General features: G+C 43.2%; 3 protein-coding genes across 5 annotated transcripts; 2 read left to right on the top strand and 1 right to left on the bottom strand.

Annotated features, from left to right (window-relative positions):
- Window positions 1-19,230: 19,230 nt before the first annotated feature.
- Window positions 19,231-23,914, top strand: TCF21 (transcription factor 21). Its single transcript, XM_079970623.1, has 2 exons — window positions 19,231-20,279; window positions 23,377-23,914. Exons 1-2 carry the CDS (start codon window positions 19,773-19,775, stop codon window positions 23,464-23,466), a joined length of 597 nt encoding a protein of 198 aa, XP_079826749.1. The 5' UTR covers window positions 19,231-19,772; the 3' UTR covers window positions 23,467-23,914.
- Window positions 23,915-38,852: 14,938 nt separating this feature from the next.
- On the top strand, window positions 38,853-47,515 carry TBPL1 (TATA-box binding protein like 1). 3 transcript variants are annotated; one of them, XM_079970701.1, is made up of 7 exons: window positions 38,853-39,006; window positions 41,751-41,942; window positions 43,551-43,633; window positions 43,749-43,812; window positions 44,993-45,096; window positions 45,218-45,360; window positions 46,314-47,515. In XM_079970701.1, exons 2-6 carry the CDS (start codon window positions 41,808-41,810, stop codon window positions 45,336-45,338), a joined length of 507 nt encoding a protein of 168 aa, XP_079826827.1. In that variant the 5' UTR covers window positions 38,853-39,006; window positions 41,751-41,807; the 3' UTR covers window positions 45,339-45,360; window positions 46,314-47,515. The 3 variants fall into 3 exon arrangements, with proteins under 3 accessions (XP_079826827.1, XP_079826825.1, XP_079826826.1); XM_079970699.1 differs by having other exon boundaries at window positions 38,854-39,006; window positions 45,218-45,312; XM_079970700.1 differs by lacking the exon at window positions 38,853-39,006 and adding an exon at window positions 39,108-39,388 and having other exon boundaries at window positions 45,218-45,312.
- Window positions 47,516-49,054: 1,539 nt separating this feature from the next.
- On the bottom strand, window positions 49,055-68,870 carry SLC2A12 (solute carrier family 2 member 12). Its single transcript, XM_079970671.1, has 6 exons — window positions 68,775-68,870; window positions 61,705-62,216; window positions 57,313-58,641; window positions 53,618-53,740; window positions 52,153-52,285; window positions 49,055-50,748 (listed from the first exon to the last, which is right to left on the bottom strand). The coding sequence occupies exons 2-6, from the start codon at window positions 61,802-61,804 to the stop codon at window positions 50,649-50,651; spliced, it is 1,785 nt and encodes a 594-aa protein (XP_079826797.1). The 5' UTR covers window positions 61,805-62,216; window positions 68,775-68,870; the 3' UTR covers window positions 49,055-50,648.
- Between the last annotated feature and the right edge of the window lie 2,398 nt (window positions 68,871-71,268).

The following is a 71,268-nucleotide window of genomic DNA, read 5'->3' as shown; positions in this document are numbered from 1 at the left end:
GGGGCAAACAGTGCCAGGAGTGCAAAGGTGCCCACCCTGTGCATAGTCCCCCATCCTCTCCCCAAGGCCGGAGAGGGATGGAGCAGGAGCAGTGAGGAATGGAGTGGTTCATATTCAGGTATTTTTTCTTTTTTTCTTTTTTCTCCTCCTACAGGTGCGGCTTATATTCAGGTGCAGCTTATATTCGGGCCAATATGGTATTAGGAGGAATTCACACTATAATGCTGAGGATTATTATTTTTTTAATCCTACTTGTATGGAAATGTGGATAACTGAATTTAAGATTGGAAAAAATAAGAAAAACAAACTGGCCAATTTGCCTCTTGCTACTTGAGTGTCTGCCCGGCAAGCAGTGCTTTTTCCCCAGGGGGGGGGGACACAGGGGGACGCATAACCCTGAACATTTTGTGAATCTAAGTTTGGCCTCACTGAGGGGCAGTATTTCAATATTAGGAAAATGAGAGTATCCTTAAACATTTTTTTAGCACTGCTGACAAGTATATTTAGTGGAATGAGAGACATATAATTGATGGCCGAATGGGTGTCAGGCACTCTGGATATTTGCCCTCAGCCCAAAGCACCTTAAATCAAAGACCTTTAATTTACTTGCAGTTTTGTCCAAGGGACAATATCTCTGCCTGTCTTGTAAATAAGGTTGCAGTCTTAACCTCCCTTAGCTGGGAGTAAGCCCCTCTGAATTTAATAGGACTCACTTCTGAGTAGACCCAGTTAGAATTATACTGTAAGCATATCCCTGTTTTCTACTAGTCCCCTCAAAGTGGCTTACAACATTTCTAAATTACAACAGATACACCAAGAATCATACACTCAAAATAAAATCATCAGCTCCACTGGAGCAGAAGCTGCCTTCTGAGATTCCCTCTCGTAGGGCAGGTGATGTTAGATGACAAAACACAAAGCACAATTCTTTGAGCTCTTTGGCCCCATTGTGTGATTTACTCTTAAGCGCTGAGTCTTGGAAGCAGACTGGCTAATGATGTGAAAAAGTGAGGACTGGCTTGGCGTCTGTCAGGTTTATGTCTAGAGAGGGGTGATAGCCATTTATTTTTGCTGCCTTTGCCCACTTTTTACTTTTCCCCACCAATACTTGACTCTCTGCTTCTCTCTGGGATCAGTTACTGGTAATCATGCTTGTCCTTCTCTCTCCCCCCCCCACCCCCCCCAAGTCATTTGTACCTATACTTACTCACCCCATAGTTTTAAGATGTCTCAGCTAAAGCCATTTACCCTACTGAATGACTTGCTCCCCTCAGAAGACAGATGTACAGAGTACATGTATAGAACACTGATGGAAAGTTCTCACAGCTACCTGATGACGACTAAATAAAATGGAGAACGCTTGCAGCAGCCTCCATGGGAATTTTATTCCTCACCTTCTGTGAAATGAATGAGAACAGGCATCCAGTCTCAATTCAGCCTTAAATAACATATCAATATAAGTCTCACCACAATTTTCCTTTCTGATTTATGTTTAGAACATAGGATACTAGGGAAATGGATTACAAATGGAGAAATATGTGAGTTATAGCACTCACTAAACTCGGCTCTTTGAAACATCCCCCTATTAGGACTGATAATAACTGGGAGTGTTTTGGCTTGGCCAAGGAGTAGGTTGGTGAGGCAGGGCAAACAGGGAGATAACCTTGGAAACAAAATATTGGTTTTACACTGTAGGGTATCTGTTACAAGAGAATTTCCTCTGGCGCCATCAGGTATTTGAGTAGGCATCTGGATGGATCCCAGTGGGGGTAAAACTAAGATGGGATTTTGGGGCTGTGGGGATCAGGACATTAAAGCCACAAATACACCAGCGTAAAGTGCTTCCCTAACCCACCACAGCCCAAGCTTTTTTTGTTAAAATGTCATTCTAAAACAGATTATAGCTTGCGCAAAAACGAGTTCAATTCATTGACTCTGAAGCAACTGCTTATTCATTTGGAAAGGCGCTGCATTGATTAAAAGCCTCCGAAAGGTATTTATGGACAGTTTTCTGCCCTTTGCTCATTTTGAGCAAGGCATGTGGAACACCCTTCAGACATTGCTGGACTCCAACTTCCATTAGCCGCAGTCGGCATGGCCAACAGGGAGGGATGAAGGACAGAGATTGATATGAGAGAGACAAGTTTTGTTGCAGCTGGGGAAGATGAAGGTGTCCAGTTTTGCAGTTTTGGAAGCTTTCCCCTTCATGCAAATAAAATACTGAAGGGCCCATGTATTGGTCAGTGACATAAATATTCTGAGCTATAAGAAAACCTTAATTAATTTTTTCAGCCTTGCAAAAATTTAAGGTGTTACAGAATTTAGATTTTTCTGGCAAATTTAGGCTGCATTCCAGCCCAAGTTCTGCCAGGGTGTGGGGGTTTGAATTGAACAGAGACATCCCTAGGGTCACTTCTGCCAACTATGCAAGTGGCACTCTGTCAGTCCACATCTCCCCCTTCTGCCCACAAAACAGGCAAGCAGGGGAGCCACCAGCTGTATCCCCACCGGTGGAGCCCAGTGGAAAGCACTGAAATGGGGAGTTCAGAGCGTAGGGCTTTCTCAACTGGCACCAGCTTAGAGCTGGCTCAAGGACTGACCCCACATCTGCCCACAACACCTTCTGGTGTTGCTGACATGAGGGGCCAGACTGTGGATGAAACAGTGGCTGTGCGGCTTTGCAGAGCCATGGCAGCAGGAGGTTAGGACTGCTCTGACCCAAAATGGAAATTCAATATGAAATCTTAATTTTGAATTAGAAATGTTACGGCAAAGTTAGGCATCTGAGTTGTTTTTTATTTTGACACTGTCAAATAGGAAATCCTGTAGACAATAAGATTGGAACCCAGCAACCCAGTGCAGTCAAATACCAAATGCCCTTGAACGTCAGTCGACAAATATCATATCAAATATTAAATACCAAGATAATATATATATAATATAATTTGATGTCAAATACCAATAGCAAAAATTCATTGAATATTGGGGAAATGTCGAGAATAATTGAATATCCTTCATCAACATTTATTTCCAGAGGACAAGTTTGGAGAGCAAATTCATTCCCATTCTACTGAAACATACTATTTGGATGTAGGCAGGAGTACTGGAATATAGTACACATTTCATTATCAAGCAGTAAACAGGTGGTATCAAATTGGTTTCGCTATAAAATGTGTGGGTTTTTTAGCCAGCCTTTCATCTCTGTAGACTTGATGTGATATAACTTCATTGGAGGTCTGAAGGCCAATTCATTAGGCAGCTGTCTGCTGAAGCGCTTAGTGAAAGTGTGTCTCAGATTTATTTGGGTTTGCCACTATAAAGGTTTTGGGAGACAGTTATTTATCTGATAGGATACTTGACTAATTGGTCCTGAGGATCTGGACAGAACCCAGGAAGGGTTATCCCACATAGTACAACTTGAGAAGAAAACTACTTTGAGGAGTTTTTCACAATCAAGCGGTGCATAAATTTTATGAAATAAATAAATAATAAACAGGTAAAAACGTATTCTCTACCTGCTCAAAAGAAAAAGAATAAAGCTCATCCACAAAGCCTGCACTCAGTGCTATTTTTCTAGGAAAAACTCACCATGAACACCTCTCTTGTTCTCTTATAATAGCAATGGAGCCCACCTGAGAGGTGCTGGAACTGAGTTTGGGTGAGTTCTAGCTGAAAAAAGCCCTTCCTAGAAATTAGTTACCACCATGGGCAACGCCCCTATTTCACTTACCTGGCTTCCTCCCACTTTCAACTATTTTTTAAAAAATAGGTTCCAGTAAGCTAGCACTTAGAGCCAAGTTTGTGACTATGTGTTTGTTTGTTTGTTTGTTTGTTTGTTTGTTTGTTTGTTTGTTTGTTTGTTTAGATGGCAGGTGGCAAGATCCAGACTGGGCTACAGTTATGGGAAATTTAACCCTGTGGCCCTTGCTGTGTTTCCATAATTACCAATGGAAGCTTTCCCCCTCGTGCAAATAACTGGTGTGGGTGTGCTCATTGCCACAAGCAAATGGCAAAGACTGGGAGGATCTCCCCTCATCTGAACTGGGCCCTCTACCTTCCACTATGGGAAACGCCATAGCTCAGTGGTAGACCTTCTGTTCTTGGGTCATCTGCTTTTTACATGCTATCCATCTATGGTGGCTTCCATACAGGAGCTTACTATTGTAACTGGATTCTCCAGTTTATCATGAAAGAGTCAATCGCTACATTTTAAAAAAAGTTAAAAATTCACACAATTGCACTTAAGTCATCATCGATCTGTTTTATTAAAGTTTATGGATGCAGATTGTGTGTGTGTTTAAAGAAAATGGTGAGGTTAAGGGCAGGTGAGAGGAAACCGATTCAGGATATTATTAACTGAAGAGTCCGTGTCAACAATGGCAGGAGAAGCAGGAGCCACATTAAACTGCATCAACTGTGTATGCTTTCTAGGGCATAGCCCTCATTGAACAGAATGGAAATTGTTCCAGAATAAACATACGTACTATGTCACTCTAGTCCAACTAAGCCAACTAAGTAATGCTCACCTACGTTTGTCTATGCAGTGGGGACAGAGCAATGGCTAAGGACCACAATACCTCAAGAACCGCCTCTTTACATATGAACCTACCCGGACACTGAAATCATCTTCTCGAGAGGTCCAGAGGGTGGCAACATAAATGGGCCTTCTCTGGAGTGGCTCCTCATCTGTGGAATGCTCTCCCCAGGGAAGTTTGCTTGGTGCCTTCATTATACACCTTTAGACGCTAGGCAAAAATGTTCCTTTTTAACCAGGCCTTTGGTTGATCTGTTTGACATCCTGTACCCTTTTAAAATGTGGCTCTTTTGGGGGGGGCATGTTAGTGGGTTGTTGTTTTTATTCTGATTATATATGTTGTGATCTTTTCTGTGAACTGCCCTGAGACCTCAGGGTATAGGGCGGTATATAAAGTCAATTAATAATGATAATGATAATCATAATCATAATCATAATCATGGGAACCAGCAATGAGGTTAAATCACCATATAAAGTGTAGTGTAGAACCACAGTAATGGTTCTTCTTCCACCTCATCCTTCAACAGTAATGCTTCAGCACCAATAAAAATAAACTCTAGCATGGAAGCACTCTTAATTCGCAATGGCCAAATAGAGCCCAGACTCTATAATCAAACTGATTTGATTTACATTTCTCAAGATGAGAATGAATTATTAGGATTTCAGCACATTCTATGTTCATCCCCATTACCATGGCTGTCAACATTTCCCTTTTTTAAAGGGAAATTCCCCTATTCCGAACAGGATTTCTCACAAGAAAAGGGAAAAGCTGACAGCTATGCCCATTACAACTGTCAGGAGCGAAGCCTCAATGCCTTCCACATGTGCTGCATCAGGAAGATTTTGGGCATGACGTGGCAGGACAGAGGGTCAAAGAAAAATGCATTCTCCCAAGTCCGCATTCCCACCATGTTCACATTCTTGTCTCAGCAACGTCCACAGAATGGAAGATGGCAGAATCCCCAAGGACATGCTCTATGGGGAGCTAGGTTCAAGCACCAGGCCCATTGGCAGACCAATTCTGCACTGCAAAGATGTCTGCAAGCATAACGTGAAGGCTGGCGACATTAGTCCCACCATGTGGGAATCCCTTGCAGATGACCACAGTGCCTGGAGACACAGTCAGGTCATGTATCCACAGCAGTGACCAGAGGAGGACTGATCACTAGGAGAAGCGATGAAAGAAGACATTGCATGGTGCTTCTGTAGCAGCAAAATTGGACGCCTTCATCTGCCCCAGCTGCAACAAGACCTGTCTCCCTCATATCAGTCTCTGCTCATCATCCCTCCCTGTTGGCCATGTTGACTGGGGCTAATGGAAGTTGGAGTCCAACAATGTCTGAAGGGTGTTCACATGTCTTGTTCAAAATGAGCTAAGGGCAGAAAACTGTCCATAAATATCCTCTGGAGGCTTTTAATCAATGCAGTGCCTTTCCAAATGAATAAGCAGTTGCTTCAGAGTCAATGAATTGAACTCGTTTCTGTGAAAGTTATAATGAGTGGTTTCCACAGTGAGCATTTGATTATACCAACTAGATATCTTTAAACATTTTGCCTTGGGAAACTTCCTACCTTATCTCTATTCCTAAAATAAAGGGGAAACTGAACTGTACCCTGTAATTGATTTAGGAAAAGAAAGAAAACACTCAAATGATGGCTCATCCATCATTGAACTTCTCTCCCACCCCCCTGACACTTCTATAATGCATCCCAGAGCCATTTTGCTGCTTCTTTTTAAACATTGTGTTTATTCTAGAGGAAAAAACAATGGAGGTATTCCCTCCCCCCTCTCAAACAAAGTAATTTTTTACCATTTCTTTTTCAGTGGCGGAGAACTGTGCTCTTCTTGAAAGGTAATGTGGATGGCACTGCTTTGTAAAACATTTGGGATTTTCTGAAAACAAAAGTAATGGATCTCTGGAAGTAAAAGCTATATTTAAATCTAACCAAAATAGAGTTTGCATATACTTTGCCTGGAAACTCTTGTGCAAATAAATACGTGTGGCTGTACCATTATGGGTGCAGCTAACTATTTCTGATTAATGGCCTCTTTGAAAATCTGATCATGATGAACTCAAACTGGCAATGAATTTAGTGAGAGAACTGCACACAGATTGACCTTAAATTGTATTGGTTAAATGGGTGTGTGGTTTTTTCAAAAAGAAATTAAGGTACACAGATTTTTAAACATATCTTCCTAAATAATGCAGACTTGAAGTAAGCGATTTAACAATTTAGGCTGTAATCCTTATCTTGTTTACCTGGGAGTAAGTCTCATTTAATGCAGTGGGACATAATTTTAAGTAATAGGATTGGGAACTTTTAAGCTCTACCTTAAAAACAAGTGGGAAAGGGAGAATAATTAGAATAAAGCCAGTGCAGGACACAACTGAAAATTTAGAACAAGAAAAGCTGACACGAGTTCCCAAGCTTGTTTCACTTGTAAAATTCTGCCCCTTACAAAGGGGAATCATATGGGGAAGAGTAGAGCATTTGCTTTTCATGCAGATGATCCCAGGCTCAATCCCACCTGGAATACTGTCTCCAGTTCTGGGCACCACAATTTAAGAAGGCTATTGACAAGCTGGAACGTCTGCAGAGGAGGGCAACCAAGATGATTAAGGGTCTGAAAACCAAGCCTAATGAGGAATGGTTGAGCCTGATAAAGAGGAGACTGAGAGGAGATACAAGAGACATCTTCAAATATCTAAAGAGCTGGTAACATGGAAGATGGAGCAAACTTGTTTTCTCCTGCTCTGTAGGTTAGGACCCAAACCAATGGATTCGAGTTACAAGAAAGGAGATTCTGACTAAACACCATGCAGAACTTTCTGACAGTAAAAGCTGTTCAACAGTGGAATGGTCTCCCTCGGGAGGTGGTGGACTCTCTTTCCTTGGAGGTTTATCAACCAAGGTTGGATGGCCATCTGACATGGATGATTTAGTTGAGATTCCTGCATTACAGGGGGTTCAATTAGATGATCCTCGGGTCCCTTCCAACTTTACCATTCTGGCCCCATAGGGTTGCCAGAACTCCCTGAAAGTTGTTAAGTTGTTGAGCTTTTTTTTTAGGAAGACCACCTTCGAAACAGTAATCCTATGAATGTCAGCTGTCTGAAATCCTGGAGCATGTAAAAGAAATTGCTGAGATGATGATGATAATTATGATGATAATTATGATGATGAATTTTAGTCAGCCAGGAGAGTTTAAATTCTCCAAGGCTTTTAACCTCTTTATATGTTTTTTGTTCCTGTTGTGACTGCTTTTAGCACTGCCTTTTATTAATTGTTGTTTTATTAATGATTGTAAACTACCCTGGAAACTTTGAATTGAAGTATAGAAATGTTTTAGATAAATGATCATTATTATGATTATTTGCTGCTGCTATAAGTCGTACTGCTTCTTATACACCACCACCAATGCACACAGTGCTTTAAATATTAAAATCGCATTACATCCACATTTAAGAAAAACAATTATACTGAGTCTTTGGTGATGGCACAGATTAAAAATCCTGATGAATCAATAAAGCAAGCAGCCAATTTAGGAAACCAAATGGGCATGTCTTCAAATAGCTGAAGTTCTTTCTTCCCTTGTAAAGTCAACGTTGCTTATATCAATTTCACTCTTGCTTATATCTAGCTAAGTGCCCATCTACTCCATTGTATCAGCTCAGAAACTTTCATTAAATCAGCACAGCCAAAGTAAGCATGTCCGTGTAATTGATTCCCAGACATTGCTGAACCAGGTTCAAAACCATTACATTAAGTTTGGCACCATTGAAATACCTGTTTTGCTTCTTTATAGGCAAGGGGGGGGGAGTTTCATGCTGAGGGTTTAGGGACGTGAGCAGTGGTTGTGAGATTGTTTTGAAATTAGATGTGTAGAACCTGAGACAAGTGAGAAGGCTAGAGTGCATCGTCAAATGTGCTGATGGACATCAGTCTTAAATCATCATTTGTAGAGTAACACTTTGATCATTTTCTTGCACGCAGAGGCCCTGTGCATCAGTTGTTCAATTGTTTGTAATGAGTGATTCTCCTTTGATGTTGTGTACAAATTTGGCCTTGGAACTGCTCTTCTCAATAGTTAACTTCTAGAGGCTTTTATTTCTCTGTGAAACACCGAGGTGCCAAATCATAGAATGTTGCATGCACTATATTTCCTTCCAGCTACAGTGGTACCTCGGGTGAAGTACTTAATTCGTTCCGGAGGTCCATTCTTAACCTGAAACTGTTCTTAACCTGAAGCACCACTTTAGCTAATGGGGCCTCCTGCTGCTGCTTCACTGCCAGAGCACGATTTCTGTTCATATCCTGAAGCAAAGTTCTTAACCTGAAGCACTATTTCTGGGTTAGCGGAGTCTGTAACCTGAAGCATATGTAACCCGAGGTACCACTGTATTATGTTCAAGTTTTCAAGGTTGTTCTGTTTGTTTCGGTAAATTGGGCTTTTTAACAAACGTCATAAATGAACAGTCAGCAGAAGTAGATTTAAGGCGGGAATAAAATTAATCTGCTTGGATCTAGCAGTGGGGATATTTATTCATGTAAGTAAGCAGGATCCTGCATCCAGTCACTGCCTACCCTGTTGTAAACATGACACATGCACAAATCTAGCACCCTATGCAAGCAGTTAAGATCAAAGACTTGAAAGGCACTTCAAGGATCATCTAGTCTAGCCTTCTGCCAATCCATGAAATCTACTGTGAGAACATCTGTTCCAGGTGTCCATCCAGCCTCTGCTTAAAAGCTGCTTGGTTCATAGAGGACAGGTCTAGCAATAGCTGGTGGCCATAACAGCCAAATCCATGATTTGGTGGTGACCCTTGGTCAGGGCATCCTCAGTAGATTTTTTAACATGGAAGAGGCACGGCATGCAAAGCAAGCATTTATCTATTTGTTGCCTTTATCTACTAGATGCTTGGTAGCGACTGCTCTCTGGACATCCTACCAAGACAAGGGGGCGGGGAGAGATCCATTAAAACATGCTCAGCAATGAAGAGTCAACAACAAATATGAAACCAGCATTAAGCACGTGTAAAATGGAACTAAAACTATATTAATCAGCGAGGAAACTTGTAGATACCACAGAGTAAAAACACGTTTAACAATGACAGAAACTGAGTATTGTAACAGGACATGTGAAGGCTACAGATTTTAAAAATTGCATTCCTTAAGAATGCATGCAGACGTGACGTTGGAGCAGCCTGAATATCTGTTAGTAGAGAGAGTGGGATTGTATCCATTGATACCCTCATGTATGATAACAGAGGCTCTTTCAAAAGTTTACAAAAGGTGCATAGTAAACAGGCGCAGTGCTCCCCCCCCCCCCCTAGAAAAATAGGTGTTGGTACTCACCATGAAGTTCTTACAGTAACTGCCACACTTTTTAACAACAAAAAAGAGGCGCCAGTACTACGTACTGTTGAGTACCCCCGGGGGGGGGGAGCACTGGGCAGGCGTGGTGTGCCATCCTACTTACCTCCATCAAGTTTACTCAGAAAATAATATCTACAGCATTCTATCAATAGCTGGTTCCACAAGAACACCAGGAGGACAGCTTAGAAAGTTTCAGCTTCTGGATAAAACCTCTTTTTAAAGAATGCTTACTGTTGTAAAATGTGGGTGGGGAATGCCACAGTTATAAAATATTTAAAAAATTCCCCGATGGACTTTTGAATTGTTTTCTTTAAGCACAATGAACTAAGAATTCCCAGGTCATGAAATAAAAACTTCTTGCCACAAGTTCCAATACACTCCCTTTCTGAAATGTTTACTTGCAGAGAATTTACAGCAAAAGCTAACGTTATAAAGGCTCTAATCAGATCCAAACTGTTGGAACCTCTGTCTGTGCCACTGAAAGAACCAGACAGTCACCAGGTTCAAACTTTTACTTCCTTCTCAGGAGAATCGTCTTTTCTTTTCTTTTTTCTTTTCTTTTCTTTTCTTGTGACTTTTTCTGATTTCTCCAATGAAGGGAGTAAAGTTTCTGGGAAGTTAGGAAACAGAAGAACCCCCCTTCAAAACTCCATGTAACAGAATCACCTCCAGACTGTCACTATTTTGTGGGAGGGTACAATCACATCCAGGAAATTTAGGTTTGCACAGTGGAGAAAAGCTTTGTGGGGGGGGGGGGCGGGTAATGGTAAATGACTATTTGCAGCTAGTAAAGTGATCGGGGAAATGCACTGAAAGATGTGGAATAAATGACTGGTGAACAGGAAGACATATAACCACCATCATGGGCATAGCCAAGGGGAGCAGGGGGCAGGGGAGCAGCTAGATCAACTAAAACAATAGAAATACTTGACTAACTGACTAATCATGTCGGTTATTCCCCCCCAACAAAAGTCCTCCCCTTCTAACAAAGTCAATCCCCCCCCCAACAAAAATCGTGGTTATGCCCATGACTACCATGCAAGCTAAATGTTTATCGCTCCGAATGAAATCTCCTCGCAAAAGAAATTAGAACTAATGCTCAGCAAAAATTGGACATCACATAACTTCCACATAAATTTTGCACAAGCAAATTACGATGAATAAAGTGTTGCACACCACCCCAGTCTTCAAGTGATGTGATATTCCAGGGGTTTCAAGTACTTATCCAGGGTTTGGTTTCCTCAGGATGAGGGACAGCAGAGATTGTGGGGGGTTTTATGAGATGTGGTTTATTTACCCATATATACAACCTGAGCCTACGATGGCGAGGTTTACAGCATTAAAAGCCCAAGAGGGTATTGCTTCTCTCAAGGCCACAGACTGGGATTCCACGAGAGATCAGGCCTGGCTCTGTTTCCTTGCTGCCCAGCCTGCAGCCTCCTGCTTCTAGCTCAGCTCTGATCTTTGTCTTTCTAACTAACAGACAGTTGAGGGAAGACAGGGCACTCATTTTTCTTCTGGCACAAAGCCACTTTCTTTGTTCCCTTAACCACCCATAGTTTGGGGGCCATTATCAAGAAACTTGTCTGGTTATCCCAGCACTTGTTGGATCCAGGAATTAGAAGGGATTCAGGTATACAGCCTGCCTCCTCGCAAACTCACAACAATGTATTTTGGAGAGTGGTTTGTAGATCTGTCTGCCCATCTATTCTCTGTGAATTCAGACACCTCTCGAGATATTGTTGCAAAACTCAGCATGAGAGGGGAAGCAGTTTTTGTCAACATTTGGATGCCAGCCACCATTTTAAATAAAATTTTGAATAAAATTGGTGGACTGAAAGATTACTTTGGCATGACTTTGCCCATCTTTCTGGCAAAGGTTCAGCCACCTCTCAAGGTACCATCACCAATCTCAGTATCACTCTTTCAAGGTTAAATTAATCTTAGCTTGCAGTTTTTACCAACTCACTATGCTGGAGACTGACTGACTCTCCTTTACCTTCACTTTAAAGAAGCATGTTGAGCAGCCATTGCGTAGAGGAGACTTAAACATAAGCATATAAGTTACCACTAAAAATGAAACATGTACACAAACTCTGAATTGTACTGTAGAATTGCATTAGTTGTTAAAATGCAGGAGAAAGTACCAGAATTAGTCATTTTGTAGGGGAGGTCCAGCTATAACCAAGGTGTAAGAAAACACTCTAATGGTTAGTCTAACCTATGACAGATCTCCTTTGAGACTCCTGTGTCATCCACAAGCGGAAGGATTACAGGAAACTTTTAAATAGTGCTTTATTTTCCTTCCTGGGGAGCCAAGGGACTTCTGAGTACTTTACTAAGGTCATTTGCTATTTTCTGCTATAATGTTACCAGCCCTGGCTTTTTTCTTTTCTTTTTGCATTGCCTCAGTTAAAGCCTTCTTAGCTTAAATCTTCCTTAGTATTCTAACTAACCTGGTTCTAACTAACAATGGTTTTTTTTCGTCCTGAGGGTATTTATATTGCTTTGGCATTTTGAAAGTTGCCAGAATGATGCTGGCTTATGATTCAGGCATAGAATGAAGTACTTTTGCAAGTTTAGATAGCCTATGGAAATCCACATAGGGATGCTTCTGAAAATCTCCTGATCCAGTTGTTTGCCCAGTTTTTGGACCTCCAAATTTACCTAGGCAATAATTTAGGTAGAGGGATGTACCCTGACTTACTTGTTTTCATCTGCATATCAGAAGGGTCTTCTGTCTTGTTTCCAACATAATCCCAATCCATTAAGAATCCATCACCTGAATTATGAATCTGAATAGTGTGCAGAAATCTCTGTGCACACAGCTTGCTACCATTTCCTTTAGCTCATTTCCTTTAGCTCATTTCTATTTGCATACCCATCTCATAAACATTGTACATGTATATATTGCTAAATATTCCAAAAATAAAAAGCACCACATACAGAATATCATGTGATCACACATACTGCTGCCTCCAGCTTCTTTGCGTGCAGTGCTTTGCTGATGTATAGTTGTGTGAATTGATACAATCCTACAAAAAAAGGCTATAAATAGCTACTAGTTATGATAGCTATATTGTCTCCAGTATGCCTCTGAATACCGGTCACTGGAGATCGTGAGCAGGAGAAGGCAACTGAACACATATCCTGCTTATGGGAGACCAACAGGCATCTTGTGATGTAGGCCATTGTGAAATCCTAACACTGCACTAGGTAGACTGCACTTGTGTTCTTATTTTACTAGATTCCAGTAAAAACAGTGTGCAAAAAATATATATTAGGAGCATAGAATTGTAGAGTTGGAAGGGAAGTTGGACAGGACCCTCAGGGTCACTGAGTCCAACCCCCTTGCAACGCAGGAATCTCAACTAAAGCCTCCATGTCGGGTGGCTATGCCTCCTTAGAAGCCTCCAATGACTTCTGAGGGAGTGCGTTCCATTGTCAAACAGCTCTTACTGTCAGAAAGTTCTTCACATAATCACATTGATATGGGGGGTGGGGAAAGGTTGCTGTGTTTTATCAATGCACACATGAATATTGGTAACGTTTGAGGGCAGTGTGTGTGTAAATATGCCAAAGAAAATGAATCCTGCAAGAAACTGCATGTGTTCTAATTCCAGACCGGATTTGCCTAGCAAGAATTCATGATGAGTGAGACTTGAAGCAGTGTGTGCAATGTATGCATTATCAGCTAAATACCTGGCTTGTGGCCTCTTTATGAGGAAGAGTTATGACCCAGGAGGCCAGCTCCCAGAGAGCTGACTCAGAGGTGTGGCGTGGCTGGAAGTTAGTTACTATTCTGTGCTGGCCCCCAAGCCTCATCAAGAATAAAATTTAATTTCTCATTAACTCAGGTCGTAGCGAGTTCATACATAAGCAGCAGAAGACAAGACCAAGTGGATCTACTGAAAAATAATGGAACAAGTAAAATCCTCTCGCCTCTACTTAATACTATAATGTAGCAGGTTCACCCAGTAAATTGTTTGGGAGTAGATTCAGAATGGACCAAATGCAGCATTTCTTCCCACAACACACATACTTAATGTCTGGGATTCCTAGCTACAAGATGTGTTGATGGCTACTAGTTTAGATAGTTTTAAAGGGGGATTAACATATTCATGGAGACTAGGTGTATCATCAATGGCTGATAAGGATACTTACAGGGAAGGAACCGCCATGTTATGTGTTCATTTTGTACATTTCTATCTCTTGCATTTTTCCCTATCTTGGGATTCAAGGCAGCATCCATAGGGTTCCCAGGCAATCTCCCATCTGGATACTGACCAGGCCCAGTTCTGCTTAGCTTCAGCAAGGTGGCTGCTTTATGTGTGAACAGCAGTTACTGGGGAGCAACAGCTGGGAAGAGCTATTGTCTTCAGACCCTGCTTGTGAGTTTCCAGAAGCATCTGTCTGGTCAGTGTGGGAAACAGGATGCTAGACTTTAGGCCTTTGCGCTGAACCAGCAGGTCTCTTGTGTTCTTGTGCGCCTCCTGCGAATGTGCTTGGTAGCAATCCGGCCAGGTCCCAAGTAGTAGTCCTCAACTGATTTAAGGGGAGGCACTCTAATTTGGTTGCTGAGAGAACCAGGGTTTGAAATTTGTAGTTCTATGTCTCTAAGAAGCTGGAATCATCTTTCAGAACTATATCCAAGTCTAATTGCTGGGAAGGAAACCCAACGAATGATTTCTTATCAACGGGTTTCATCATGCTCATAAACCACAAAAATGTAAAGGATTAGCCAACGTAGAAACAGCATGTAAAGAGAGATTCGGAATCAAAACACTTTTAATCTTTGGGTTATAAGTTGTCGTGAAACACTGGAGTCGCCTCCCTGCCCCAAACACACTCTAAGGCTTTTCTGAATATTTCGAAGAAGGAATTGCAACATTTAGTGTGGTAAAACATTTTATAAATATTTCATAGAATTGTGGAGTTGGAAGGGACCACAAAGGCCACTTAACCCCCTGCAATGCAGGCATCTTTTGCCCAACATGGGGTTCAAACCCACGACCCTGAGATTAAGAGTCTCATGCTCTACCGACGGAGCTATACTGATGCATTTCTCATCACTAAGGCCAGATTCAGCATTACGTTTAAGAAACTTGCAGCCTCTGCTGTGCTCTGATTACATCACTGTGACTCTGTGTGGAAAGCATGTCAAACCTTTTTTCTGTACTGGGCATTTTTAAGATTGCCTACAGCTCAGTGTGGCTATTCTTTCATATGGCATAAGGCCATATTCTTTGTTGTGGAGAAATCTAGTTGTGGCCCAACTGTAAAACCAGATGTATTATATGGTATGTAATATTGTAATCGATTTCAGATGTGACATTACCAAGATTGCAGTAGTGTGCAAAGGTCAGGCTATGGAATCACTAATAAATGCAGTTCTGAACTGGACCTGCCAACTCACTGAATCCATGGCTGCTTGGATATTCTAGTGCTGGCAAAATGCTGGCATTCTCACTGCAATTTTAAAACTTTAGCTTATATCAGTGGCACTTCTACCACATTTGGATTCAAGTCATGTGCACATTGAACTGGACATTTTAAAGTACATGTGTACCTTTTTTAACCACACACACACACACACACACACACACACACACCTAACAATCATAGAGTTAAAAAACACTGTATTATTATTTTGTTTTAAAAGGTCATTCAAGATGCATAAACTGAATGTTAGCAATTTGTCCAGGCAGACTCTTTCAGAATATTGACCAGTAATGAATCTGGGTTGTTCTGAAATAATGCTAAATGCATGTTTTGAGACAGCTCAAGACATTCCATATTTCCTGCTTTTGAATTTTCAACGCTACATCCTCCTCCATTACATGCTACTGGTACTTAAAAGGATTTAGGGCATGGGCCCCCAGCGGTAGAAACCTCTGTTGTTAACTTTTACTTCGAATCCAGACTCTTGCAGGCCTTTATCTCAGCTTAAACAGCCATGCATGAAAGTATCCAGGAACTCCATTGTCTCTTAACCCTGCACTGTCCACTAGAGTTCTGGGTAAGAAACTTTCATTTTGTGTGCCATCACTTCAGCCTGCTCATGTTCAATGACATGAGCGACTGTCTACCTGATATTTTGGTCATCCTCAAACTGAGGGAGGCTCCTCATACAAGTTCCTGGTATCAATCACTTGGATCATAAATCTTGGCTGAGGAAAACGGCCATTTAGAGGTCCACCTGCACAAACAACAACCAGGCACGTAAAATAAGAAAGAACCATAAATCTCAGACCTGATGATTAGTAATTTAAAGGGGGGCGGCTGGAAGAAGGGATGGTCTAAAGTAACAATTCCTAATAATTAATTAAGCCCGAAATGCTGACAGTCTATTTAGTTAAAAGTACAGTGAAAACACAAACAGACTGCATCACATGATGCTAACACTTGTAGACATGTTGACTCAGAAGAAAGACTCATTAATTTTAATAGGACTTACTCTCAGGTAAGCCTGCCTAGGGTTGGAGCCTAAGGGGAGTGTGGAGGGTGTTAGCCAGTGCATGGAGTGTGTTAGCTTGCACTGAAATGGCAAGGGGTTCAGTTTCACTCTTGGCTCTTTGGTGTTTTCCATGGCTGAATGAAGCACATGCAGATAAAGAGGTAAGACAGTTTTGTTGCTCATTATTAAGGAGGAGGATCAATATCATGCAACAACCTTTAGCACACTTTTAAATGCTGAGGTCTCCATTGAACTGGGTCTCCTGAAGCAGCCAAAGTATAGCTGGCTCCTCTGTTGGTATGCTCACCAAACCTCAGAAACAACACTGGATCTAGTTTATATGAAGTGTGATGAAGACCATCACCTCTTGGGAGTTCTTTGGGCACTCTCTATTATCACTTAATCATTATCACATCTTTCTTGTGGTGGTGGTGGTGGGGAATTAATTCTCTGAATCCAGTTCCACATCGTACAATTGGCAAGATTCAAATACAGCATGTGAAAAGGTTCAGTCCCTGGATCCAATATTGTGACCAGAAAAGCGTAAGCTGAGGGCCAAATAGCATCCAAGAACTTCAGCTTCTGCAGATACAGGACACAGATGCAGAGCAAAAGAGAAAAGGGGATGTGGCTGGTATAGCAGATTCTTTTAGGTGTACCCTGCCAAAATAAACCTAAAAATATGGCCTCCTGTTCTGCACAATGGCCTTTTATCACTGGTGCCATGAGAAGGGAATAGACAGGACTGAGATGATGTGCTAAGGTAGGGGTGGCAGGGTGAGGTGGCTGCCTCAGGCAGCAGGATGCACAAGGGCAGCAGATCCAGCCTCCTCAACTAGATCATACATGACAGATGGCCAACCAACCTCAGCTTAAAAACTTCCAGTGAAGGAGAGTTCACAGCCTCCCAAGAGAGTCTGATCCACTGTCAAACAGTTCTTACAATCAGAAAGTTCTTCCTGATGTTAAGCCAGACTCTCCCTTTGTAACCTGATCCCATTGGTTCAGATCCTAACCTCTGGAGCAGGAGAAAACAAGCTTGTTCCATCTTCTGTTACCCCCACATTTGATGATGTCTCTCATATCTCCTCTTTATCAGGTTAGACATACCAAACCCCCTCAACCATTCCTCATCAGGCTTGGTTTCCAGACCCTTGATCATCTTCTCTGCACACGTTCCAGCTTGTCAACATCCTCCTTAAATTGTGTTGCCCAGAATTGAACACAGGACTCCAAGTGTGGTCTGACCAAGGCAGAATAGAGTGGAACTATTACCTCCCTTGATCAGGACACTATACTTCTGTCCAATCAGCCCCAGCCAGTATAGCCAGTGGTCAGGAATGATGGGAGCTGTAATCCAGCAACATCTGCAAGGCCACAGATTCCACATTCCTGTCCTGTGGGGATCCCTTTGTGTGTGAGTGCATGCTGCACTCACAGTGAACTGGATTGAGCCCTATTTGTTTATTCAAATGCCATCCCCCAGGAAGTGGATCTTATACACATCTTTTCCAGGCATATAAAAGAGCCAGATAAATATAACCATAAATCCAGTATATAGATATTGGAAGAAGGAAGTCGTTACTTGACATGTCACTTTGGTTTAAAGGCAACTCCTTATGCAATTTTTTAAAATGTACTGTAGGTAATCATCTGTTTAGGCTTTTATTTTATTTTTTATTTTAGGATAGGAGAGGGAAGGTTTCTTTGTGTGTTTAAAAAATGTAGCATCAAAGAAAATATTTTTAAAACACTTCATTCTACATTTACGTCAGCAGTACACAGGGGAAGAGCTCTAGATTTCCAGCAAAACATTGATGAATTACATCTCACACCACAGCTGTGAATAAGTGAAACTCTAGTATCTATCATTCCCATTTCACAGATGGGGAAACTCAAACCCTGAGAGGTTAAACTGACTTGCCAAAGGTCGTGCAGGAAGTCCATAGCGGAGCTGAACAATATCCAGATCCCTTGGCTCCAAACTGTAGGTCTTAATCACGACTCAAGCCAGCTTCTGGGTTTCAAACTCCTCTTCCCTGCAAATTTACTTGTGAACAAAAAAAGTGGCACCCTCCAATAACCAGACACAAAAGACTGACCCTCTGCGTGTTGACCCAAAATCCCAGGTATGGAGTCTCAGACTGAAGCCACAATTTTCCTTCAGACAATAGCCATGATTTCCAACACACGGAAACAGTTCCCATGATGGAACTATTCAGAAGTAAATGAGTTGCACCCTTTTGTAAGGCGTACTAACTTTAGAACTGACTTCACAGACAGAGGAGAGAGTAGGCAGGGTCAGTTGAAAAATAACAATAAACCCTGAAAACGCTAGAATACCAGTGTAACATTTCAGCATCATTCGTTATTGTGGGGACTACAACTTCCATCATTCTCTATCCTTGGCCATGCTGGCTGGAGCTGATGGGAACTGTAGTTCACCAACCTCTGGAGGACACCAAGTTAGCTACCTCTGCACTTCTGAGTATATTATTATTATTATTATTATTATTATTATTACTACTACTACTACTACTACTACTACTACAACTGAATACAGGTTGTAGCCCAACAGAAACTAGGGCAGACACGAATTTAAGTCTACACCATCTTTAGGGCAAATGGCTGGTGCTTTAATGGGTTGTGCTGCTGTACCTATCTTTGGCCTGGAAGAAGAAGAAGCTGGTATAATCAGCAGGGCAAATGATGTGCAAGGTCCACATCATCAGTTTCTGCTCCACTGAGACAAGTTCCTCTCTCTGCTTCCCTCACAAGCCTCCTTGCTCCACGGGTCCATGGGTCGTTGTAATGACAGAAAACTGCTTGAATGCTCAAGAGCAAAATATTACAGTTTCCCTCAGTGCGCTGATAGAAATGAGAGAGAGAAAGCTTGGCATTGGATCCATTCGGCAAAAAAAGAGAGAGTCGTGATATTTGAAATAGGAGACCTCCATTCAGTTCTGAAAGCAACAAGGCCTGTTCTTAGAAAGGCTCATCTCTAAGGGAGACATCCAAGGAGCTAGACTGGGTGACAAAGGAGAGAGAGACAAAATCCAAGGGAAGTGAAGAAGGTGGCAGCCCTGCTAAGATCCCTGATCTACTTCTGGAGTCCCTCTTGCTTCAGCCAGGAACGCGGGTGGGGAGAGACTGGCGCGATCAGGCAGGGGCCGTGGCCAGCCCCGGGGAAGCCCCTCCCCTGGGCCGGCCGGCTCCCCATCCATCCCCCCAGGATAAAGGACTCCGGTGTCCGCCTCGTCGAACTCCTCGCAGCCTTCCCTCTCACCGTCCGAAGGCGGGCGAGGGAGGGAGGTCCAGGAGGGGATCCGAGGCGCGGCGGGCTCACCCGCCTGCGGCTGCCCACTCCTGCCAGGTGGCATCTGCCGGCCCCCACCAACCATGTCCACGGGCTCCCTGAGCGATGCAGAAGACCTTCCCGAGGGGGAGATGCTGGAATGCGACGGCAGCCTGAAGATGGGCGGCTGCTCCCCGACGCCGCGGCCGCTGCCGGCGCCTCCGGCTCCCCTCCGCTGCCACGAGAGCAACGACGAGGGCTCCGGGGGAGGCGGCGATCGGGTCTCCCCTGCCAAGGGCCGAGGCAGCGCCCCCTCGTCGGGCAAGCGGAAGAAGGCGCCGGGCAAGAAGAGCCCGCTGGGCGGCGTGGGCGTGCTGGGCCCCGAGGGCAAGCAGGTCCAGCGGAACGCGGCCAACGCCCGCGAGCGCGCCCGCATGCGGGTGCTGAGCAAAGCCTTCTCCCGCCTCAAGACCACCTTGCCCTGGGTGCCGCCCGACACCAAGCTCTCCAAGCTGGACACGCTGCGCCTGGCCTCCAGCTACATCGCGCACCTCCGGCAGATCCTGGCCAGCGACAAGTACGAGAACGGCTACATCCACCCCGTCAACCTGGTAAGCGGCCTGGAAGGGAGAGCGCCCCCCACGCCCACCCCACGGAAGCGAGGCAGGGAGGCAGCGCCCGGGACCAGCTCGGAGTCCGGACAGGCCCCTTCGTGCAAAGCAGCCCATACCTCCAGCTCTGCCCTCTTCCCCTTTCCCACCACCTCCGCTTGGGAGGGAGGGGGGTCACGTCGGTTTCTGCAGGCTTACAGGCAGCCCGATCCATCAGCTCCGGGTAGCTAGGTTTCTTTTTAGACCCAGAAACTTTACCATCCCCGGCCCTCCCCGTCTGTCGCTTTTTAAGTAACAACTTATTTGTCCTTGCTGGGAAACGTGGTCCATTAGCCCCGGTCATTCCACTGAGTGGAGGCTCTGGTCTCGCCCCCCCCCCCAAAGTGTTGCCCCGACGGCACGAAAGCCTCTTTTTTCAAAGCACACACCATCACCACGGACGTGTTTGACCTAAAGGCGACCCTGATTCCGTGGGAGGAAACGGGAGAGCAGCCCCCGCCCCACTTGGCACAAACCGGGCAGGAGCTGTGGGGCGCCCCAAAGATCCTTCGACGCGCTTGCTCTCCAGGGGTTCTGAGAATAACACCCCCCCCCCCCAGCAAACCTCGCTTGGCTGCTCTGCTGCTTTATTTATTCGGAGGAGCTGTCATTCCCTGAGCTCAGTTCTCTATACCTAAGTTTTTGTTGCTGTTGTCATTTATTAAATTTGTATACCGCCCTTCATCTGAAAATCCCAGAATTTCCTGTTCACAACAGAAAAATACAGAAAGAGAACACAAAATACATAACTAAAAAACCAAGGAACCCCAACCACCCTTGGTGTTGCTGCTTAAAAAATTCGTCGAATACGGCCTGGAACGGTTGGGCTGGGAATTTCCTCCCTTCCTCTTTATTCCACCCGAGCTGGATCACCCCGGGGTAAGTGCAGGCAGGGGAGAGGGATGCTACTTCGCATTAAGTCCTCTCCAGTCGCCTTTGGCGACTAGACCCCGGGTGGCAGCCTGCTTCAGACACAGCGAGGCTCTTTCAGAGCCAGTCCTTTCTCACCTCCCTCTCGCTCAGGATTGAAGTTGGGGGCTTGGGTGGGCGCCACAGAATTAGGTTAGGCACTTGGGCCACCCGCTTCGTTTTATTCAAACGGCGGGATGCGCTTCTCTAGCCGAGGACACTAACTGAACTGCGAGAGACGCCCGATTAATTCACTGAAGGGCGTCGAACGTCGGAATGCGCGACCTCCCGTGTCTATTTCCAACCCTACGTCGTAACTTTTATTATTGGAAGTTCAAGATGAAACAACAACAAACGAATTTTGAAGGTTAGCGTGCAGCTGCCCCATTATTTTCATGTTCTGTCGTCAGGAGTCTCTGTCAGTTCCAGTTGTCCGGGGGTCGCGGGCGATGACACACGTTCACATTTCTGACCACTGGGTCCAGTAAGGGGAGGAGGAGTAGGAATAGGGCGGCTTTGAATGTTTGGGAACCGTCTGCATCCCACCTCCAGATAACTAAGAGGACAGGGGGAGATTCTAAATGGGGCAACCATAAGGCATAAAAATATATTTAAAACCCCGTTCCACGGGTGGGTGGGCAACCAGTTATGTCCCCAGGAATTGAAATATTTAGCATCTCTTACAGCGCAATCCAATACCTGTCTAGTGGTTACTCAAATGTAAATCCCATATAGTTCCATGGGGCTTAGTCCCAGGTAGGGAGGGACAGGGCAGCAAACTCAATAGCTTGCTGCAGCGACTAAAATGGTTTATATTTTTAAAACACAAAAGCAAATCCTTACAGCTCAGCGGAACAAACTCCATCCCCCAGGTTTTAAACGTCCAAGACTTTTTATATTAAATGAAAATGAATGAGTGCCATGGAAAAAATCGCATTCCTTTCTCTATTTTCCATAAAAATTGTCGTTCTGGAAAATTAAAAAAGGAGTCATTTTTTATATAATCAAAAACGATTACAAAAACAGCAACAGCAATTAAATATGTTAATATTAACAGAATATTTTTGAATTAAAATGTATTCGTTATTGACAAAAATTAACATAATATTGGTGTCCATACTTATATGAGTATAATTATTTTAGCAAAAAGATGCCCCATTAATCAGTAAGCAACGAAGCACAAAAAAATGTTTCCAAAATATGTTCTGATTGAAGATAAGATTTTTGTTATATAATATGTCCGGACTATGTTAATTTGGTCATCGTTATTGTATTATTGTTTAATTTTATTCTAAACCATAAGATGGTAGTGCAGCGATTTCTGTAACAAGCATAAAAAGCTGGGCAGATTTTAAAATTATAAGTATTTGACATTTTTTAAAAAATAAAAAACAACCTCAAGTAATTGTAACGCTTTATGTTTGGAAAGAAATGCAGCGGATATAATGGCTTTCGCAGTTTTAAAATTTACACACCCACTGCGTTCAACTGAAGGGCTTTTCACCTCAAAGGAACTTTTTGGAAACCAAAAGCCAAGTATATCGTGGAAGAGAAACGAAATGGCCAATTCTGAAACGCTTTTAGAACCAGATAACGCTGTTATCATTTTCAAAACAAAGCAGCAGCCGTGCTTTGACGTTACCCAGTAGAGAATGGACAGGTTTTAAATCTGTCTGCCACAATCTGCCTGTGTGAGCCGTGTCAATTAATATGCTTTAGGGAAACATTATCATTTCTAATCGAACGTGGCACATTTTGCTATCGAGGATAAATAAAGCGTGACCCGTCACCCAGAGGATTACAGCGAACTATGGGGAGAGGGGGAGAGCGCGCACTCGCGCGCGCAAAGAGAGAGAGAGAGATGCTTTTATGGACCAAGTGTTTTGTGTTTGCGCTGTGATTCTAGACAATACGGCGGAGCCATCTTAAAGACCTGGTTACGCTCAGTAGCTGAAACTGTCTAGTCTAACCACTTCTTCTCATTGTTTAGAAAGAACACCTGGGTAGTCTATGAAATTCTGACAGTTGGCTTTGCTTTATCGCCGTCCAAGTACTACACCATTTAAAGCACACTGATCTTCTCTCTCTCTCCCTCCCTCTCTCTCATCTCTCCTTCCCTCTTATTCTGTTTTCTCCCTTATGGCTCCAGACATGGCCCTTTATGGTTGCTGGCAAACCGGAGAACGAGCTGAAAGAAACAGGGAGCACCACTCGGTTGTGTGGCCCTACAGCATCCTGACCCAAGATGTCCAAGCCTGGGAACAGCAACCTTGTTTGCATGCAGGAGGTTCTGCCTGTGCATGCAAGTATGTGGGCTTACTCGTGTGCAGGACTGGCGGTGGTGAGAAAGGAAGGAGCCACCAGATCGCTTCCCCGTGAGGAATAAAAACACACACTAAATCTGAAGAGGAGACCAAATGCACCATGCCAAAGGAAGAAGGGGGGAAATCCCACAGTGCACGTATTTAACTTTATTAACTTGTATATATTTGACTATCCTGCAACAACGCCTTGCTGGTTCAAGGGCTGTTTTCTGGATTCCTCCTCCTAGACTTTGCCACTGTCTGTTTTTGTGTGCCCCCCCCCCTTCTTGTGAAAGACTGCGATTCCTAGAATCAATTATTTCGATAGTCACATCTCTCTCAAAGAATTCACATTAAAGATATTCTATGGATATATTTTCTTCAGACAGGCTTTGCTGTATTTTGTTTCAATTAAAAAAGAAAAAAAACCACTGGTCCTTAGCAGGAAACGAAAATAGCACATATAGTGGCTTGGGTTTCTTTTAAAAGATACAGTATTTTTAAAAAAGAAATCGCTGAACAGGACCATATTATCAGTTCATTTGCAAACCTTTAAATGGTGTGATGCATTACAATGCAAAATTGTTTGACCCTAGATTGCAAAATGTTTATTTTTATAATTAAGAAGAGCTAGACTGTGTCCTTGCGGGGTGGGTGGCTTCGAGGGCTAGAAAAACAGAGCACAGGGGCTGCTAAACTTGTAGAAAGCACACACACACCCCTCCAAAATGTAATGAGAGTTTTGATTGGGAAGTGAAGGCATTGTGACATTAGTTGTGGAATCAGATGTTTTGTGATGTTAGCTCAATCCAGAAACTGATCAAGGTGGAGGAACTAGATGTTGAAACATTTTCACTATTAACAACTTTAACAGACTCCTGTGCATAAGTAAGTAAATTCAATGGGTAAATATATATAAGATTATAGCCTAAGACTAGGATTTATAATATGCAAACATGGTTAATATGGCAGTGGATGTGGGAAACACAGTTTTAAATTGCCCATGTACTGAAGACACTATAGGGAGTACTTTTTACTGAAGATACAAACTATGTCTTTTAGTATAGAGTGTGTCTCTTTTGAATGTTGCCAATGCAAAGACTGAAAGTGGAAGAGCGCTGCTTAGAAGTAGGCACCATTTCTTTCAATGGAGTTGTCTGTAAGGAAGGTGCTTGCAGGATTAAAAAAGTTGTTTCCTATTGGGAAATATGTTCTGTGGTTTCAAAGGGATTTGATGCCCAATGTGTGTCTAGAATTAGGTTGCTGGCTTTGTTTGCTTTCAGTGGGATTGCTCTTAAGCCATTTTGTTTGGAAAAGTGGTCCACTTTCAATGGCGCATACACATAACGTGTTTAGGATCTGGGTGCAACGTGGAGAAAAGTTATGAGTTTACATTTTAACATCCTCGTTCAGCTGTGGACCTTCCTTTATGTAGAATAGGTTACTTTTTGGAAAACCAAATTATAGGGGGTATCAAATTAAGCTGACGCGGGTGGCGCTGTGGGTTAAACCACAGAGCCTAGGACTTGCCGATCAGAATGTCGGCGGTTCAAATCCCCGTGACGGGGTGAGCTCCTGTTGCTCGGTCCCTGCTCCTGCCAACCTAGCAGTTCGAAAGCAAGTCAAAGTGCAAGTAGAGAAATAGGTACCGCTCCAGCGGGAAGGTAAACGGCGTTTCCGTGTGCGGCTCTGGTTCGCCAGAAGCAGCTTAGTCATGCTGGCCACATGACCTAGAAGCTGTACGCCGGCTCCCTCGGCCAATAAAGCGAGATGACTGGACCTAATGGTCAGGGGTCCCTTTACCTTTACCCCTAAATATTCTATGAAGGATCCCCCAACCATCCAGAAACAATGGGGGGGGCAGTGAGACTCCGGGGGAGGCAGTCAAAAGAGCCAGTTTCTGCTTCTCAGTCTAACTTACTTCACAAGGTTGTTGTGAGGACTAAATGAGGGAGAACCATGTACTCCAAACTCAAGAGAAAAAGGTGGGATAAAAATGCACACCCCCCCCCACACACAAAACCCTTAATCTCCCCACTCCCAAACCTTGAATCCCCCAAGTTCAAGCTTCAGCACCTTGAGGAAGTGTTGTAAGACCAACCTGGGTGAGATGTTCTTTAAAGCTCAGGAAAGAGATGGGATTTTAATAAATCTGATGAAAACTTGCTGGGATGCATGTTTGCTTTCTCTGTTATCCACCTGATGTGGATTGAGTTGAATAGGTCATGCATCTACATGAACACTTATATTTCCTGGCAAGCACTAACACAATCCTGACTGGCTACCACTCTTCATCCTCCTTATTCCAATCCTAGGCTCACTGACGTTGGTACAGAGCGTCCCATATGCTTGCTGTCTATCAGAGGTGTGTCTCATTTTGTTGTCTGCCAGACGGATGACCAGAATTAACTAACAGACATTGCATCACAGTTTGGGGGCAAAGGTGTTGTCAGAATTTTCTAAAATCAGGATGTCCCCCAAATACACATACTAAATCTGTGCCTTCTATGCATCACAGAAGGTACTTAAACAATGTTGTTCAGTGCATGATGATTGAATCACTGAAGCCTTGTTATATGCACAGACATACACTGATGATTCAGTGATAATCTCAGTATAAAATATTAGCGATGCTTAATTTCTTAAGAGGTTTGCTGGCTCGGATCTCTTTCAACTTCGTGAAACTTGACATCCTCCATTCCTAATCCATTGAAGAAAAAATGTAATTGCTCTCAAGTGAACACATAGCATTCTGTAGCACAGTGGTTCCCAAAATCCTTTGCCACTGAGCCACTTGGAAATTGCTGGGAGTCCTAATGCTTTTCCTTAATGCTTTTTCTTCTGTTTGTTTTAACAATTGCAATGAGTGGTGCTGGTTGCAGTATGCTTTTCAATTATATTTTTACTTTCATTTTTTTATATTTCATTTCATTGTATTACAACCCGAATTCTATGGAATTCAAATTGTAATACATTAAAATGCAACAGAAGAAGCGAAGCAGTAAAAATACGATTTAAAAACCAATATGAAATATTTAATAGGGACACTCCACGGACCATATTAATCTTGCTGGTGGACTGCTGGAAATGCACAAACCATAGTTTGGGTGCCCCCGCTGTGGTATATTCTCAAATGAATTCTCATCTTTGTTTTACTTCACATGAGCCTTGGCTATCTAAACAGGTTTGGTGCTAATCCCTTTGCGATGTGGCTTGAAGGAAACATTGCCCATGAGTGGTAAAAGCCTGATTCAAAGATACCACTGGGAAGCCCCTGGAGAGACATGACCACATTATGAGGTGGTAGAGCCAGGGGCTGCACCTAAGGAGAATTAAGGAATACTGATGGAGTAGAGTGATTTGCATTTGGGGGAAGGGTATACCTCTGCTTGGCCCAGCTGTATGGTGCCTTCTGGCTTCTTAACTTAAACAACTTTCTTTCTATTGAATTGAATTGATTTGTTACTCGGTGGGAGATTAAGCCGAGAGATAAACAGAAAGTGCTGGTCTCTTTCCCCTGAACAAGCTCAGTCCAGAGGCAGCTGATGCGCCAGATCCCAGAGAGCTGTTTAATGTTTCAAGGTTATGACCGCACTGTTTACAAGATGTCTTCAGTTATTTATACTGTTTTTCCCAGCAGAGGGGCTTTAAATTTCCGCTTCACTTGCTCTTTCAATATATATATATTTCTATATATTTCTGTTCTGTTCAATTCAATAGCCTAGAGATTTTATTGCCCTTCTCCTTTTGGGAAGAAAGGGAAATACGTCATAACATTATCACAGGGGAAAAGCATGATTTGGAAATGTACAAACGCCCAGTAGAAAGTATGCAAGTAAACAAAAGGAGATTTGGTAGCATGGAGAGATGTCATTAAGAGCTGTTGCCCACTGGCTGCTTTTGACTACAGCTGCCATCAGCTCCAACCAGTGGACATAGGTCAAAATAACAGTCATGCAGTAGTTGCTTCCCAATTGACACTGTTTTCTAGATGTGATCCATATCTAGATCCATGAGAGATATGATCATACACAAGCAAATTGAGGTTGCACAGTTGAAGGGGACTTAGTGCTTCCATTCAACAAACACACTTTAAAAAAATGTGATAAGAAAAGTGCAAGAAAATGCACTGGAAAGTGGTGTGTAATGATGCTGTCAGTGCTGACCTTTAAAGCCCTGAACGGCCTCGGTCCTGTATACCTGAAGGAGCGTCTCCACCCCCATCGTCCAGCCCGGACACTGAGCTCCAGCGCCAGGGGCCTTCTGGTGGTTCCCTCATTGAGAGAAGTGAGGTTACAGGGAACCAGACAGAGGGCCTTCTCAGTAGTGGCGCCTGCCCTGTGGAACGCCCTCCCTTCAGATGTGAAGGAAATAAGCAGCTATCTTCTCTTTAAAACACATCTGAAGGAAGCCCTGTTTAGGGAACTTTTTAATATTTGGTGCTGTATTTTTTTTAACACTCGATTGGAAGCCACCCAGAGTGGCTGGGGAAACCCAGCCAGATGGGTGGGGTATAAATAATAAATTATTATTATTATTATTATTATTATTATTATTATTATTATTATTATTATATAGTAGCAATGTATGTAGTGGAGCAGAATCATGGAGCTGCCCTGCTTCACTGCTGCTTACCTGAATGGGGCTGGAGCAGGTAAGGCTGTGGCTGTGCGGCCATCATCCCCCCTCCCACTGCCCTGACCTTGCCGTTATCCATCCAGGCAAGCAGTGTCACTGTAAGGAGGGTGGCTCTGTCCACATCATCTCAGCACAAATGAGAATGAAACTTAGCAAACAGTGGCAGTGTACAACCGCCACACAAACTTTGTGCCAACCAATCAGGGGGAGTGTGCAATTACATGGGTCCAAAGACATTGCCTGTGGCAGAAGATTTTGTGAACCAGAACCCATTTTTCAAGTGCATGAAATAGTCTCATAAGTGGGTTGATTACACAAAGAAGAAAGACTTTAAAAAAACACAACCCATGACAATGGCTATTTAAATGTTGTGTTTCAATACAAAGTGATGGAATGTTAAGAATGCTGACATTTGGGGGAACAAGGTACAGGGCCAGCCCAAGGCATTTTGCTGTCTGAGGCAGAGTAGCAACAGTGGGGAGATGTGGGAGAGCAGGGTTCAAATCCCCTCTTGGCCATGAAGTTCAGTGGGTGACCGTAGGCCAGGCACTACCTCTGTGCCTAACCTACCCCATAGGGATGTTGTTGGGATTAAATGAGGTGAGACAGAACCCTGCATGCCACCTGAGTTCCTTGGAGAAAAAGGTCTGATATAAATACAGCAAAGAACCAAAAACCCACCATCCAAGTCAAGGTGCACTGCACTAGGTATTTTGGTGCTTGAGGCAGAAAACCCCAATATTCAGCAAGTATTGTGTTTTTACTCCAATTTCTTTTTACTGGAGAAAAATCGGCTAAAAGGCTAGGATTGCAGTGGTTAGAATTAACTGGAAACAAGTAATATTTACAGTAGAGTAGAGGCTTGCAGCCTTTATCAATTAACCTGGACATGCAGAAGGCACACTGACAATATATAAGGTAGAAATAGTTGACATTGTGAATGAAGTCAGCCCCCAATAGCAGAAGTATGAACAACACATTTCACTGATAGGTGTGATGAAATACCTAACTGCTGGCAGCCCTTGCATATGGCTTGAAATTCAAATTCTTACCCTATACTACTTTAGATCTGGAGTAGCTAATGTGCTGCCTTGCACATGTTGCTGGACGACAATGCTTCTCTTCCCTTGAGCAAATGTGCTGCAGTCCAATGACATCAGGAAAGTACCGAATGGCCTACCCCAACTTTAGATTGTGATACTTGTGGGGAATGGTGACTGGTCAAATGTTGGCATTGGGATTATTTGTATTTATTGAATTTACATCCTGCCTTTCCTCCCAAAGGAGCCCAGGGTTTCAAACAGATCCACAATTTAAAAAAGAGAAGCAAAGCAACAGCATTCTCAAAACAATTACTGTTTTAGAAACATTCTAAAAGCAGTCGCAGTTAGAAAACATTCTTCCATCTAGCGATCTCTGGTTTGCCAGGAACAGTATTCTGGGATTGGAGACCTGACCTTTACATTGGGGAAAAACGAGAAACTGTGAGAAGTGAAATTGACTGATCCTTCCACCCCAGGGTAGCCACTTAAGCATTGCCAAGGAAAAAGGAAATGCCTCAACATGAAAGAGCATACATATTAGTTTAATATGTTAAATTGTATGCATAGATGCAATTTTATAATGACAATTATTGAAACAGAAATTCATCTCCAGGTGCTGTTTCTGGGCATTGCTAAGACCCACCCACCTGCATATGCTCCCTTCTTGGAGTTCTTTACCTTTAAACCAGATGTGGACTGGAAACCCCTTCAAACAGAGGACTCCTTCAAAGAGAGGGCTGTCCTGCGATAACCTGTCAAGCAGAGAACTGTCCCCTGTAAGAGGACACATGGCCACCCTGACAGCTGATGCATGCCATTCATTTCATAAATGGGGAAGAGAGGAGATAACTCCTGCTTTCTGTGGCGCCCACACTTTAGCTGTAGTTACGGTCATAACCCACAGCCTCAGTGTAAACAGTGCACTAGATCAATGGTGATGGGAAACACAAAAGTTGTAAATGAAAAATGCCAGAACCCTCTCTGGTTATTTGACGTATCTCCTGGAAATCACATAAATTGGGACAGCTCAAGCAGGTTAACCAGTCTCTCTTCTAGATTCTATAATCTTTCCTGGGAATTGTTTGTTGAACATCAGCTGAGTTTGCATCACAGCGTTCCTTTCTGATATACAGTGATACCTTGGGTTACAGACGCTTCAGGTTACAGACTCCGCTAACCCAGAAATAGTACCTTGGATTAAGAACTTTGCTTCAGGATGAGAACAGAAATCGTGCGGTGGTGGTGCGGCGGCAGTGGGAGGTCCCATTAGCTAAAGTGGTGCTTCAGGTTAAGAACAGTTTCAGGTTAAGAACGGACCTCTGGAACGAATTAAGTTCTTAACCTGAGGTACCACTGTAAACGTATTGTGGATTATGCTTCTTCTAGTTTCTCCCTTTTCCACCCTCCTCCCTCCAGAGCCTTTTTCCTTATGAGTCATGTGTTTTAGACTGTAAGGCTGCAACCAATGCCCTGCAACCAGTGCCCTGGCTTTGGCAGCAGCAAGGCTTAACAAAGCAGTGGGGGGCACTGCCATATCCACAGCCCTGCTGCTCACACTGGCCAGAAAGTGGGGTGGGGTTGCTAATTAGATCCATATTTTGCAGGAAGGCCAGCAGATCCCAGACTAGCTCTGCTCTTCCCCACCCCTGCAGTTCCCCGATTCAGGTCTTTCTCGAAGCTGCAGCTGGCAGAGATCCCGCCAGTGGCACTTCTGCCCTCCTGCACATTTGGTGTGTGAAATGGAGACCTGTGTGCCAGCAGACATCTTCATCCAAACCAACCCCACTCCCAAGCTTTGTGCAAAGGCGCTTTGGGCTGCAGTCCCCACCTGAGAGCAGAGACTATTTTATCATTCACATTTGTAAGCGACTCTAGGAGCCACTTTTTGGCTGAGAAGCGGAATAAAAATGCTTTTAATAAACAAACTCTGAACCCATAAATGTAGGTCTGCATACAGGAGACAGAATCTATGAAGAAGCATGATTGAACAATACAAACAACGTCTTATAAAAAGCTATAAACTCAGGTTACAACTGGGTGCTTATTGAAGTGGAACTTATCAGAATATATTAACAGCCACCTTGGGGCTTTTAAAAGGTTCATTTGAGGAAATGCTCAAAGGAAAAATAATTTTAAAAAACAACCTTGCACCAAGTTGTGGATTGTGTAGCTCAACATGCCTTCATAACTACTTTAAAACAGACAACTATTTCCTCAACTGTTAGCAATGCTAAAGTGATTACCAACAACTACCATTCTGAAGGATCACTGTGCTTGTTTTTCATACATTTAAGATCTAACTGAATTGGCAGACTGTGCTTTCTACATTTCACTGCTATTTAACTCAGACCTCTACATTTCCGTCCTTATAACCATGTGTGTGCATACCTGCCAACTGAGGATTACACTTCATATATTTGATGAACTGGACTCAAACCTAGGAAAGTTCATGCCGTAATAACTATATTAGCCTATAAGATGCCACAAGATTCTTTGTTACTTTTGCTGCAACAGATGGGAACACGGGAACCTTTCTGGAAATTATTTCCATCATTTTTTTTATTCATGGGTCAGCAACTTCACTTGCATGTACTGTAACTTAATATTCTACTTTCAGATGCCACAGGGTGGCAGTAATGCTACATACAAAAATAAACATATAGTATAAAATAGACTCTGGACTTTTCAACTTAACCTTGCCCCGCTTTTTGCAGGTAGAGGTCTGAGCTTTAATCCCTTCCAGCTTTCCCTGCAAACACTCTTTCAAGCTGAATCAGAGCAAACCTCAACTTGGGATTTTTGCAGATTGATAAAGGGTGGGTTTTCACAGGGAAAGCTTTGAGGCAAACATAAATAAGAGCGTTCAGACGCAAAGCTTTAATGTGTGGACCACGTGTGAAAAGAGCAGAGGAAAGTCAATTGTAAACCCTCCATTATTTACAAAAAGAAGACCTTGGCACAGACCTTGGCTTGCGCTTATCCTTGGCAGAAAGGAACTCCAAAAAGTGTATTCAAGAGCTATAGCTCTCTTCTGCCCTTGCACACCTTCTTGTTAAGCCCTTCAGCCTTGCTTCTGCTAAGCTCATAGCATGATAATTCTCTGTCAGCCCCCAATTCTTTGTTTGGGGCCTGCAAGTTCCTCATCCTTCCTTCCTCAACCCTTCTCTGAATTTATAGCTGCCACAGCAAAAACTCAGATGCCCAAACTGGCAATTACCACCACCACCACCATTTTTTTATTTGTATGCCGCCTTTCCAGTTAAAACAATGCTCAAGGCGGCTTACAAAATGAAAAGATTTTCATAATTATAAACATAACAAAGTAGTCATAAAAATAAAGCACATTAAAAACTACATAACCGAACTGAACAATTTCCACATAAAAATAAAGATGCAAAAAGTTAGTATCAGTAATCTCAGTTAATATCAGTAACAAGAGCAAAAACTCACAACAAAACTTCCCTCAAAATACCCTCATCCTTGCTGGTTAGCAGCCGCAGCCGCAGTTCTTATAGCCGGGCTGGGCCAGGTGGAGATTGGCCGAAACAGGGCCCTCAGGCAGGGAAGTCCTCCTCCCAGCCTCAACAGACTGAACTGGCCTCACTATTTATATCTATATGTACATTCCACAACAAAGCAGAAATAAACTCTGCACATGTTGCTCCTTCGGCCAGGTGGCACAACAGTCAGAGCAGTCCAACCGGCAGCTCCATGCTGCGATCAGAAGGATGGTCTGCCCAGTTGTCCAGGGCTGCCTGGATTAGGAAGAGTGGTGGGAACCGCCTGCCCAAGAGCCCCCCAGGGAGGACACAAAAGACTCAGATCCCAGATCCTGGTGGTGGTACACTAAACAGCAGTCTGCAGAATGGACAAGCTGGGAGGTGCTAGAAGCAGGGTCTGAGTGATGGGGGGAGGCCAGGAAGAGGGCCTTCCAGGACAGGGTTAGAGGCCTAGAGTCATGGTGTGAGTGCAGATTCAGAGAGGAGTCAGAGGTTGGCCCTGCTACACAGCAGCAGGACAGTCCCAGTCCTACTGGCTCTACTCCCCCCCCCCCCAATCGTATAGAGTCCTGTACAGGCCAGACAGGCACAGAGGAGCTCACCCCCCTCGAAGCAGCCTCCATTTGCATGGGAGGGATCCAGAGTGAAAGACTGGGGAGGATAAGGGTGGAGCTAGTGGTCAGTTTCAGCAATGTCTCAACTGGATTAAGGCAAACCAGAGAACTCTGCTGTGTTGTTTTCTGTTAATAAAAAGCTAATTGCATTCCATACCTCCCGTGTGTGCCTGCCCTGCAGTTGACCTGGCTCACTTTTCAGCTCCACACCAGTTCCCTCTGCCAGAATATCTTGGGCTACCTGCAGAATCAAACTGCTAGTGCAAGTCCCTGCCCCCCCCCCCCCGCAAAAGAGGGTTTTAGGATTGTCTGTAGTGTTCTGGGTCATCAGAGCCTACAGGATTCCTGCTTCCCAAGTTTGAAGAAACAGTCAGAAATGTAGCTTTCATAAAATTAATAGAACCAGAGCACCTTGGACTAATGTTGGGATTGCGACCTTTTGGTCAGGCAAAATAAGGGATGGGGCAGGGGAATTGGGGCACTAAAAATTGCCATACATGGTGCAGAAATGACTTCAAGGTCATTACAATGGCACACAGTGCTTTATTCAATGGAGAAAAACAAAAGCTTTATGATTTGTAATTGGTTTGACACAAACCAACATGAAGCAACTTAACATGGTGTTTAATATCTTTATTTCTGTGGAAAGGGCCACAGAAGCCCCTCTGTTCTGAGACAATAGTCTGTCTTTCTCTCCACTTCACCTTCCATGACTACTGTCACTCCTTACTGCATTTAGCAGTGCTTTGTCCTTCAAAATAAGAGTGGAATTCGGCACATGGAAGTTCAGAGAAATCAGGATCTCACTTTTTATCAGTTCCACAGAGCACCAGTTCTGAACATTACTCCATTTGTTCAACATCATGGAGGAAATCCACTCCACAGGGCAAAGTGGGTAGATCACATGCTGTAAATATAGCCATCCACTTTGCAGCCACAACTTTGTTCTTTCACTGAGCAGCCTTTATAAAGCTGCTCCAGAATGCAGTTGGCTGTTACACTTTCATCATACAGCTTATCCATGTCCACTCTGGTAGTGAAGCTGAGATTTTCATAGACCTTTTCAATGTGTCTGTAGATGAACTTGCCATCTTGGAGGGAGAGGGGCTGGAGGTAGAAAAGCCAGTTGCAATTTGAAAAAGCAAACCATTTCTCAATGCAATGGCAGTCTCGATGAATAAAATGAATTCTCCCATTGCCCTGTTTGCATCAACTGGAGAAAGTTGCTGCAGCTTGACTTTGGTCAGGTCTCCAACAAACTGTTCATCACATCTCTGTGCCAGTTTGGCTCTAAAGGAATACAAAATGGCATACAGTTCTATGCAGGTGGTGTTATTGGCCTCAAGCTTAACAGTATTTACAATGAGGGACAAAAAATGTGATTGCAAAAAAGGAGATAAACCTCCACAACATAACTGTCTTCCTCATCCTGCACTTCTGCATTAATGTCTAGCTTCAGCTAGTGAGGAGTAGTCTGGGAAAATCCTCAACAAGCCTAATGAAGCAGGAGCAGAAACATGGTTCAACTGAAAGCCATGTTATGCACAATATGAGCCTTGCGGTACCAACAAAGGGTTGTTTCTTCTTCTGTTTCTGTTTCTTCTTCCTCAACACTGTGTAGACCAAATTGTGAATACTGAAGTTTACATTGAGCAATCCCAGTTTTCTTAAAGTGTGCAGTATGCAATCCACAATCCCTTGGGATTCTCAATGGAATCAATCATCTTGTTCATGACTCCATTTTCAGAAGTGAAGAACTGCACTGCACGAGGGAGGCATCTGTTTGAATGGAGAAAAAGATTTCAACTTTCAGATTTCAACTTTTTCACCATATCTTCAACAACTTTTGGCTCAAGAACATCCCTTACTAAGGTCTCATATTTTGTTCTCCCATAGCTCAGTCCTGCAGTATCTTCTGGTTCAGTTCGTATGCACAATTAGGACTGTTACAACTGAAGTTGTGTTTAACTGTCTGATACGCGTGCACCAACTCCGCAGCTGTAACCTGCATAAAAGGAGTCCTGGTACAGAGGTGCCTCGCAAGACGAAATTAATCCGTTCCGTGAGGCTCTTCGTATAGCGGTTTTTTCGTCTTGCAAAGCAAGCCCATTGACAGCTTAGCGGATTAGCGCTATTAGCGGTTTAGCGGCTTTTAGCGGATCAGCTGATAAGCGGCTTAGGGCTTAGGAAAGGGGGGGGAGGGAAAAAACCCCGCAGGAACTCGCAAGACATTTTCGTCTTGCGAAGCAAGCCCATAGGGAAATTCGTTTTGCAAAGCGCCTCCAAAACGGAAAACCCTTTCGTCTAGCGGGTTTTCCGTCTTGCGAGGCGTTCGTCTTGCGGGGCACCACTGTAGTACACAAAATATGAACTCAGGTATTAAATAGAAAAAGATTGGTTGCTTTAATTCTTAGGAAATAAAAGCAATTTTGAAATATGCAGCAAGTTTTTGGACTGCAAAAGCTGGTAGTTATTTAGCCACACTGTATTGTACACTGACATATTTAGATGTATATTATTTAATTATAAAATTGGTATAGGTGAAGACTGTAATAAAATCAAAGAAAGTGCCTCAAATAAGCAGGACCAATTTGCAGATAACTGCCTAGATCTTTGCTGACTGTATAATATAGCCAACATTAAGCTATAATATAGCCAATGTTACATTGGCAACACAAATAATTGAACCATATACCAGGTCTGCTTCGAGGGAGGTCTGAGGAATGAGAAAAGTAGCAATGGAAACCTGTGTATTTTGCTGTTTATTAGCTTGGATACACTCTGCCCTATACACTGACAGCCTCCTCTGCTTCTGGGGTTCTGCAAACATCCTGACTACACTTACGAACGGCAAAGGATCCTCTATGGAGAAAACAATGGAAATACTTGTTATGTTTCTCTTATTCAAAGAATCACAACAGTAACAATGCCCCCTCCTCTCCTACCCTGGGTCCTACCCCACAGGCCACAGCCTGCATGCCTCTCATGCCCACCTGTGCTGTGCTGCCCTCCAGCTCCTTGCCAGCTTTTTCTTTTTTATTAAAGATTTTCTTGTTTTACAGAAGTAAGTGTAATGTCTCTCGTATTTTTTCCATGTAACATTTTTACAAATCCGTTTCATTTGTTGAGACATTAGGGTGAGAGGGGAAAAAAGGGGGTGGAGGGAGGGAAGATGGGTGGGGGTGGGGTCGGGTGGCGATGTTTCTATTATGCTTAATGTATATAGGGTTTGGTGTCAGCGTTGCTTGTGCTGTTCACTTGTGTTCCTTTGGTGCTCAGAGAGGTTGGGGTTGGCCTAGGGTGTGGATGTTTGTTTGTGTTTGGCTGTAGTGATCTTTGTTTTCGTGTGAGTGGGGTGGGTGGGTGTTTTGGATCAGGTTGGCCATATTGATTTGTATGCTGTTGGTGGATTATTGTCATTGTCTTATTGGGCTGTGTATGTGATAAAGGCATCTTCTTCTGTTTGTCCCCGTGTCAGTTTCAGTTTATTGGTTAATTTTTCTAGTAGGCAACTCCTTGCCAGCTGAGCTCTGGCTGGCCTGCTGCTGCTCCTTTGTTCTCTCAAGAGGATATTTTGAAGGTAACTTATTTCCTGAAATCCAAGAGAAAGAAGTGTGAGGAGGAGGAGGAAGATGTAAAACAGGGTGTTTCGGTCTAAACTGGTGCAATCCATGGTGTATCAGTCTAAACAATGAAGAGACAGGGAAGTCAGCTGAGAGAGGAGTCACTTCATTCCAGGAATGTTCTCGAGGAACCACTGGAAAGGAAGTCTCGCCCAGCCTGAGATGCCAAGGACTGGACCTAGGACCGTTTGCATGCAAGGAAGTTATTCTGTATCTGAGCTATATGGCCCTTCCTTCTGCATTTGGGAGATTTAACAGAACAAGAAGAGCCCTGCTGAATGGGGGGGGGGGGGAATGCATCTAGTTCTGCATCCTCTGCCCTGCTGTGATCCTGCCAGGTATAACAATAAAAGTCAACCTAGCTTGAACAAATGCTTGGTTGTTGCCAAGCCACCACAATGTTCTTCTCACACACTTGACAAAAGAAATGTTTAAGCCTGGCTCCCAAGTAAGTGTGTACTGGCGAGAGTCCCAGTACATGAGACAGATGCTCCTATACATGCAAAGTAGAACAGAACACATGCATCTGAACAAGCAGACTGTGCAGTGATGCCAATAGCCAAAATGAATAACAATCTAAATTTGATGCATATAATTATATGAAATTTAACTCAATGATAGCATGCTTCAATAAAACCATTAATATTCCTGGACAATATATTAATGTTCTATGGAGTTTTGGGGGCACATTCAAAATTTAAGGAAGTGGTAGATTTAGTAAAAATATTAATTAAACTTGTATACGATTAACAATTTAATCTATTTGCAACTAATTTAAGTAATTTACTAGTGTCAAATTGCATTTGCTTCCTCACTGAGAGGGCCAGCTGCAATTCTATGCACGAAGAAGGCCCACTCAGTTCAACTAACTTCTTTCCTATGAGTAAGCCACATTAGTAGTAATAACTTTATTATTTATACCCCGCCCATCTGGCTGGGTTTCCCTAGCCACTCTGGGCAGCTTTGAGCATATATAAAACCTATAAAACCTAATAAAATATAAAAGATTAAATAAGAATAATTTTAATTGCATTCAGTAGGGCTTACTTGTGAGTAGACATGAATTTGCTTGCACCACTTACCAACAAGCACGAAGCATTCCCCCCCCCCTCAATTTGTCTCACCTCACAACTACCCAGTCTCCCATTTCAGCATCAGGCTACCACTGTTAAATCTCCCCTGCCTTCATTTCCCCCTACTGTGACGGAGAAAGGCCCTGCCCCAAAGGACCCATCAAAGAAAGGGAGGGCAAGCGAGCAAAAGCATCATTTAATATATTTTTAAAAATTAAAATTTTAAATTTAAATAAAACATCACCTTATTCTTATTACTGGGAGGGACTCCATCCCAGCATAAAGCCCTGCGCCAGCCTCAGACAGGCAGCAAAAAGGCACCAGGGTCGGTCGCACACCAACCGAGAAGAACCTCGTGGAGCCCCACCTGCTAGCGCGCTCTGCCTTCCCTCCTTTTATCCCTGGAGCAGGGCGGGCGTACAGCGCTTACTCCAGCTCCACAGGCCATCAGGCAGCGCCGGTGCGAATGGCAAGCTAAACAACCAATCGCTGCAGTTTCTCCATGCCGTGCAAACCCCTCGCTATTTTAAGGCTCGCAATTTAAGACGTGCAGCGCGTGGGGGGGAGGAGGAGGAGGAGCAGCAGCAGCAGCAGCAGTAGTAGCAGCCCCCCACCCCCCACCCCGACCTTGAACTCGCGCCGGAAGACAGATTCCGCGCCTCCGGGCTAGCCACGCCCTCCTTCCGTGGAATAAATCCCACCGCCTTGCCTTTCGCCCCGCCCCCTCCTCGCCCCAGCGGCCGTTATCCGGAAGTACACCTTCCAGGGAGAACATCCGGCTGCCGCTCTAGGCGGCGGGGATGCGGGCTCTGTCTATGGTGTTCGCGCGCTTTGTGATGTTTTATTGTGTCGCGGGGATTCGGTGGCCTCGAGACCCGGAACAGCTAGAGAAGGAGGCGGCGGCGGCGGCGGCGGCGTCGTGTTGGAACGGCGGCGGCGACGGGTCGCGCAGCAACTGGGCTGCGCGGGAGCCTATAGGATTTCGGTGAGGAAGAGAAGGGGAGAGGAATCAGCGGCCGTTGCGCGGCAGTAACGGTCCTCGCGTCGCTAAGGCGTCCTCCGCCGGGCCGGGGGGGGGAGAGGGGGGAGGGGCAGATCCGGGGGGCTTCCCTGCTCCGCCGCCCCTTCTTGCACCTGAGCAGGAACCGAGCACCGAAAAGAAGGCGGGATTCGTGTGTCCTTTAAATACGAAACTAAGCAAAATTCGGCAGCTGCTTTTCTCCCCGGGGCGGAGGAATCTCTCTCCCTCCTCCGCCCGCCGCGCTTCCCCGGTCTTGCTTCTTCCCCGCGCATACCGCTGCATGTGAAGCGCAGCCCCCTCCTTCTCGGTAGGAAGGCAAGAAGCGCAGGAGGAGGCAGGAGAGCAGGTAACCCAGCATCCCTCCCCCACCCCCCTCCTCAGATTCTGGTTTGTCTCCTGGCAACCCTGGGTGACTCAGATTAGCCAGGAGCCTTTAGGAATAGGGACCTGCTCTGATCACTGCCAACAGGGTTTAAGAGAGAATTGCCTTTTTAAAAAACTGAGTTCTCTTCCCCCCACCACCTCAATCTCTCCTAATGGCAAACGCTGAACTCCCGTGCCATATCGGTATTGCAGTGAAATTAGCCTATGTGCAGATAAGAAAGAAGTTTCCGTTCTCGAAGGGATTGCGGCTCATGTAAAGGTCGGGGCTTGCAGTCTGGGGGGGCCAACAAGAGCCAGGATTGTCACTGGAAGGGGCCAAGTGGCGGCGCTCAGGCATGCAGCGCCCTTCGCAAGTTAGGGTTAATGCAACCCCTTCTGGATAAAGCTTGGCCAGAGTTGTTCATCGCCTTGGTAATTTCTAGTCTGGATTGCTGTAATCACTTGTATATATAGGACTGCCTTTGAAGATTCTCAAAAATTTGAGTTAATACAAACCACAGCTACAAGGTTACTAACTTGGGTTAGTTATAGAGAGACCATATCATTTTGCCAGTTCTTAAACAGCTATACTTGTTTTCTGCTCTGTTTCTGGGCACAGTTCCAAGTCCTGGTTTTCTATAAAGTCCTAAATGACTTCAAGCCTGCCCACCTGCCCAAACACTACAATGCCTACCAGAGGCTTTCTTCTGAGTGCCACCACCATCTGAGTTTAGGCAACTGATGACCAGAGAGAAGGTTGTATTGACTGTAGAGCCTTCATATGGAATGCCGTACTAAAGAAGCATCCCTCTAGGAATATATATACCTTTATTATGAGGTATCACATAAGATTGCTATGGTTCAGTTGCCCTGCAGAGCCAATTGTTAAGGTTAAAGGCTAGAAACTTGTATGTATACAAGTATCAAGGCTTGGGAATTGGATTAATGCCTCTTGAAGAGCTAGAAAGTGTAATATCTGTGTATGTACTACAAATACCTGGGTGGATTGGATATGACTCAGCTTTACCAGCCCAGGTTCTCTGTGCAGCGCCAACAAATATGTGTATGCTTATCCATAGAGTTTCAATCTGTCTTACTCGAAAACTTGTTTGGGAGCTGGATTGTGAGGCTTTCTACCTGATGTTTGGCTGGAGAGACAGAAAATGATCTTTGTCTTTCACTACAGGGTATACATTAGGAGTGAGCCAGTGGAAGGGGCGTGTGCATGTTGCCCTATTGTCATAGACAGACTACTCCCTGGTGATATTTGGTGTGATTGTGGCTGACCTCCCCTGAAGGGATAGGGACCTATTAAGGCCCTTTTCCAAAGATTTATGGTACCTAAGGTATTCCTGAGCACACTGGATTTTCCAGCCCTTCCTCCAAGGCATTTTCCAGGCAGCACTGCTGGTGCTCCAGTCTCACTGTGGAACAGCAGGATGATCAGGGCTATCAACACAATCATTCCAGAAAGTCATGAGGAGCCCAGAAGGTTCCTTGTTTTTCTGAGGACCTGGAAAGCAATGAAGCAGGTTGGTAGATGGCCACAGTGACACCAGTGCCATCAGTGAACCACCCAACGGAGCTTTCTCAAATGGTGAGCAGGCTGGTTAAGTCCAATCTGGGAGTAGAAACAGCTAACCACTCAGTAGCAAAACACTGAGAGCAAAGTCAGTTGCATCCATCCCTAACTTGACATGGCAGTTGCTGCTGTCTGTGAAGGCTTTTAGAGCACCGTCTGGTCAAAATTTGTGAAATAAACGTCAGTTGTTACAGCCTGAGGATGCTGGCAGGTTGCAGGGGTTAAGCCATTTGGTTCTCTTGACCCTTGCCCATCATGGCTCATCACTGACTATGTAGGTCTAGGTAGCAATTTATGTCCATCAGTCAGCAATGATGCAAAGCAGAAAAGCAAGCAATTGGTGTTCCCATTTTAAATTAAATCTCCTTGGTTAACTTCCACAAATATAAGTGGTCAAGGGAAAGAGTGCTTCCCCCCGCAAAAAATAAAAACAGAGTGGCATTCATTGTTATACCCATTGAAATCAATGGACTTAAGTTAGAAAGGCTGTTGATTTCAGTGGGTCACCTCTGAGCATGATTTAGTTGGATATCACCCAATACTAGTACTAATAATAAATAATATTATTTTTAAAGTGACACGTCTTTGTGACACTATAGAAAAAATTATAGAATTATGTCCTTGGTGCTATCCTGAATTCATCCCTAGGTGTTTTGCAAAGACTTGTCATGCTTTTCAAAGCAGGACTTGTAGGATATTGAGGCAATCAGACTTTTTTCTAGATAACTGACCTGTATACCTTCTCTCCTTCACCACAACCAAGGATGTGATCTTCATGGTGTCGTGTTGGAATCTTGAGGTTTTAATCTGAGTCACCCCAATGGATGCGGAGAGTGATGTTGCCTTGGACATTTTAATCACAAATGTAGTCTGTGTCTTCCGAACAAGATGTCATTTAAACTTGCGAAAGATTGCGTTAGAGGGAGCAAATGTAATATACAAGCGTGATGTTGGGGTAAGTTACTTCTCAGTTTTAGTTCACTCGTTGACTTCTAATAAGGCATATTCAACACATATACACCACTGTGTTGATTTTCATTCTCTATGCAGCAGTTTTGTTAGTGTTTCAGGGGCATTTTTCTTTTAATAAGAAATTGCAGAATTTAACACCGTCATACCCGATTTCAAAATACTGCCGTTGAAGACTTCTGAAGTCGGGTGATCTGATAAGTTTCATTTCTGTGTATTGTGTCATTTATTTATTTATTTATTTATTTATTTGAAGTGACAAAATGCAGCTGTTTATTGAGCAGTACACAATTCAACACATTCTGAATTTTCATTAACCCCACTTTTTTTTAATAAGTATTGTGTCATTTGTGTGAAGGTCATTTCAATATTGCAGATACAGGAGCTTTGAGGAAACATTATGTGTTTACATATACAGCATATCTGTTTGATCAGAGGTGTGTGTGGTGTTTGAAAACATTTTTTTTAAAGACCTAAACTTGCTAAGTGTCAGATTGTAGCCTATGTATGTGAAGTTCTTGACAGTGTGCTTTCTTTTTATCAGCTTGAAATTCGGTTATTAAAACCTGTAGCAAAGCAAAATGTGCATTACAGTGGTACCTTGTGTTGCGAACTGTTGCCCTTACGAATGCTGCGGGTTATGTGCTCCGCTAACCGGAAGTAGATGCCCTTTGTTGCGAACTTTGCCCCAGGATGCGAGTGGAAATCGCGGTGCCGCAGGCACCATTAGGGAAAGCGCTCATGTTATGAGCGGTTTCCGGTTATGAACGGACCTCCGGAACGGATTAATTAATAATTCACAATTATTCTATAATCGGAGGTACCATTGTACTATAACCAGTAATAAGCAGTAGATATTTCAGTGACCGAACATGCAAGAGAATGTTATTTTGGGTAGTGTGACTACCATGTGTGCCATTAGGAGCTGGCTTGTAGCTGAACCCTGTAGCACCAGGGTTCAAGTACCCACTCAGCCATGAAGCTGATGGTGATGGATGTCCTTGGACCAGTTGCCTGACTCTCAGCCTAATCTACCTCACAGGGCTGTTGCGAGGATGAAATGAGGAGAACTATTTACACCACCTTGTGCTCCATGGAGGAAATGTGGAATATAAATGCAAGAAATAAATGAGTTTAGTCCCCTTTCATTAAAATAATGACTATTGGGGAAGTTCAAGGACTGAAATAGTTTTTAAAAAACAAAACAAAACTTTGGAGTTCATTAATGCCTTTAAAAAACAGGAGTGCATACATGAAAAACAATAAAAAGAATATTTCTTGTCCTGTTACAACTGCCTGTCTACATGTTAGAAGCAAAGATAGCAAAGGACAGTTGCAAGAAATACTGTATAGTATGTTAATTAAATAGAATAAATTAATATCTAAAAGCTTTACCCTTTGGCTAAGGTTAAAGTTATCCAGAAGAAAGCCACGATGAAATTAACAAATAATGGGAATAGTAACATGAACATAACAATAAAGGTGTATGAGCTTTAGCAAAAATGGCAGCATTTGAATCTGTAATTCATTGTTCTCTTTTGCTACATCAGGAAGTTTCTTTGTCTAAAGTATATTTTTTCCTGACTGATTTCAGAAAGTATTAATGAAACTTCGGAAACCAAGGATTACAGCAACAATTTGGTCCTCAGGAAAAGTAATTTGCACAGGAGCTACAAGGTATATATTGTTTGCGTTTTTTATCATCCATAAAATCACTTGTGTGTTGCTGTATTTTAACCTTTGCTCCCTTAACTTCTTATACAATTGCTTGTGTGATTTTTTTCCAATCTAGTGAAGAAGAAGCTAAATTTGGTGCCAGACGATTAGCTCGTAGTCTGCAGAAACTAGGTTTTCAGGTAATTCTTTCAATCACTGATGAATTGTGGCCTTTTAAAATATTTTTAATTCAGAGAATTGCTGTTTAAAGAGATCTGTTTCTAGAAAACCGGGTGATTAGGCTTACTGCTGAGCAGATTTCCAGAAATTTGCTTGGCAGTCATGAGTGCTCTTCCTTGGCGTTGCAAGTCCCTGGGTTTTGTGCTTATATAAAAAACCACACACATAGGAGATAAACCATACCTTTCTACTTGTGGGAAGGAAACAAGGGGTGACGCTCTGTTCTTTTTCTGCATAAGTTTTCACTGCTGGTGCTGCCTTATAAAAAGGGGAAGGGAAAGGAGAAAGCAGGCCTTTTTATTTGTATTTATTCAATTTATATCTTCTCAGAGGAGTCCAGGGCAAACAAGTATAAAACACTAAAAACATCTTAAGACATCGGTTTCTCATTTGCTCTGGCAGGCACAAACCTTTGCCAAGTCAAGGTAGATCACTTGCTGCCGCTAAGAGGAAAAGAAGAACTGAACTGTTGCTTTTAAAAGTTAGAGCCCATCAACATTTTCTATAAAAGGGTTTGTTTGAAAAGAAGCAGGAACATGATTACAAGAATGATTATGATTACAATGATTGTATTTCCCAATACTCAGCAGAATTTGTGGTTGTTGACAGCCATTGTAGCAACTAGTATAAACTATGCAAAGCTAACTGAACTGATGTCAATGCACTTCAGTTAACTGGAAGTTGACATCCTTTCTGAAAAGGTGCAAATGTCACACCCTAGCAATTGAACACTTTTAGGTTTAATGTGCTTAATTCTCTCCCATTGAAATCAATAGGACTTATTATCTTTAGCTTTGGAATTATTGTGCCTAAATGTAGCCTTTCATAGTTGTCTGTGATCTCCTTCAGGTAATTGAAAGCTATATTAGTACATTGTTAATAAGCAAGAGAATTCCAATATAAATTACACTAACTTAATTAGGTGTAATGAGACCTGAAAAGAAACTTACCTTGCCCTAGAACTGTCAAAAATTTCTAACCATTATAGAGTTTAAATTGCCCTTTATGTTGTATTTTTGTTCAAAGTTGTATTAAACCACTGCTGGCCTTTTAGTTAAAATGAAGCCAAAATGTGTATAAGTCCTTGGCTTTCAGATTAGTTCCTAATATTTTCATTTTTGTTCTTTTTCTTTCTAAAAGGTGATTTTTACAGATTTTAAAGTTGTCAATGTTTTAGCAGTATGCAATATGCCCTTTGAAATCAGATTGCCGGAATTCACAAAAAGCAACAGACCCCATGCTAGGTATAGTAGATTTTATATCTATTTTCTCTCTCTCTCTCTCTCTCTCTCTCTCTCTCTCTCTCTTTCTCTCTCTTTATTTTGCATTTTCATTTTTTAAAGTGAACTTTGCATTTCTCCTTAGTTATGAACCGGAGCTTCATCCTGCAGTGTGCTACAGAATAAAATCTCTCAGAGCTACTTTACAGATTTTTTCAACAGGAAGTATCACAGTTACAGGTATTCACCTTTTTGTGAATAAGTAACTTTCTCCGTGTTGTAGCTCAGGTAATTAAGTGTTTGATAAGGTCAGCATGTGTATATGACTTCCCACTAATTTCTGTGTACCTGTGCCATCTGATTATTGTTGTAGATCAGGCATGTCCAACAGGTCAGTCGTAGGTGTGTCCCAGGTCAATTGCAGTATACAATTCAGTGATCTCCATAGTGTTCCTTTTAGGACCCCCTCCCCCAAGAAAGCTCAACAACTTTGGCCAACCCTCCCCCGCAAAAAGCTCAACAACTCCTGGCAGTGACAATGAGTAGATCACAGCCGGTCTCTTTCTACTGTGAGTAGATTGCACTCTCTTGGAAGTTGGACGTGCCTGTTGTAGATTAAAATGAGAGTTGGATTATGATTTGTTTTGGAGATTTCGGTGGTTGCTTGAGCTAATTCATTAGCAAATAGGATTGCCGCATATTTAAGAAGAGATACTTTGATTTAAGCTGTCTCATCTCAAAGCCAACAGGGCGCTCAAAACTTAAATCAAAAGTATAACAACTGGGTTAGGTGTTGGACTGCTGGACTTGCCGATGGCAGTGTCCCAAACAATTTAGAATACTAAGTGCAGGAAGCATTCTTTGAAAAATGAAAGCATCTCTGCTGGGTTTTGTGCCGCCACTTCCTGTGTGGATTTCTGGCCTCTCTGTTTCCTGGTCGTCAGTGTGAGACAATGGAGATCAGACCAGAATGTACACAGATGTGATGTGGGATGTGTGCACATGGGTGAGGTGTGGCATGTGCTGAACAAGCATTTTCAGGTTAGTCCGAATTTACTTCCTACTTTGCCATGTAGCAGTTTCAAGTAATGCTAGAAATGCTGATATATATTGAGAATATTGGTCAATTCAGGTTTTGTTAGAGTTAAGTTCAAAATATATTCATGATCAAGGAACTGAAGCCATAGGGTTAGCTTTTGTGTGTATCCTTATTCTAATGTTTTATCTTGTCCTACCCCCAGGGCCAAACGTAAAGGCTGTTGCCACTGCAGTGGAACAAATTTATCCATTTGTGTTTGAAAGCAGGAAAGAAATTTTATAAGTTGCCACTTCACGGTTAGGCAACCTAACCAAGCACCTTTTATAAGACTGCTGCGCATTGGACTAATAGCAAAAAAAAGAAGGTGGGGAAGAAAAGGACAACTGGACCAACACAGCTGAGGAGGTGCAAACTCTTGGCCGCGGTGATAAACTCCAGTCCCTTTTGGATTTTATTTGGAACAGTGCTGTATTGTAAAAACAAACGTTTACAAGATACGAAATTGCTGCTTTTTACAAGACATTCTATTTATTTCTGCAGTAATTTCTGTGTGTTCATAAGCAGATTTGTCATGATATGCACTAAATTTGAAAACACTTCTATAGGTTGAGCTTGTGTTTTTATTTGTGAATATTCTTTACATTTTTGTACGCTGACTGTTGGGCACCAAAGAAGCTGTAGACGTTACCCTTTTTCACCTGATAAAATGTGCACAAATAAAAGTCTGCAAAACTTTTCTTTATACCTGTTCTGTTACGTTCCTTCTCCTTTTTCTATTAACAATTGTATATTGACAAAGTAACTAGAGCAATGTTAGTGTGATCTTCTGCTCTGATTTTATTCCAATTTTTGTGCGCCTGTAAAGTGAATTGTAGCAGACTAGATTTACATGAATGAGAGATGTGTATGTGTTCTAAGGACAGAATTTGGTTTTATTGTAATATATTTGTAACTAAAGGCAGAATTTAGGGGATCTCTTTCCAGCCAGTCTAAGCAAGGGTTAAGCATAATAGGCTTGAGTGATGAGAGAAGCTTCTGTTCTGAAGTATTTGACGTTAGTCAAATCAGCTATCCTATTTCCAGATGCAGGGTTGTTTTTAAAAGGAAACCTGCCTTGAACTACTGCTAGTGACTGATTTTAATTTTCAGGAAAAAGTGTATTTTTTCATGGATGCAGTTCTATGCTACTTCTAAAGAACTCTGCACATATTTGCCAAATGTTGCTATAGCACTGTTAGAATTATTTTTTAAAAAATGCTAACAAAACAAGAAAGCTTGGCTTTGGCATGTAATCTTGGACTTGAAAAGCCAATATTGAAACTGCATATGGAACAGATGAGTGGTAAATCATAAGGCAAATGAAAATGGTACCCTTGCCAACTACAATAAATATGTCAAAATGCATCTATGTCTCTTTCCCGTATCTAAGTCTCAAGGTGAACAAAATGTGGGCGTGACTGCTGCAGGTGCTAAGCATTCATTGTCCAGATTTGTACTTCACATTGAAACAAACTCAGTGGAGTACTGTAAATAAAATCCTTTTGAAAGCCTGCCCTTTTTTATTTTTGCAAAATACTGCAAAATATAATGAGAATCTTTGAGGAGGAAATGGATACAGAGGAATCAACTTGTTCGTGAACGGTGGGGGGGGGGGGACAATGCCAACCAACCCTTAAACTCTAAAAATGTATTCTCCAAGCAAGTGCCATGCACTCAAGTGTAAATAGTGACACATGAACCAGGTGATCAGGAGAAATATAGTCATAATTCTAATGGATGGTGAGAAAGGGCTGCCACAATCAGAAACTGCCACTATGGCCTTGATTCAACAAAGTACAGTGGTACCTTGGTTCTCAAACGCCTTGGAACCCAAACACTGCAAACCCAGAAATAAGTGTTCTGGTTTGCAAACTTTTTCGGAAGCCAAATGTGCTCTGTTTTGAGTGTTACGCTTCCATTTTGAGTGTTACACTTCCAATTTGAGTGTTATGCTGAGGTCTGTCTATTTTTCCTATGTCCAGAACAGCATGCAAGGGAAGGTTGTTTCATTGTGCAAAAAAATCTTGTGTTGATGGAACATTTGTTTTGGTGTAGCATTGAATTCCTTTATCTTTGGCTGCCGGTTTTACATAGAACGTTACACACCATAAGTGCATGCCTGAGAACTTTTGGGGCCATTTGCATTTTTATAAGTGTGTGAAATAGGAGGGGAGACAATTTGGCAAGTCTGATAAGGGGAGATAGGTTTATTACTTACTTGATATGTGTTGACTTTCATGACAGTGGGCCAACCACTTACGTAAGAGTTTGATACGTGGCACAAAGGCCAAATCACACAAAGTCAGGAATCCCAGAAACTCCTCCCACCTAAGAAGCAGAGGGCCGCTTACCAGGGTCTGGGAAGGTTGCAGGGGAACCCTGAGAGCCCTCACACCTCCTTCCTAGAGGCTGGCTAGGAAGCTGCCACCATACTTACCAAGCTTTGGGGAGGCAGTGCAAGGGTTCTGGGATGCTGTCCCAGAGCCCTCTTGCTCCCTTCCTTAAGCAATGAAAGCCCAGATAAATGGAGAGCAGAGAATGGTGGATTTTCCAGGCTTTCCATTTATTTATTCGCCCTACCCCCATGTAAAGTTGCGATCTCATAAGCAAAGCAAGTGCAACTTGCAGCCTTGTGTTTTGCTAATCAGACTTAAATAGAAGTACCAACATTTATAAAAAGAAAGTTTCTGTCTATGAGCAGCCTGCTTGCGAGGTGAGTTGAAGAGCTGTAGAATAGAGTGGTTGCCACCCTCTCATCTGCTCCAACCTTAGGAGGAAGGCTGGAGGTATTCTGTCAGTGCGTTTTCAAGACAACTGAATAACCAAGGCATTACAAGCCAACCACATTAGTTCCTGTCACCCTTTTCTGCACACAACTGTTAAGAAAACACTAGGAAACCAAACTTGTCATGAAAATAGAGGGTTTTTCATGTGTTTTTTAAAAAGTATTCTTGTTTCAAAGAACCCAAACGTGGCAGGTGAAGATGCTTCTGAATCAAATTATGCTTACCGTATTGACTTTCATGGACTAGCAGATTGGGGGTGGGGAACAAGGATGGTGAGCGACAGCAATCAAATACAGGCTGATTCATACATTTTACTGAGCCATGTTGTACATCTGCTATACATGTAGTGTTTCAAGTACACTTGAACAGCTGTGATGGCTCAGTCAGTAAAGCATGAGACTCTTAATCTCAGGGTCATGGGCAAAATATTCCTGCACTCTACAATACTGCACTTCTATCTGTTTTGGCTACTTCCTACTTAAGATAGAAGGGGATCAGGTCTTTCAAGGCTGCTAGGCCATAGATGTTGCTTCCCTACTGAAGTTTTTAAAATAGTTTGAAAATACAGCTTAATGGTTGACGCAGCAGTCATTGAACACAACAGTAGTTGTTAAACTATAATGCTTTTATGAGTAATCACAAATAATTAAGAGTGATCTGCCTATGCCGTCATGGAAGTATACTTTATCATTCTTGATATTTGCTAGAGAAGTTGTAGCCCAGGGGTAAGTAATCTGTGACCTTCCAGATCATTTTGGATTCATCACTTCCATAAGCCCCAGGCAGAATTGCCCAATGGTCAGGGATGGTGGGAGCTGCAAGGCCACAGGCTAGCCATTCTTGCTGTAACCCCTTATGCCTGAGATTTGCTAAAATTCAAGTGTGCATAGTCTTTCAAGAAACAGCAGAGAGGCCTGTTGAGGACCTCCTACTTTAGTGCTTATGCATTTCCTCCCCTCCTGCGCTATGGAAATTTCTGCTTTCTCCTTTAAACTAATCAAAGTTTCCTGTTGCAACCTAACAGGGCCACACTGGTTAGTTTGCGGTGCGTTCAAACAAGAAAGCAGATGCTTCCTGCTTCACTGATGTGCTGGAGGAGAGAGAAGGGGTCAAGCAAGCTCATTCATTTAACACTAAACCATGGTTTGGCTGCTGTGCTTTAGTTTGGTCATTATGCTAAACCAGGCTTCCTCAACCTCGGCCCTCCATATGTTTTTGGCCTACAACTCCCATGATCCCTAGCTAGCAGGACCAGTGGTCAGGGATGATGGGGGTTGTAGTCTCAAAACATCTGGAGGGCCGAGTTTGCCCATGCCTGGTATATTACTATATTATATCATTACTATTCTTGCCCATCCTTCATCATAAAGTTCCTGGGTGAGTTGTAGCATAAAAAAACAATAAAAACAACCCGTCCCATAATAATAACAACAACAAATGCCCACATTTTGGTCAGATTCACAAGCTCTAAATCACTGGTGGAAGATTCTCTCTGGTATATCCCGTTCACCTACCATAATGTGATATTTGAGAGATTTGTGCGTTACATCGTGAAAAACCTTTTATAGAGTCCATTGAACCAAAAAATACAGAAAAGCTTATTTATAGTAGAAGAATATGCATATGGAAGTACTGCCAGCATTTCTGAGTATTCTACCATTTTGTCAACCTTTAAAAAATATATTGATGTGGGTTTTGTGCACCATCCTGCCTTAGTAGAATTGTTCATGGGTCTCTTTGCTGGGAAGTTCTATAGGCATCAGTTGATCCTGGCGTCGGCCCCTCCAGCACTGAGTACTTGTTGCATACTTTCTGGAAGAAAAGGGAGGCAGGATCAAAGCAATATATTTTTACTATAAGAATTTCTATTCCTTACAGGCAACATTGGCAGTTGTGCTTTTGGAGCTAACTGAGTTGTGGTTGGCATGAGTCTTTGCCATCTTAGACCAGTGTGGTTTAGATTTTTTTTTTGATTTTTTTTTTTAAGTTTTAACATCAAATGGAATTTAGTGAACTTCACACTTGTCATCAGATATGGTCTGACAGCCATCATGTGACAGACAACTGCTTGTTAAAAGATGAAACGCGAAGCTTGTTTTGAAGTGTATAAATCATGCAAATAGTACAAATCTGCATTTTCTTTGCATGCATAACATCAATTTATATGCACTGTTCCAAATTTTATAGAATTTGGATTTCTCCTAGTTTTTGCAAAGAACACACTGATGAAGAGACAGATACCATTTACAAAGAGCAGGTGAAAATATTTTTAAAGGCAATTTCTCAAACTCCTACAGTGGTACCTTGGGTTAAGAACTTAATTTGTTCTGGAGGTCCGTTCTTAACCTGAAACTGTTCTTAACCTGAGGTACCACTTTAGTTAATGGGGCCTCCTGCTGTCACTGTGCCGCCACCACGAGATTTCTGTTCTCATCCTGAGGCAAAGTTCTTAACCCGAGGTACTATTTCTGAGTTAGCGGAGTCTGTAACCTGAAGCGTCTGTAACCTGAGGTACAACTGTATTCTGAACAGGGAATTTAGACAAATAATAGTATTTTTAATGTAAAAAAAAAAAAGTAAAACAAACAAGGCTGCAAGAGTGTTTTTCAATGCTAACTTCCCACCCCAGCTATAAAATTACTATGGATATATTACCTGGCTGACCTTACGAGTTAGTTAGGAATAAAAAATAGTACCATATATAAAAGCATCAGCTGAGGTGTGAATTCTGCTATTAAAACATTGCACTGATTCAAAAATATCTTCAAATGCCATGGACGTAGCCAGGATATTTGTCAGGAGGGGCAGAACCTCAGTTTGCAATGCATTTTTATTTATTTTTATTGATGAGGGGGGGAGCTGCCCCCCCCCGGCTATGTAACAACATCTTACCTGGTTTTGTTAAAGCTCACAGAATTGGGCTCAGTGTGGCCTCTCCATGCAGGATTTATTAATAATGAAGCCACAGTATAGACAGCCTTGCTCTATGGAAAGCTTGCATATAGGTTCTGAGCCCATGAAGAAACCAACCACCGGGAATGGAGTCAGTGAGTTCTCAGTTCCCTTCAGCTGCTGCCAAGTGTGACACATTACATGCCCACTAGATGGCAGCTTTTACTTCCAAGAGCATTTGTAACCTCATGAGGAAGGATGTGCCATTTTTCACACTGCCGTTTACTAGAATTCTGTTAAAAACACTGTAACATCCATACTTACTGTTTTGCCAGTTTCATAGATATCTGCTCTAGGGAACATCCTTTTGTCTCGGGGATGAAGAAGACGACAAACGCCAACGCTGCCAGGCTCATCATGGCATAAACAAAATAGACCCACGGTAAACCGATGAGATCTAAGATTTTTTTAAAAAAATAAATAATTTGTTATTTTAGGAACCTTGTTCTCAGTCCAGGTCAGCCGAGCGGGCGGGGGGGGGAGGGGGAATCTGTGGCTTTCCGGATGTTGCTGAACATCAGCTCCAGCAAGCATGGGCAATGGCCAGAAAGGACAGGGGCCATCGGCCACTGCTCAGTCCCCTGCCTCCTCCCAAAATGTCACATGACATCGCATGTCACACATGTGACGTCACACACGCAACTGGCCCCTCAGTCATTGGTGCAAGTTGGTGCTTCTGCTTACCCCCTGTATTACATAGGTTGCTATTTAAATAAAGGTGCAGGAATAAATAGCAGCAGCAACAAAATCATTCATTAAATGAGTTTCGTTTCGCAGGCATGCCGTGTGCATGAACACATTGTCTCTCATGCAAGGGTTGAGTCACAACAACCTTAGAGAAATGGGCCAAAGTGTGGGATTTTGAAATTCTCCCAACAGTTTTTCCTCAGAAAAATTGTCAGCTAAGAAATGTTGGTTCTCTAAGTGCAGAAGCAGCAATGTTATAGTGGTGGATGAAGGAAGCAAGGGATTAGAGGTAAGGAAGGAGCCAAACCTATTGCTTCCTTCAGCATTAAGAGAACTAGGTTCACAGTTGCACCCAAACGGTGAAAATGGGGTGCCATTTTGTAAAATAGTCTTCAGGGGAGAGTTGAAATATTTATCAATGGTTTGTGAGGAGATTTTAAAAGAACATTTCAGATGTGACTTTTAGCAGACATCTGGAGGCAACCCTGTTTAGGGCAGCTTTTAATGTTTGATGTTTTCTTGTGTTTTTAATATTCTGTTGGGAGCCGCCCAGAGTGGCTGGGGAAACCCAGCCAGATGTGTGGGGTATAAATATTATTATTATTATTATTATTATTATTATTATTATTATTATTAATGTAAGTATAGTCAGCTAAAGCCTAACTAGGGATGGGGGAGAAACTAGATTCAGTTCATATCAAAGGTAAATCTACCTAATTTGTGCTTTCTGAAATAATAAGCGAACCAGAAGAAACAGCCATTCTACAAAATCTGCGCTTTCTAAATGTTGCAGTGCAGTTCTCCAACCAAGTAACGTATGCATTACATGTGCCTTTACATGCACATGTGTGAAAATAAGATATAAAAACATATTAGGGAAAATGTACTTTGCATGTATATTGGGCAAACTTGCACAACCCTTGGTCTAACACACACACAAAATTTGAAGCCAACCATATTCTTGTGATTTTACACTCTTCTTAATGCTGCATTTTAAGTTGTGATGACCCATTATGCTCACCCTTACCCATACCAGCCTTACCTGTTGTAGTCAAAAAGGTTGAGGAGATTAGAAGATTAACACCCCAGTTCATGCTGGAGGTTAGAGCCATCGCTCTTCCTCTGATCCCACCAGGAAATATTTCACTCAGTACCAGCCAGGACACTGAAATTAAAAATACAAATGTAACAGTGTGTGGTGTTATGTAAGGGTCATCTAGTCTACCTTCACAAACCTCTGTCCTGATCCTATGCTCCCTCATTCCACTAAACTGGGCAGGGGGGGAGGGGGGCCACAGGTGCCAGAAGCAGCAAAGCCAGTGAGAGTTTTGGGTATTCCTTGATATAAGCTGCAGGATGCACAATACAGAATCAGGCCTGCACTCCTGCTTGTCTCTCCCCAGTATTGTACTGAGCTTCTTGCTGTACCTAGTTCAGCATACTAAAGCAAAACCACCTCAATACCTCAAAGGTATTGGGGCAGGGGGATGCCTGTGACCATGGATGGGGAAGCCTGGATAACTCAGTTGGTTAGAGCGTGGTGCTGATAACGCCAAGGTTGCAGGTTTGATCCCTGTATGGGACAGCTGCGTATTCCTGCACTGCAAAGGGTTGGACTAGATGATCCTCAGGGTCCCTTCCAACTCTATAATTCTGCGATTCCAAGTCATGGAAGAACACATTATTTTCATTCTGAGGCTGGTTCCAGACTGTCAATATGTTGTGGGTGGGATACAAGTGGCAAACTATAGTTGCACAATTATGTCAGATTTTGTGCTCTTCCAAACTGGACTTTTTGCGGTAAGGAAAGTGATGGCAAAATGTACTGGGAAGAGTGGGATAACAGTCATTTAATCTCCATGCAGACTTTGTGCAAACAGATCAGGAGGGATGCTCAATAAACAATTCTGAAAGCAACCACAGCTTCCATTTCTAATGTCTCTAATTAAAAGGCCTCAGGTAGCTGGGAAATTTACTTAAGACATGTGTATGCTGTCTTTGACAGCAAAGCCCTCCCAAGGAAGTGGCAAAGCAGAATGAAAACATTTTTTAATTTTTTATTAATCTACCGCAATCCAACTTCACAACAGAAAAACAGCAGCAATTTAAAAGCCCAATGTAACTGTTTTGTGAAAATGCAGTTTGAAATACAAATGTTTCAAATGTCTGGCCAAAGTGGGGATATGTACTTAGCCCTGTAGAACTGTAGAGTTGGAAGGGACCCCGAGGGTCATCTAGTCCAAGCCCCTGCAACACAAGAATCATTTGCCCCACATGGGGCTCAAACCCACAACCCTGAGATTAAGAGTCTCATGCTCTACCAACTGAGCTATCCACCACCATCCCCTTTCTCTACGAGACCATTCCAAAGATATGGGGCTGCCACTGAAGAGGCCTGCTTCCTAGAACAACACATCAGATGAACCAATGGTGGACCTGTGTACAGGGCCTCTGAAGCTGATCTATAAATGACAGCCAGGTTTGTAAGGGAGGCAGCAGTCCTTCAGATAACATAGTCCCAGAGTTTCAGTTCTTCTGTTTCAGCATCTCCTTGCATTGTTATAAAACTATTTTCCTTCTGCCAGGAAGCAGCAAGAACCCAAAGGGATATTTCCACTTGGGCGATACCAGTACCCAGATGCCAGCTTTTTAAATTGGCAGCTGAAAATCTCCAAATCTCCATCTCTCTTTTCTCAACTGAAGAATCTGAAGCACTCTATCTGGCAGAGTGCTTAGCTTCACATGCCCATTCATTGAAGAAGCTACATTTCAGAATAGGATTAGACTGACCCCTGCCCACCCCCTGCCTTTAAAGGACAACATTCCAATATCTGGTTGAAGTTCCTCACTGATAATGATTGATAAGTTTGGGTTTAAGAGTTAAACTGTACAGTTATCATAATAGTACTCTGGCAGATTAAATGTGGATGGAATGCAGGAAATAACCTCTTTGGGAGGCGAGTTATGGAAGGCTTTCGCTGTGGCTGATGATATGAAAATAAAGTAGCTTAGAGTCTTTGGTCTGATGAACAAAACTTGCTCTGTTTCAGCTCTTATGTGAAACCCTCTGGCTTCTTATTGTGCATCCAAGCTGTATTCCAAACAGGCCTACGCAGAATGTGCTTCTGACCTTGGAGGAGAAGACTACCTGTGAAACAGGCACTGAGCCAGAGCTAAAGACTCCAGACTTCCCAGCTCCATTAACTTCTCTGAGTTATGCATGTTTGCAGATAAGGGACAATACATACTGTTTTCTCCTGAGCACATATACCTGAGAAATTCATTTAAGAACTTTCTTTTTTGACCTTAACCCTTGCCACTGTAACAGGTGCAGCTATGTGGCTGTAATCTAAACAATATAGCAAAGAATTAACTTGGTTTTCTGACTTTTCTTCTTCTCTGTCTAGCAGGTTCAAGACTATTAAAGGAAAGTGGTGTGTGTGTGTTTCTTTAAAAAAGTAGAGTTCAAAGTACTTGAAATGGTTTATTGGGTTACAAAGGTACGCATTGTGGGGGGGGGGTGGAGATCAGACAGATTTACAGCTTAGAAATGAATGAGGCATGGGATATGAAAGCCTCTGAAATAAATGCATGATTAAGAAGTGGTGCAAGCTGAGGGACAATAAGTAAAAGGGATTATTCGTCAAGCAATAGGGGTGGGGGAAAGAGAGCCAAATACAGGCATAGGCAAACTCGGCCCTCCAGATGTTTTGGGACTACAAGTCCCATCATCCCTATCTAATAGGACCAGTGGTCAGGGATGATGGGAGTTGTAGTCCCAAAACAGCTGGAGGGCCGAGTTTGCCTGGCCGAATACATACAGCACACTTCCAAAGGCAAAAGCAACAAATGGACTAATGAATGCAAAAAACCCTGCTCTGTGAAGAAGGGACTCAGAAGGTACAGCTGATGACTTAGATGATGTTAGGAAGAAGCCCAGTGTGGCGTATGCACAGTCCTGTGGAACTTCTATTTATACATGCATATGATTGGGCTGTCTGAATGATTTGATGAGTTTTCTCAACTGAGATACAAGCCCTGAGAGAAATCTGATCCTTGGGAGAGCTGATACTCACAGGGACATATTTTCTCTGCCTTCTCATCCAAACCAATCAAGGAAGGAAGGAAGGAAGGAAGGAAGGAAGGAAGGAAGGAAGGATTGTCCAAGCAAACCCAGCTTGTGCCTACAAGGCACTGAAAAGAAAAGCTCAGAATAGGCATCTTTATTTCTTAAACTTCAGGCATCACACAGATGCTTGAGACGACAATCCTATACACAGAAGGGGCTTGACCGATTTGCTCCTCTGCTGTGCTTGTACCATGCTGGCCCTTTCCCCTCTCCCTCCCAGTAAGCAAGAGCAACTCACCTGCCAGGAAGCTAGCAAGGTGGGCTCGCCCACACTTCCACTTGCCCTGTGCCTAGGAAACCTTGGTCTGAGAGGTTTTCTGCTTGTTCCATCCCGTTTGCCCTGCCATTTCCCCCCAGGAAAACCTGCTCTCTACCACTGAAATGGAGCAAACCTCAATCTGCTGTAAACCCAATTGACATTTGCTCCAATTCAGCAGTAAAGAGTGGGTTTTCCCAGGGGAATGTGGTATGGCAAGAAGACATGTGGATGAGCCTGTCTAACAGAGCCCATGTCCCACCCAGCAAGCCACTCCTGCCCATAGACACTGTGGCCTCTTCTTATTTATCAGTCAAAACAACTTGCAATAAATAAATTGAAAAACACTTACTTGGTCCAAGTCCTATGGAGAAAGCAGCAATGTAAACAAGCAAGCAGGCCAAAGAGAGCCATTTCAGAGCTGATCGAACTTCCATTGCTTCTGTTGCTACCTGAGACTCTGTGTGGCTTGTGTCGGGGGCTCTGCCCCCCACTGACAAGGTCTTGTTCCACCTTTCCGTATTAGAAATGTCAGCCTTCCATTGTGAAACTGTGCTGGACGAAGCCAGGCTAGCAAATTGCTCCTCAAGAGTTTCATTTGTGGAGGTCAATTGTCCCACTCCGTGGAATGTGGCATCTTCCCAGGACTGGTTTCTACAGACAGCAGTGGCATTCACATGTATATTAAGTGTGATCAATCCCATGGTGAACAATGACACAGACATGAGGGATGAGCCAATAATAAGAAACGTCTTGCTTCCTATCTGGTCGACGAAAAGGGTGGCTGGGATTGTACTGACCACTTTGACCACTCCAACACCAGTAGAAGCCAAACTAGCTGCCTGATTGCTCTGAAACCCAACTGCTTTCAAAACAGTGGAGGCATAAAACAAGATGTTAGGCTGTCCTGTTGTTTGTACAAAAAACACTAGAGTGATTCCGATCAGCATCCGAGTCCTCATATTGTCTTTTGAACGGAACAGATCCCAAAAACGGTACTGGTGCTCATCTTTCAAGGAAGATTTGATCATAGCAAGTTCTTTGGTGGTGTCTGTGGTTGTCCTGAGTTTTCCAAGCACTTGGCTGGCAGCTTCGTCAAAGCCTTTCATAACGAGAAAACGAGGACTTGGCAGAAGGAAATACAAAGCAATGGCTTGTAGAATCCCCAGTGGAATGACCAGGCCAAACATATACTTCCAGCCATGGGAAAGACTGGCAAAGGCATAATTTGAAACATAGGCAAAAAGTATGCCCACTACAATCATGAGTTCATTCAAAGACACAAGCAAGCCTCTTCTGTGCTGCGGGGCAATCTCTGCGATATACACACAAGTTGCGGTTGAGGAGAGTGAAATGGAAACCCCTATCACAATCCGCCCTATTATGAGGAGTCCGTATGAGGCGAAGAGTATCAGCATTAGACTTCCCAGTACAAGTAACCCAGATGCCAGCATAATGGCAACTCGCCTCCCATATTTGTCGATCAGGATCCCACCAGTCAACGAAGCAAGAAAGGCACCAATGAGAAGAGCACTTACAACTATCTCCTGTTGTCGGCATGAAAGGACTAGGATGCTAGTTAGCTGAAGAAGAGCTCCAGAGATAACTCCAAATTCATAACCCATCAGAAGGCCACTGATAGCAGCAATGCCAGATGATAGAAGGGTGAGCATTCCGAATCCTGGAAATAAAGTTTATAGAAATATTCAGTTTTAGTTTGGTATTTTCAGAAAGTACGATATATCTTTGCCCAAGATTCTTAAGCCAACAGAGATGAAATTTCCATCCAAGATGATTAAAAAACAACCACCCAGATCTTTGTTTCTGATACTTCCAGTTATTAGAATTGTATAGTTAGTTTACTAATAATAACTAAAGCTTCATATTTTAAAAAGAGGGTATATGTCTGAGTGTCCCTAAATACTTGCATGCTTGCTTTTGTAGCTATTCCCCATGTTCTGAGCCCAACTGATCATGTAATCCTTGACTTGTTTAAATTTGTACTCATACTGTAATTTTAAGATCCGCTCGGCCAACTCGTTTTCTCAATGGTTTTTTAATTACTGCTTTTATGGTTTTGTTTTTGTACTTTGCACACATGTGTTTTAATTTTTATTGTAAGCCAGGCTTGATGCCAAACCGAAGAAGGCAAGATATAAATGCTTAAATAATAAATAAATAAAATTAAAATTGCATTGTGGGCCATAGCATGGCCCATTTAGAACTACATTCAGTTTCCAGTCAGGTGGCTCTGAAAAATCATGTATCTCATGTTGTTTCTTCCTAAAAGCCAGGTTTAGTTCAGTTATCATGATTAATAGTTCTGAATCACGTGCCTAAATCCTGTTGGTTGCCATGGTCATGTCTTGGGCTGGATAATTCCACAGGTTAATTAAACAGCACTCCCTCTGTTTGCAACATTCAGGCTGTGAGTGCCATAACTAACGCAGCCAAAAGGGCAGCAGATGCATACAATAAGAAGACTACAGTACTGACAGACTGGGGGGGGGGGGGGACCCAAGGTTTGCAGAAGTGTATATCTTTATATATAAAGCTTCAGGGGGAAAATCCTCTGGGGAGGGGGGTGTTGCTGTGAGAACTGAGCATGCTCTGGTCATGGAATGTAGGCTGACTACTAGATAGGATAATGGGGGTGGGGTGGGGGTGGAAATGCTGGGGCAATTGCCTCAGGCGCATTTTCTGGGGAGAGATGCTCATATCCCCCTCTTTGAGCCAGCCCTGCACCACTTTGTGAGGTTGGGATCTGATCAAATCCTAGCCTCACAAAGCGGCTTGAGGAGGGTGGCATGAGAAGTAAAGGACTTACCTTAATGCAACAAACCTAAATCTCTGCTAACCATCATACAAAACATCACACCTGAGCTTTTCAATGGAACATTAAAACTCTCAAGATTCCTCCTTACAAAACCACAATGTTATAATTAAAATGCATCTTGGTGCATAAACCCCTACAAGAATTATAACTGACAAGTAGGAGCCGCAACAGACTGGGAGCGTTGCTGTTCTGTGTTCAAGTTAGTCAGCGAGCCGTGTTTTTGCTCTACTCTATTCCAACCACAATGGATTTGTTCAAAGTAACATAGGTCTCCTTCAGGTAAAGGGCTGTAGTTCAGCCAGAGAACACATTTTTCATGTGGTAGATCCCAGAGCAGATACCTTGCATTTCCAGGTCGGAAACAGGAAAAGACCCATGTCTGAAATCCTGGTGTCACTACCAGTCAACATAGACAGTACTGAACTTGATGTACCAATTGTCTGACATGGTGAAAGGCAGCACCCAGTGTTCTTACTGCATAAAGTATTTTACAGGTTGACTGCCATTCAGCCATGTTCCTATTAGCAATTGTGTGCATTGTAAAATGTCTTTTAAGAGAGTGAACTTTATAAATCCACGGCTAATTTTGTTTTAAAACTACTTTCTGTATGTATAAGAAACACACAAAAGCGTGAGCAGGCACTGAAAAAGTTTAACGCTTAAAATTCACTTTCAGTTGTCAAATGAAAAGGCTCCAAGATCAGTGGATTAAAGTATAATCTTTTCCTTATTCAGCACCAGTACATTCTGTGTGAATGTATTTACCCCATGTAGCTGTTTTGTGTTACTTTTGGAACTCGACAGCTTGGAAGTCAGTGAAAGACCAAGAATGAACAACATGTGGGATAAACAAACTGAAGCAACACTGACACTGAGGTTCATTTAAAAAAAAAAAAAAAAATCTAGAAATAGCTACACTGCTCTTGGTGTGCTTAGAAACCAAAGCCAAAATCACTGGTGAAACATGGAAGAGAAGCATATTCTATAAAGTCTAGAGCAGGATTTCCCAAACTTGGGTCTGTAGCTGTTGGACTACAGTTCCCATCATCCCTGACCACTGGTCATGCTAGCTAGGGATGATGGGAGCTGTAGTCCCAAAACAGCTGGAGACCTAAGACTTGTTTTCACAACACAAGACAACACAACCAGCCAGCAGCCATGATGGGCAACAGTGGTTCTCCAATGCTTAATGCGACAGAGCTGCAAAATCAGGGTATAGAAATTTATAAATAAACAAATAAAAATTGCAAGCCCCATAAGAAAAGCCAGAAGCCAAAAGGCTTTTCAAAGTCCCAACTAGCCACCATCTCTTAAGTACACCTCAGTGATGCTGAGAAAATAAATGAGATCACTGGGGCCCTGTGTGTTTACTTCCCCTAGTTCCCTGAAAGCAGAGATATAAATGTGATGAATACTTAACATATTATAAAACTGTTAGTTCAAAAATAGCTCTTCCTTGTACATCAGTGCAGTAGTACCTCAGGTTACAGACACCTTGGGTTAGACACTTCAGGTTACAGACTCCACTAACCCAGAAGTAGTACCTTGGGTTGAGAACTTTACCTCAGGATGAGAATGGAAATTGCACGGCGGCGGCGTGGGGGTAGTGGGAGGCCCCATTAGCTAAAGTGGTACCTCAGGTTAAGAACAGTTTCAGGTTAAGAACAGACCTCCAGAATGAATTAAGTTCTTAACCCGAGGTACCACTGTAATTAAAAAGCCTAAAGACTAAAGGATTATTTTAGAAAGAAAGAAAGAAAGAAAGAAAGAAAGAAAGAAAGAAAGAAAGAAAGAAAGAAAGAGATTGTCCCTTTGGCTCTTGTATTTATTGTTGCTGGGACTTAGTTACATTCTATCACCATCTATTGCCCTGCAGGCACAATTGTCACTCAGACTATGTGGCTGTACCTGTTTGAGCAGGAAGCTTGTGCAGGCTGCATTGGCTGCATTCCTCTCCTATATTCTGACATTGCTGGCTGAGGTCCTCTGTGTCCTGAGCAGGTACCATGGCTGTAGAAAAACAGCTCCCCAACTTGGTTACTTCTCAGCGATGACGAGAGGCTCTACAGCGAGAGCGTTTCACCCTTGCTGTCAAATCTGGTGCCTCTGGCTCTTCTGTCCATGGCAGCGTGGGACAGGAGCAAAGTGAAATCTGGAAGTTACTGAGGGATCCGGGAGCAACTTTTTCTTTCTCTTCCAGCAGGTTTTGCCCTTTTTGGTGACACAGGCTGTTGCTATTTTGGGTAAGCCTATCATGAGCAAGTGGGAGGGCTTTTGCTCAGAGGTATTGTTTTTGCCTTTGAACAAATAGCTGGAGACCTTAGAGGGTTGCGCAGAGAGCTCAACAGGAGTTTCAGAGGTTTTGCTTACAGCTTTCTGCTCCTCCAAGCTGTGTATTCCCCCTTCTCCTTCTTTTTAATCTGTGAAAAAGAAAAAGAAAGAGTTAAAAGAGGCTGCTGTGTCAGCAAGAAGTGGTGCACTGAGCAAGCACACAACAGATGGTATTCATTACTGTGCCATTATGAGCAATTAAGAAATAAAGTAAGAAAAATGATCACTTTCAGCATACAAATTAGGTTTTAATAACAACAATAACAATAACAATAATCATCATCTGTGCCACAATAAAGAGAAAACAGAACCGCCACCTGAGAGAGGAAAATAGGTATATTCATAGATTGGAGAAACTCAAAAGTTTTTTTAAAAAAAATGTCTGTGCCTGCCGCAAAAAGATGGCCAAGTCATAGCCAGACAAGCCTTTCTGTGGAAGGAGGTCCATGTGTGGAGAGCCCTAGTGTGGCTGCTCCTCACCTCACAACAGCAGTGGCCACGGCATGGGAGCAAGAAGGGGAGGTGTGGGAATGGGGTTGACCCCGAAAGCCGGGGATGGTGGCTTCATAATTGGGCAGAAGGTGAAAAGGGTACTTGGTAGTTGCAGTGTGTAGGAGAAGGCAGTTGCTGGAGGTTATCATGTGGGTGGTTTGTGTTCGAGGAGAGTTGCATGGAAGGAGGGCAAGGAGGTGGGGAGCTAGGCATGAAGGTGCAGAAGGGTGCAAAGAGGGCTACAGAAGAGAAGACCAGATGTGGCTCCCAGAAATGGGGCTGGGAAAGTAAAAAGCAAGCTTAGTAGTTGCATGGGGTGGGATGGGGGAAGCTCTAGGGAGTTAACAGGGGGTGGTAGGGGGTGTTGGGGTGACCAATAGCACAACCCCTAGTATGGGTACACACACACATCCAGGTTCAAATTTCCATCACGCTCCTCCACAGTTGTGACTGATGCCTTTCACTTACAGTTACAGAAACATGGGAACACAGAACATGCTCAGTGTCCCTTACACTGAATGCCAATGCCCCAGACCTTATTGACAGGGATCTTAGGTATGTTCACATGATGCATGTGTCAATTTATTTATTGAATTTATATACCACCCTACACCCAGAGATCTCGGGGCAGTTCACAGTAATGTCAGGTAATGTAATGTACTCCATTTATATACTTACTTTAAAAACAGCCTTTACATCATTTCTACAATATTGTGTCCTCTAAGTATATTATGACCTCTGTGCAGTAAGAATCGGTTGTAAACAGTGTGAGTGAGAAACAAATGTTTGGTTTTAGAGAAAGAACATTGCTACTAGGGAAGCAGCAAGAAGAGGCAATATTAAACTTATCCAAGATGCTTGGTATTTCAACACTTCAAAACAAAACTGGACAAAGACACACATCAAAAACCGAGGTGCTTCATTTCCTTGGAACTAAAAGAAATAACATGCAGCCAGCCCACGCTCCCTGCTGCCACCGAAGAACAACTCAAGATCAGCACATATCTGATCACCAGTATTGCAGGACTAAAGTCTCTCTGACCATGTGTTGACTGACAGAGTGTGAAAGAAGGAGGCTTGAGCAACTAATCCCCAGACAGTGAAGCAATGAAGATCTAAGAGTCTGGACCGAAGATGGCACATTTTCGCAAGATGGGCAAGAACTCTGCAGCCACTTGGAACATCCCGAAGTATCTGATGCAACAGCTCTGTTCCTTCCTCTTCCTTAGTTTACTGAACTAGGATGTGGCATTCTTATGTCCCCCGCCCCCCAAAAGTGTCTCCCTATTTCCTTGAGGTTGGGCTTTATGCAAAACGTTATGCATAACACCACACACAGAAATTCATTTCCTACCCCTCCTGTATTATACAGGTCCTCTCTTCACACTCATCCGCCAATCATAATGATGAGCATTCTGCTATCCAGTATAAAATAGCACCATCTGTTTTGCATTGAAAGAAATGGGGATATGCTTTTCTACCAGCCCGATTGCAAATATAACAAAAAGCATGAAGCCATACTCACATCAAACAACAGTAATGGGGTACTAGAGGTCTATTCTCACAACCATTCAAGAAAATTTCACTTGTGAGGAAAGTTGAGCAGGTCCTGTGCATGCCTGTCATCTGCTGAATATTGATTATGGTATGCTATTACCGCTACCTTCAATCTGAGTTAGTAATGAGCAAGTTCAGAATGTGGTGCTGCATGCACACAATGCTAGCTAGGGACAGGTCGAAGCAGCTGGGAATCATCAAGGGTTAGGATTTTCCCAAAGTTGCACTTAAACACAGTAGATTCTGGTTCCAGAAGCTATCCAGCATCAGCTGCTGAAGTGAATGTGGGAGTTGACAGCAGCACTCTCCTGGTAAAGTTAAGCAGTGGATGAGGAGAGTGATGGAATTACGAGTCAAGTCAACAGGCCCCAAAATAAATCAGGAGCAGCTGTTGAAGAAGAACTTAATTCTGCTTCTTTCTGGTCTCATTTTTTATGGCTTCTCAAAGTCTGACTCAAATGAATTTTCACAGCCATTAGGATGTGTTCTTTGTATAAATTGGGGACAAGTCACATTGAATGGATTTCTATCTACTATGCTACAACTGGAACTGCTCATTTGTCTTAAAATTAATGAATTCATGGTCACCAAAAGAAAAGAATTGTGTTTGTGACCTTATTACTAGTATTGCACACAACAGCAGATAATCTGTAACTCAGAGGGAAGCCATTCATGCCATGTTGGGTGAAAAGCTGAGACATCAATATTATTCATGCGCAGTTGTCGATCTACTGTAGGAAGGAACTGGAAAGGGCTCTGGCTGCAGTGAATGCATACAAACAAAGAGAGGAAGCACAGGCAAGTCCACACTGTTCAGTAAAGAAAATCCTTTGGAGAGAATGTATCATAAACCCAGAATGCACACTGTACGTACACTCAGTCAACAAAAGGCAGGTCACATCGCTTCAGAATTTTTCTCTGTGGGAGGGAATCGTAAGTACAATTAGCTATGTTCAGAATTCAACAGACATATGACCTCATGAGCAACGCACTCCCCACAGCGCAAAATGTCTTCTTAACAAACATTAGTACTGTCCAATATCCCAGAACTGACGTCTATAAAGCAGCAGGCTATGTACATCATCTCTACAAGTTACAGTTACTGCAGAAAACCCACTGTTTTTATTCTGGTATTTTGAGAGTAAACCTGTCTTTTAAAACACTGACATAAATATGTCTAGAAGCCTGAACCCAATTAGGAAGTTTAAAGAGGTGCAAGCATGCATTAGCTGCACTTCAGGTTTTGCTGAAGAAACCGCTGGTGCACAACACTAGTGTCTCTACAGTCATAAGGTGCGGAGTTGACTTTAGTAAATTAAGTGTACACCTTTGACCTTTGAATTTAACAGTCCAGAAGGGTAGCTGTGTTGTGAAAACAGCAAAGATTCAGACCATTCAAATAGGTTAAACCTATCAGCACCAGCCTGCAAAGAAGATGCATGCCTGACACAATTTTTATTGATGCCTAGTGACTGAGTTAATGTAAGGTACCCAAGCTTTGGGGATATTTCCTTTTTCTCTTCTTGTGTAGCGGTGGGCTCTCTGCTTCCTCAAATCTGTGTTCATAAACATCTAACACATTCTCTGTCCACAGATGGAGGACTCTCTTGCCCATGATAGATCACACAACAACGCATTTATTAGTCTTCAAAATGCCACTGGGCTATTTGCTATTTCACATATGCCTGCTTAAGGCACTTGTGAATATGTCTCATAAACCCTGAGGTTGTTACAGCAATAAAACAGACTTTGCAATGCAAATTTATCCCCTTCTTCATAACTATATATGGTACCGAATTGACAAGCAGCAGAACAGCACCAACTGGCTCCTGCAGGCACCTTCAAGGAGAAGGCAGGGCCCTGCAGTTATCGTGCCATTGGCCACCAGCACAACCCCTTCATAGGTACTTCACTCTTGGATTTAGCTGCACGGTTGCAGCTTCCGTCTGAAATTGAAGTGTAGAAATAAACAAAACAGCAACTTATTTATCACCTCATGCTAATCAGCCATGCAAATTATGCCATAGGCTGCATGGCTCTGCACTCCAACAGGTTTGTAACAGATGCTAGGTGCTGAAGGACTGGCTAAGCTGGACACCTGCAGCATCTAGGTTTGTTTTCTTTCCCTCCCTCCCTCCCAATTTCTTTTCCTACTGTGCCATGATTGTAAGCCTAAGGCAGGGACTGTTGTTAATGATATAGAATCATAGAGTTGAAAGGACCCCAGGGTCATCTAGTTCAACTCCCTGCAATGCAGAAATTTCAACTAGAGCATCCATGACAGATGGCCATCCAACTTCTGCTTAAAAACCTCCCATGAAGGAGAGTCTACCACCTTCCAAGGGAGTCTGTTCCGCTGTTGAACAGCTCTTACTGTCAGAAAGTTCTTCCTGATGTCTAGTCAGAATCTCCTTTCTTGTAACTTGAAGCCATTGGTTTGAGTCCTACCCTCCAGAGCAGGAGAAAACAAGCTTGTTCCCTCTTCCATGTGACAGCCCTTAAGATGCTTTGGGAGATGCTCTGCGAACCTTTTGTCAGCTGTAGAGTGGGATAAATATGCTTTCCATAAATAAATATAAATATAAATATATTTGGCAGAACTCTGAAATACAAATTGACCTGGTAGTCCTGTATTTCGATGCCAGACATGTGAAGATTGGCTTTTGTGGTTACAATTACAGATAGGTAGCCGTGTTGGTCTGCCATAGTCAAAACAAAATAAAAAAATTCCTTCCAGTAGCACCTTAAAGACCAACTAAGTTAGTTCTTGGTATGAGCTTTCGTGTGCATGCACACTTCTTCAGATACAAAGTGTGTGGTTACAAAGTGAATTACTCTGTGCATGCATGCTGGGTGCTCAATTCCACTCAGTCTGGTAAAATACCATCAATACCATTTCTGGGCCTGACAATGACTTCTAAAACAAATTTCCTACCTGAAATTAGGGAGCCATAGCATGTATGTGTGTATGTATGTATGTATGTATGTATGTATGTATCATCCATGTTATCTATCTATCTGTCATCTATCTCGGGGTGGTGGTGGTTGTAAAAGTGACTACCTCAACACCTAGTCTATCTAAGGCTTATGCTATGTTTACAAGATGTGGTCATTCCCAGTTGTAGATCCCCACAAAAATAACATCATATAGCAGGGCCAGGGGACCTGTGTCCCTCCAAGAGGTTGCTGGATGAGAGTTCCAACACTTCAACCCAAACATCCTCTTGAGGGACACAGGCTCACCAACCCTATCACATGTCAGGTGTCCAAAGGACTTTGCATACATAACATTATTCATTCCATTCCCTTAGTCTTCCCATATGTGGCAAATATCAGCATCAGCTTCAGTAGACAGGTGGTTATCACAGGCAAACAGCATGGAAGAAAAGGGTTAGCCCTCCCCCTTATCTCAGCATTGCAGTCTTGATCACATTCAGGGGCCCATGTGATGGCTACTGAGATTACAAAAAAACAAGTAGGGCAACCAGTCAAAGGTTTTCTGGTGTCATATCTAGGCTGCAAACACACTCCCATTTGCTCTGCGTCCGGTGCACTCCCACTGCTTGTTTGGGAAGCAGCATACACACAACGTTCACTACAGTCCATAGGTATTGTGTCATTTTTAAAAATGAAATATTGCCGTCGTCCCCCCCCCCCCAAAAAAACCCCAGCTTCAGCCCAGCTGAGAAAAACAACCTCATTGAGTTTTAAGCCAGTGATGGGTACAGAGCCCTAGTTTGGTCTTGTGAGGAGTTGTCAGTTTTGACAGCGGGTGCTAACACAGGAACATAAAGGAAAGCACAGCTTTGGTCTGCCAAAGATCCATCTAGTCAAGGATCCTTTTCTCAAAGTTGCCAACCAGATGCCTGTGAGAAATCCAAAACTAGGAACTGAGGGCAGCAGTGCTCTCCACACTTGTGATTCACAGCAACTGGTGTTCAGAGGCATACGGCCTCCAACAGTGGAGGGAAAACACAGCCATTGTGGAGGAGCCTAGGGCGGGAGGGAAAATAGCTCATTCGGTTAGAGCATGGTGCTGATAATGCCAAGGTTGCAGGTTCAATCCACGAATTGGATCGCTGCATTGCAGGGGCTTGGACTAGATAATCAGGGTCCCTTCCAACTCTACAGTTCTATGAAAAGTGGTCCAAGGATGTGGCCACAGCTAAGTGCCACCCTGAAGCAGCAGCTTCCTCACTCACACTCTAGTCTTAGCCACTGAGTTTTACTGCCTTCTTAGTGGGAGAAAACGACCTGGAAACTGGAAAACATCCTTTCCCCTTTCTTTTTAACAAAAGATACCACTGCATATGCTTTTACAGCTGCCTTTAAATTTTCCGGCAGGACTGAGCTGTGGCATTAAAAACAAGCTCAGAGTTGAAGTGGCCCCTCTTCTGATAAAGCCCTGGCGAAAGAGGCTTTCTCATATTTGGGCTCTACATAATCATGGTTTCTTTTTTTAAAAAAGAATGTCAACCACAAGGGTTTTTGGAAGCCAACATTGAATGACAATCTGTCCTCTCAGTTGCCCGAGACCCTCCAGCCCAGCCTTCCCTTTCCCTTCCCTGCCCTTTGCTCGCCCAGGTGTATGACCTTACCTGCTGTTGCCAGGCAGCAGGGCTGCAATCTCTTCTGCAGGGTTTCCTTTCTCTCCCTGACCTGAGGCTGTGAGACGGGAGGAAGGCGGAGAAGCAGGGAGACGCCGGCCGACCTTTCTACGGCTGCCTCTTTTCAGCTGCTAGAGTGGCCCCTGCTGACAGGAGGGGAAACTGCGGGACTCTCTCCCAAGTTAAAACGAGGCCTGCAAGAGAAAAGCGATATAAGAGAATGGCTCGGGTGTTTGGCCTCCATTAAAGGTAAAGGTAAAGGTACCCCTGCCCGTACGGGCCAGTCTTGACAGACTCTGGGGTTGTGCGCCCATCTCACTTAAGAGGCCAGGGGCCAGCGCTGTCCGGAGACACTTCCGGGTCACGTGGCCAGCGTGACATCGCTGCTCTGGCGAGCCAGAGCCGCACACGGAAACGCCGTTTACCTTCCCGCTGGTAAGCGGTCCCTATTTATCTACTTGCACCCGGAGGTGCTTTCGAACTGCTAGGTTGGCAGGCGCTGGGACCGAACGACAGGAGCGCACCCCGCCGCAGGGATTCGAACCGCCGACCTTTCGATCGGCAAGCCCTAGGCGCTGAGGCTTTTACCCACAGCGCCACCTGCGTTCCCACATTTGGCCTCCATTAGAATGTGCCAAAAATGCAATTTGCAAATAAGACAAGCACAAGCTTGTGTCAAGGGAGAAACGTGCTAAGAGGAAGGCACCGTGATCAACTCCCGCCCGGGAACCTATGTTCCCACTGTGGAAGGACGTGTGGATCCAGAATTGGCCTCCACAGTCACTTACGAACCCTTTGTTAAAGCCATGTTTATGCAAGACAATCTTACTCGGCTACGAGTGATTGCCAAAGAAGAAGACATTGAAAGCACACCACTTCCCTCAAAGAAGCCCAAGAACTGTAGTTTACCCCATTACACAGTGCTGTTCCCAGGATCCTTTAAATGTACAATATGGTATGTATGCAATAATAATAATAATAATAATAATAATAATAATAATAATAATAAATAATAATAATAATAATAAGAAGAAGAAGAAGAAGAAGAAGAAGAAGAAGAAGAAGAAGAAGAAGAAGAAGAAGCCAGGACTAGCTCTTTCCTAGGTCCTGATCTGACATTCAATAGACTTTTGGGTCAGGAATCTGAGACCCTCGTTCCAACAGAGGATTTTCCCTCTGTCTCTGTGTTTCAGATTTTAGAGTCCTTTAGACATGATATAGGAATTTGCCACCTGAGGTTCCTGGACTGGAACCTGCTTCTCCCTCCAAGCGAGTTTGCAACCATAAGAACTATGTACCGTAACAACGTCTATCCTGCAAGACGGCAGAAAATCCCAAATAACCGTAGTGCCTCATCCGATAAAGAAAGAAGCAACTGCATGTGCTATGTAACAAATGAAAACTTTATTCCGGGTGTCAAAACATTGTATGTAGTTACGAAACATTTTCTGAAGGTCTCAGGAGGTTTCAAATTGTATGTGTTACTTTGTGCTTGTTATCTAAATGGAAATTGCAACCTTTCTCTGTAATTGTCACTTCCTTATGTAAACTATGTTTCTTGGGAGGATGAAGGCCTACTCTGTATCCAATCATCCATGGACTATCTGCTGCAACTGTGAAATCTTGAAAATCTATGGATAAATACCAGCCACCAGTCATCCTTTCTTCCGTGCACTTGGGAAAAGAAAGGGTCGGCGTGTTCACTCAGTCACCTAGACTATACTTACCATTTGACGTGCCCGGAGGGAACAATCTCCCCACACTCCACCTAACCCCAACACCCATCCGCAAAGCCCCAGGTAACCCATGGCATACTTTCTTACATGTACATGATGTAGGCCTGGCACAAACAGGGAGGACATGGGAAATGTAAGATCACCACCGAAGGATATAAAAGCAGGGCCTATCTTTTGTTCTGGGTTCTCTCACCTGCCCCTCACAGACGTGCAAGGGGAGGGGAAACGCTGTTGCAACAGTACTTCACTAAAGATCAGGTCTAGTGACCGCCTTGCTTCAAATACTTTGGCCTCAGGCTCCTTCCATCCCGACTGACAAAGGGCTCTTTGAGCTTCTTTGAGTGCGGGGAGGGTTCTGTTGGGTTCAATCTCTCTCCCGTTCATTGCATTCATCAGACATAAGGTACAATCTGCAGAGGAGAAGGCAGGCAGGTAGATGGTTACATTGCTCAGTGACATCTGTTAATGATTGCTAAACATAAGAGGCTTTGACATTGAAGCAGACCTTTAGGAGAGCATGAAGTTATCTGGAGATTGTGCGTTGACTGGCATTCAGAAGGTGATGAATACTCTTTTGGATACCAGAACTGTCATCTTTTCTTCTATAAAGCACCTCACAAATGGTCTCATGTCACTGAAAAAGTGACTAGATGTACTGAGAAGATAAGCAGAGCAGTTAAACCTGCAATGCAGGCTGTATTTAGGAAGGATAGCTGAAAGCATTGTACCAAGAGGGCATAAGAGGCACC

This window comes from Podarcis cretensis (genome assembly GCF_951804945.1).
Source record: "Podarcis cretensis genome assembly, chromosome: 3".
Taxonomy (NCBI): Eukaryota; Metazoa; Chordata; class Lepidosauria; order Squamata; family Lacertidae; genus Podarcis; species Podarcis cretensis.
Note: the sequence above shows the minus strand (reverse complement) of the source record. Positions and strands in the feature narration are given on the sequence as shown.

Excerpts from the sequence above, each read along its gene's own strand:
- TCF21 (XM_079970623.1), top strand. The coding sequence starts at position 19,773 with ATGTCCACGGGCTCCCTGAGCGATGCAGAAGACCTTCCCGAGGGGGAG. Across the intron at positions 20,280-23,376 it reads ACATCCACCCCGTCAACCTG|ACATGGCCCTTTATGGTTGC; the intron begins GTAAGCGGCCTG and ends TTATGGCTCCAG.
- TBPL1 (XM_079970699.1), top strand. The coding sequence starts at position 41,808 with ATGGATGCGGAGAGTGATGTTGCCTTGGACATTTTAATCACAAATGTA. Across the intron at positions 43,813-44,992 it reads TGCAGAAACTAGGTTTTCAG|GTGATTTTTACAGATTTTAA; the intron begins GTAATTCTTTCA and ends TCTTTCTAAAAG. Across the intron at positions 45,097-45,217 it reads AGCAACAGACCCCATGCTAG|TTATGAACCGGAGCTTCATC; the intron begins GTATAGTAGATT and ends ATTTCTCCTTAG.
- SLC2A12 (XM_079970671.1), bottom strand. The coding sequence starts at position 61,804 with ATGGTACCTGCTCAGGACACAGAGGACCTCAGCCAGCAATGTCAGAAT. Across the intron at positions 58,642-61,704 it reads CAAGCTTCCTGCTCAAACAG|GATTCGGAATGCTCACCCTT; the intron begins GTACAGCCACAT and ends CTTTATTTCCAG. Across the intron at positions 53,741-57,312 it reads CTCCATAGGACTTGGACCAA|TGTCCTGGCTGGTACTGAGT; the intron begins GTAAGTGTTTTT and ends TTTTAATTTCAG.